The sequence below is a fragment of the Cetorhinus maximus genome, chromosome 29 (genome assembly GCF_964194155.1).
Source record: "Cetorhinus maximus chromosome 29, sCetMax3.hap1.1, whole genome shotgun sequence".
Lineage (NCBI taxonomy): Eukaryota > Metazoa > Chordata > Chondrichthyes > Lamniformes > Cetorhinidae > Cetorhinus > Cetorhinus maximus.
Window position 1 is genome coordinate 4,914,081 of NC_135907.1, and position 71,763 is coordinate 4,985,843.

The 71,763-nt window shown below is 50.6% G+C and overlaps 1 non-coding gene and 5 pseudogenes across 1 annotated transcript; all 6 read right to left on the minus strand.

Annotated features, from left to right (window-relative positions):
- Nucleotides 1-2,920: 2,920 nt before the first annotated feature.
- Nucleotides 2,921-3,072, minus strand: LOC144669633 (U1 spliceosomal RNA; annotated as a pseudogene).
- A 12,093-nt stretch (nt 3,073-15,165) lies between these two features.
- LOC144669849 (U2 spliceosomal RNA) lies at nt 15,166-15,347 on the minus strand. Its single transcript, XR_013573763.1, has one exon. It is a non-coding gene; the product is annotated as a U2 spliceosomal RNA (small nuclear RNA).
- Nucleotides 15,348-24,863: 9,516 nt separating this feature from the next.
- On the minus strand, nt 24,864-25,037 carry LOC144669842 (U2 spliceosomal RNA; annotated as a pseudogene).
- A 5,627-nt stretch (nt 25,038-30,664) lies between these two features.
- Nucleotides 30,665-30,844, minus strand: LOC144669707 (U2 spliceosomal RNA; annotated as a pseudogene).
- A 5,643-nt stretch (nt 30,845-36,487) lies between these two features.
- Nucleotides 36,488-36,665, minus strand: LOC144669692 (U2 spliceosomal RNA; annotated as a pseudogene).
- A 5,643-nt stretch (nt 36,666-42,308) lies between these two features.
- On the minus strand, nt 42,309-42,473 carry LOC144669861 (U2 spliceosomal RNA; annotated as a pseudogene).
- Between the last annotated feature and the right edge of the window lie 29,290 nt (nt 42,474-71,763).

Here is a 71,763-nt window from a genome sequence, read left to right on the forward strand (position 1 = left end):
AGCGGCCCTAGGGGGCAAGAGTGTGGCATCTGTATTGGAAAGCGTACACGTTATAGAGACCCATGCTAAAGCCACCAGCCAATTAATAGAAAGGGAGGAACGACAAGAGGGCAGCACCTAAAAAAGCCAGCTTACGGCCAGTGGCTGATCGGGCAATTAAGACAAAATCTGGGCCAGATCCAAAGTGGGGAGGTACCGGGCTGGATCAACAGTGCCCGGTTGTGGGGGATGGACAAGAACCCAGGCGTCATCGACGCATGTACATTGAAAGGAGTGACCAGGGTGTATGCGGTGATTCAGAAGTGCACCTCAAACCAAATGAACGTGTTAGGTATGGGCAATCCCCTCAGTCACAGCAGACACGGGCCCACACCCTCAGTACCGAGTGGAGAACATTGGGTTAATCCGAGACAATGACTCCCTCCGGTACTACCCCATAGATATGCATGCCATACGCAAGAATGAGGGCATACACAGGGTATCACTGAGCGGCTGCAGATGGAAAGGTAGCCTCACAATTTGCTCCCATCCAGTTGGAACGGGGGGGGGGTGCTGGACAAATGCGGGTACAACCGAACGGAGGGTTGTATATTAGAAATTACCCACAGAGAAAACCATCACACCCGCTCAGGATACAAGGGAACCCCGGCTCCCAGTTACTATCAGACACAGCGTGAATAATGTACGTCCAACAAAGGGGTCAGGTCTCAGTCAACCCCTCCGACACACTCCACCATGCCCTGGAACACTATGAGGAACCTAAGCAGGCCCCAATTCCCCACCTTCCCGAAAGTCTGACAAAGTTTAAAGGTGACTTACGAAAGGTGAGGAATCAGCATTACGTGTTACAGGCGGTGTTTAAAAGGCTAATCAATGATATGGAAGAGCACTTGAGAGATCCGACGGTGGGAGCAAGTGTGGGAATGGGGGCTGAATGTGGACATACACCCCTGGATAAGAATAAGCTCTCATATACTCGTCGCAGTGCAGCTAGTGTTAGCATTGTTTAACTCTAATTCTTTCAATGTCTTCTCCAGACAATCCAAAAAGTACCAGGGGACCATGAGTGGCGTACTGAGAGGCTGCAAGGAGACATTTGCGTTACATTATGGGACCAGCAACACTCACACACACACAGATTACACAATCCACACTGACATCACTAAAAATCACAGACGGAATCTCAGTAACAATCCACATGCTTTGCACAGTCTTGTGTTGGGGGTTTAGTGTTTGATATTTCAAACTGCAGTGACATTCCCGACAAGATGAGTTAAAGTTTTAACATTAACCAGAAAATGGCTGAAACATTGTTTTCCTGGGGTGAACACATCAAAGGACAGGAAGAATCAGAAAGTTGTCCTGCCCTGGGATTAACATATCAATGGACAGGCCTCCTGGGGAGCAGATTGAGAGACATCCCAACATGCCAGGGGTGGAGTCTGCAAACTGCTCATTCAGGATATACCTGGCTAGGAACCCAATCCGAAAACCGCCTCCAGAGTGCGGAGCTAGTCCCCACTCTGGCTTAATGTGCGTGTGTGTTCCCTCTGTCTCAATCTGCTTTATAACTCTTTGACTTGTTTGTATTTGGATGTTGCTGAGTTGTAACTGAGAGTGATTCATTGGCTCTTGCGTTATTTTGTTTGAAAATGTTCTTTGCTCTCTGTTTTAATGGAATTAATTTTCTCCCCCACCCCTCAAAGAATTTTTATTTTGAAACCTGCAATCTGAAGATCCAGACTGGGACAAGGACTCTTCTTCTTCAGGAGTTTCCTGAGACCTTCTCCAAGGCCGTGCTCCATGGGCCCACGTGAGTTTGTGTCCGTTTCTTACCCCGAGATTTCAATTCCTCTCCGGGACCCTGGTTTTCGGTGGCTCCGGTTAACCAGTTCCTGTTGGACTGTGGGCCTGGAGTTTCAAAAAGAAAATCTTGGGGTTAAAGTAGCCCAGCCTTGCAATCTAAAACTTACATGTTAGCCTCCAGTGTGTGAGGAACAGGAGCCCCACAAGAGGAAATGAAAAGTCCTAAAGTGAAGCTGCCTAAAATCTTGTTATAATTCAGGGATAATGCGTGTAATTTGGGCTGCGCGATCATTCTGACGGTTAAACGGGATTCCCGGTGGTCATTTTACTGAGGGTTTAGGTTTCTATCTGCCTTTCTCCAGTTTTCTTTCTGTTTATTTCTTCGCTTTGCGCTATTTAAGCCTTCAAGGAATAATCACAGGTGAATTGATGGACCCACAGCAGGGGAAGTGAGCTGCAGAAGGGGCAGGGAAAGACTTTACACATGGGGAGAGGAGGCAGGAGTTTCAGAAGGTAGGAGTCACACAGGGGGCTGATTAAGGGGGAGATTATACAGAGGAGGTGGGAGGCTGCTGTTCGTTTCGGAGGGGGGTAATTTGAATGAACATGGGGACAGGGTGCTTGTTCATGTTTGAAATAGTGAGGGGTCGCTGCTACATGTTTAAAATGGTGAATGCATATGAGTTAATAGCTGACTGATATGAGTTTGTATTTATACAGACGTCCAGAGAGATAGGGGGTGGGGCGGTGCTGGGAGTGTGGGGACTGTTGTGATGGTGGGTTGGGTGTTAGATGGGGGTTGTTTGAGAGAGATTTTTGAGTGGGCAAACGCGGGGTTAAAAATGGCGCGAGTAATTTGGCAGCCACAAAACAAACAGTCTGGCGAAAATGATGCAGAGATGGAATAATTGTCGGCTGATAATGACAGGGAGGAAAAGAATGGGGGTTGGATAATATTTGCGAGGAGGAAAGAAAAAACTAAATAACCAGTCCAGTATAGATTTTGAAGAGCACACATTGGGGGTTATATATTTCTTTTTTCAGAAAAGGTTGCTGACAGGAAATAGAAGAGAAAATGAAAGATATGATGAAATCTATTTTTTGAATTGTGAATCAGGGGAGAGCGCGAACGCAGTCCCCCACTACCACAAATTTTGCAGTCGAGTATCCCGCATTTGGGGACATCGCAGGCGTTAGCACACCCGAAGTGCAATGGGCTAGCCTCGTCCTGGGAGAACCTTTTTTTTCTTTTTTTTGCAAAAATATACTTTATTCATAAAATATCTTCAATCACATTCCAAACCATTTCAATAACAACATTACAAGGGTACAATCCAGGTTAAACTTTTACAAAATGTATCACCAGGTGCATCAGTACAAACAATATTACAATCATTTACAGCCTTTCATTTTGAGCTGTACAGCCCGAGGGGATTTAAACAGTTCCCAGTCCCTCGGTGCGCTGTGGTAGAAAGGTCTTAGACAGCGACCCTTCCCCATTGCGCCTTTGCGGCAGCTGCTCCAAGATTTAGTGCATCCCACAACACGTAGTCCTGGACTTTGGATTGTGCCAGTCCGCAACAATCGGTTGGGGACAACTCTTTGTGCTGGAAGACCAACAAGTTTCGGGCAGACCAAAGCGCCTCTTTCACCGAGTTGATGATCCTCCAGCTGCAGTCGATGTTTGTCTCGGTGTGTGTCCCTGGGAACAGCCCGTAGAGCACAGAGTCCCGTGTCACAGAACTGCTCGGGATGAACCTCAACAGCAACCACTGCATCTCTCTCCAGACTTTCTTTGCAAAGGCACAATCCACAAGGAGGTGGACAACGGTCTCTTCCCCACCACAGCCACCTCGAGGGCAACGTGCAGAGGGGGTGAGACTCCTGACGTGTAGGAAGGATCTGACGGGGAGGGCCTTTCTCACCACCAGCCAAGCTACGTCTTGGTGCTTGTTGGAAAGTTCTGGCGATGAGGCATTCTGCCAAATGACTTTGACAGTCTGCTCGGGGAACCATCCCACAGGGTCCACCCTCTCCTTTTCCCTCAGGGCCTCTAGGACGTTACGTGCTGACCACTGCCTGATGGACTTGTGGTCAAAGGTGTTTTTCTGCATAAATTTTTCCACCAGGGACAGGTGGTACGGCACGGTCCAACTACTTGGAGCGTTCCGCGGCAGCGTGGCCAGACCCATCCTTCGCAACACCGGGGACAGGTAGAACCTCAGCACGTAGTGACACTTGGTGTTTGCGTACTGAGAGTCTATGCACCGCTTGACGCAGCCACACACAAAGGTGGCCATCAGTATGAGGGCGATGTTGGGCACGGTTTTTCCCCCTTTATCTAGAGGCTTGTACATCGCGTCCCTGCAGACACGATCCATTTTCGACCTCCAGATAAAGCGGAAGATGGCTCGTGTGATCACCACCACGCAGGAGTGTGGAATGGGCCAGACCTGCGCCACGTACAGCAACAGCGAGAGTGCCTCACACCTGATGACCAGGTTCTTACCCGCAATGGAGAGGGAGCGTCGCTCCCACATGCCCAGTTTCCTTTTCACCATAGACACTCGCTCCTTCCAGTTTCTAACGCATGCCCCGGTCCCTCCGAACCATATCCCCAGCACCTTCAGGCCGTCAGCCCTGACAGTGAAGGGGACAAATGATCGGTCAGCCCACTTCCCAAAGAACATGGCCTCGCTCTTCCCACGATTTACCTTGGCTCCCGAGGCCAGTTCGAACTGGTCGCGGATGTGGATCAGTCTGCGCACCGACAGCGGATCCGAGCAGAAGACGGCGACATCATCCATGTGCAGGGAGGCTTTGAACTGAGTGCCTCCACTGCCTGGGATCGTCACTCCTCTTATGCCCGGATCCTTCCTGATGGACTCGGCAAAGGGTTCTATGCAACACACGAAAAGAACAGGCGAGAGAAGACAGCCCTGCCTGACTCCAGATTTAATCGGAAAGCTATCTGTTTCCCACCCATTGATCGAGACTGCGCTACTGATGTTAGTGTAGAGCAGTTGGATCCAATTTCGAATTCCCTCCCCAAACCCCAATTTGGAGAGCACATCCACCATGTAGGTGTGCGATATTCTGTCAAAGGCCTTCTCCTGATCCAAGCTGATGAGGCAGGTATTCACACACCTGTCCTGTACATAGGCAATCGTATCCCTGAGCAGCGCGAGGCTGTCCGAGATCTTCCTGCCCGGCACAGTGCAGGTCTGGTCATGGTGGATCACCAATTCCAGAGCGGATTTGACACGGTTGGCGATGACCTTGGACAGAATCTTATAGTCCACATTCAACAGCGAAATGGGTCGCCAATTTCTAATTTCCTCCCTTCCCCCCTTGTGCTTGTAGATGAGGGTGATGATGCCTTTCCTCATGGATTCTGACATGCTGCCGGCCAGGAGCATACTCTCGTACACTTCTAGCAGGTCCGGGCCCATCCAGTCCCACAGAGCCGAATACAACTCCGCTGGCAAGCCGTCGCTTCCGGGAGTTTTACTCTTCTCGAAGGACTCAAGGGCCTTAGTCTGTTCGTCAGGAGTTAGCGGTTTGTCCAGGCTCTCCCATGTACTGTCGTCTAAGACCTCCGTGATGGAGGACAGGAAGGACTGGGAGGCCGTGCTGTCTGTGGGCTTCACGTCATACAATCGGGCATAAAAGGATTTGCTGATCCTCAAAATGTCGGACTGCGATGACTTTAGTGAGCCGTCTTCTTCCTTCAGGCTGCTGATCACAGAGCTCTCTGTGTGTATCTTTTGGAAGAAGAAATGCGAGCACGTCTCATCCTGCTCCACGGAGCGGACTCTGGAACGAAAGATGATCTTGGAGGCCTCCGAGGCAAAGAGCGAGGCTTGCTGGCCCTTCACCTCTTGGAGTTCCTCCTTGACATCGACCCCCATCGACTGCAGCAGGAGCAGATTCTGCAGGTTTTTCTGGAGTCGGGACCTTTCACTCTGTTCCTTTCTAGCTTTCTGGGTGCCTTTGAGGATGAAAAACGTCTTGATGTTTCCCTTGATCGCTTCCCACAACTGTGTCAGGGACTCAAAGAGGGGTTTCACGGTTCTCCAGCCTTTGTAAGACCTCTTGAGCTCCTCGCTGTGCTCTGGGGTCAGCAGTTGCACGTTTAGCTTCCATGCCCCCCTGCCCACCCTCTGGTCTTCCTCCAAGTGACAGTCAACCAGTAGGAGGCAGTGGTCGGAGAACACCGGCTTGACGTCGGTGGATCTGACTGCGAACGCGCGGGACACAAACAGGAAGTCTATCCTGAAACGGATGGACCCGTCTGGCCGCGACCAGGTGTATCTACGCTGCGCTCAAGCGGCCGTACCGGCACAAAATGGGCAGCCGGCCCAGGCGCCAATACACGGACAGAGAGCTATAACGGGGGCTTCCCGGCGCAACTGAGAACCACGTATGTGTCCCTGTCACCTAGCGCAACCATGAAGCTATTGGAAACAAATTACCCCAACTAAAACCTAGACATGGAAATGAGTCGTTTTGGCAAAAATTGAGGGAAATACGGCAATGCCACGATCTCCATAACAGGGACGTTCGCGGGTTAGTCCGGATAAAACTACCTGAGGCGTTTTGGGGACGGCTGCAGCAAGCGTATCAGGACGGAACCTGGTGTAATGATATCGCTGCAGACCAGGGACAGCAGCAAGCTGATTTCCGAGCCTTTAGAGCAGAAATGGCACAAGTCTTAGGGCAAGCCCCAGTTAATTGGAATACAGTGACTGGAGTAAAACAAGAAAAGGGCGAGAGTGCCCATGAATATGGCAATTGGAAGTTTGAGGCATATTGTAACTATGGGGGTGTAGGTGCACTGGAGGTTCACTAGAGCTTTCCCCACCAGGGACTGCAGCGCCACCACGGCCACAAAGATCCTCGCTTTTGAAGTAGTACCAAGATGGGGAATCCCTTTACAGATAGATTCGGATCAAGGAGCGCATTTTACGGACAGTATTATGAAAAGGACGTGTGAGCTGCTCGGAGTAAAACAGAAATTTCACGTACCTGACCGTCCACAAAGCTCAGGAATGGAAGAATGTATGAACCGCACGTTAAAAAATGCTATTGCAATGGCAAACACAACAACTGGTGGGGGATGGGTGGATGTGCTCCCCTGCATATTGATGCGACTGAGGGCTACCCCCAACAGGACAACTGGTTTAACCCCTTATGAGTTGCTGACCGGGAGGGCTATGCGCTTGCCAGAGGGCAGAGCCACCGGAAGTGAGGATATGGGACCCATCAGAGATAAAATTAAAAACGATATTAAGCAATTGGATGGACAGCTAAAGGAATTACAACAGGAAGTGAAGGACCAACAGGCTATCAGGGATTTAGAAGAGAGGACAAAAGGGGGACTCCCGTCACCACCGGCTGAGGTCGGAGACATGGTGTTTGTTCATATCACCCCTAGCCAACCAGTTTTTGCCCCAAAATGGACTGGACCGTACGGAATTATTCACGTGCCTGCGTCGGTATGAAGGGAAAAGCTAGGTGGAAACACTGGTCGCAACTGAAAAGGTATGATGTAAGTAAGAGAGACTAAATTACCAGGCAGCGGGGGGAAAACGGGCAACGAGCAGTCCGTACTGTGTAGGCCAAGTGGTTTAGGATTCATTCCCGATCTGGAGGACTGGCCATCTGAAAGACAAAAGGGGGAATCCTCAACTACGGGGAGGGTCACCGTGGGCTGTGCACAAGGAGGGACGTAAAGGAGAAAGCTGCCTCTTATATCCAACCTAAACCCTGGTGATCACCAGCAGTGTGCTTCATTACAGAAATAACAATAACCGGGTAACCTCCACGCCAAGATGGAAAAAAGCTGGGTGTCCATGATCATTACCAGGGCCCTGGCTATCGCAGCCACCGGCATACAGAATGTAAACCGTGAAGCAGTGGCCGGTATGGGCTTATACTACAAGAATGTCAGCGACGGATATTGCGTGAAAGGAGGTGTGAATGTCACAACGGAAAGGTCAATGCTCTTCAAGTGTGGCACCGGGCTTACGCAACTATCCATTGGAATGAGCGATGGTGAGAGCCTAGGGCAGAGCTCGCATTCGGGAACGGAACTCCGATGGAAAAATGAGGGCCCACTATGCTTCCAGATCAGCGATGGTTCGGACGGACCCTGGACATGTGCGAAGGGGGCACAGGTCCAGATACAGTGTGTGAGAGATTTTTCACAATTTACCTTCACACCCCAGGACAACAACAACTGGGGTCACTGTCCCGGGGAGGAGGACTTGGGAATGACAGATACCTGGCATTGGATCTTGAGGGCCAAACACGGAGAGTTGACTGCAACGGCGGACCCCCGGACCGACACCACCCCGCTATCACAGGACACGACAAGAGACTATCTTGCCCAGACATGACCCCTGGGCCACAGAATGAACTGGTACTGTATATGGACGGTGAACTCTTGTATGATAATGTTAAACATGAAATTGTACAGGTAATTGTGAACCTGGCAGGTATGCAACTGCCTGAGTATTGCAGTAACCAAGCGCCCCTACGAAAACTGTACAAATTACTGAGTAAGGCTGTGATTAATCAGCCGGCCGACGCCACGGGTGCCACTAGATTCAGGGGACATCCTGCTTTCCACCGCCAGGAGAGAGAGTTAGTTAACAATGTACTGACAGGGGTGAACACAGGGACTTCCCTGGTAAACTCTCTCGACATTCAAGGAATCAACTCCGAGGTCACGAATCTTAAAGGGATCATGAGGCAGCTTGCTCATGAGAGTAGCGAGGGGTGGTGAAACGGCAGCGGCCCTAGGGGGCAAGAGTGTGGCATCTGTATTGGAAAGCGTACACGTTATAGAGACCCATGCTAAAGCCACCAGCCAATTAACAGAAAGGGAGGAACGACAAGAGGGCAGCACCCAAAAAAGCCAGCTTACGGCCAGTGGATGATCGGGCAATTAAGACACAATCTGGGCCAGATCCAAAGGGGGGAGGTACTGGGCTGGATCAACAGTGCCCGGTAGTGGGGGATGGCCAAGAACCCAGGCGTCATCGACGCATGTACATTGAAAGGAGTGACCAGGGTGTATGCGGTGATTCAGAAGTGCACCTCAAACCAAATGAACGTGTTAGGTATGGGCAATCCCCTCAGTCACAGCAGACACGGGCCCACACCCTCAGTATCGAGTGGAGAACATTGGGTTAATCCGAGACAATGACTCCCTCCGGTACTACCCCATAGATATGCATGCCATACGCAAGAATGAGGGCATACACGGGGTATCACTGAGTGGGTGCAGGAGGAAAGGTAGCCTCACAATTTGCTCCCAACCAGTTGGAACGGGGGTGGTGCTGGACAAATGTGGGTACAACCGAACGGAGGGTTGTATATTAGAAATTACCCACAGAGGAAACCATCACACCCGCTCAGGATACAAGGGAACCCCGGCTCCCAGTTAGTATCGGACACGCGTGAATAATGTACGTCCAACAAAGGGATCAGGTCTCAGTCAACCAGGGGGTCATTGTGCTGTGGCCTTTGTCTAATTAATACCATTAAGTTACTGATAATAAAAGATATATAAACTGTGCTCATTTGAACCTCGGTGGAGAAGTGCCTGGATTGCCCAGTGTTTGCTCCCCGCATGCGTAATAAAGGAACCACTTGAATATTGCATCTGGACTCCGAGTGTTGAACTTTTGTACCAGAGTATTCCTCGGTTCTTTCAACGTGTTGGTGGATTGAGCAGACAAGTGGCAGATGAAGTTCAATGTACAGAAGTGTGAGGTGATCCATTTTGGCAGGAAGAATATGGTGAGACAGCATAAAATAAAGGAAGAGCCTCTAAAAGAGGTGCACAAACAGAGGGAACTCAGACGTACATAGGCCATTGAAGATGGCAGGACGTGTTGAGAGCAGTTAATAAAGCAGATAGTATCTTAGGCTTTATTAATAGGGGCATTGAGTACAAGAGTAAGGAGGTCATGTTGAACTCGTATAAGACACTAATTAGGCCTCATCTGGAATACTGCGTCCAGTTCTGGGCGCCATACTTGAGGAAGGATGTGAAGACATTGGAGAGGGTACAGAGGAGATTCACAAGAATGATTCCCGGGATGAAGAACTGTAGCTATGAGGATAGATTGGAGAGGATGGGACTGTTTTCCTTGGAGAAAAGAAGGCTGTGAGGAGAGTTGGTGGAGGTATTCAAGATCCTGAGAGATATGGACAAGGTAAATCGTGAGAAACTGTTTCCACTCAAGTGAACATCAAGGACTAGAGGGCACAGATTCAAAATAATTGGCAAAAGGAGTAAATGTGATGTGAGGAAAGATTAATTCACCCAGAGGGTGGTTGGAGTCTGGAACAAAATTCCTGAGAGGGTGCTGGAGGCAGATTCGATCGAGGTATTCAGAAGGGAATTGGATCGTTACCTGAAAAGACAGAATGTGCAAGGTTACGGGGATGAGGCAGGGGAGTAGGACTAGGTGGAAGGCTCTTTCAGAGACCCAGTGCAGACTTGATAGGCCGAATGGCCTCCTTCCACACCGTAAAAAATTCTGTGACATCACAAAGCAGTATCAAGATTTTGTGATTTAGAGATAGATCATGAAATCGGAAATGATCAAAACAAAGGGCGTACATTTATTGTGAGCTGTACAGCCCGAGGGGCTCTAAACAGTTCCCAGTCCCTCGGTACACTGTGGCAGAAGGGTCTTAGACAGCGACCCTTCCCCATTGCGCCTTTGCGGCAGCTGCCCCAAGCTTTAGTGCGTCCCTCAGCACGTAGTCCTCGGCCTTGGAATGTGCCAGTCCGCAACACTCGGTCGGGGACAACTCTTTGTGCTGGAAGACCAACAAGTTTCGGGCAGACCAAAGAGCGTCTTTCACCGAGTTGATGATCCTCCAGCTGCAGTTGATGTTTGTCTCGGTGTGTGTCCCTGGGAACAGCCCGTAGAGCACAGAGTCCTGTGTCACAGAACTGCTCGGGATGAACCTCGACAGAAACCACTGCATCTCTCTCCAGACTTTCTTTGCAAAGGCACAATCCACAAGGAGGTGGACAACGGTCTCTTCCCCACCACAGCCACCTCGAGGGCAACGTGCAGAGGGGGTGAGCTTCCTGGCGTGTAGGAAGGATCTGACGGGGAGGGCCTTTCTCACCACCAGCCAAGCTACGTCTTGGTGCTTGTTGGAAAGTTCTGGCGATGAGGCATTCTGCCAAATGACTTTGACAGTCTGCTCGGGGAACCATCCCACAGGGTCCACCCTCTCCTTATCCCTCAGGGCCTCTAGGACGTTACGTGCTGACCACTGCCTGATGGACTTGTGGTCAAAGGTGTTTTTCTGCATAAATTTTTCCACCAGGGACAGGTGGTACGGCACGGTCCAACTACTTGGAGCGTTCCGCGGCAGCGTGGCCAGACCCATTCTTCGCAACACCGGGGACAGGTAGAACCTCAGCACGTAGTGACACTTGGTGTTTGCGTACTGAGGGTCTACGCACCGCTTGATGCAGCCGCACACAAAGGTGGCCATCAGTATGAGGGCGATGTTGGGCACGTTTATTCCCCCTTTATCTAGAGGCTTATACAGCGCGTCCCTGCGGACACGATCCATTTTCGACCTCCAGATAAAGGGGAAGATGGCTCGGGTGATCGCCATCGCGCAGCAGTCTGGAATGGGCCAGACCTGCGCCATGTACAGCAACAGCGAGAGTGCCTCACACCTGATGACCAGGTTCTTACCCGCAACGGAGAGGAAGCGTCGCTCCCAGATTCCCAGTTTCCTTTTCACCATAGACACTGGATCCTTCCAGTTTCTAACGCATACCCCGGTCCCTCTGAACCATATCCCCAGCACCTTCAGGCCGTCAGCACTGACGGTGAAGGGGACAAAGGATCGGTCAGCCCAGTTCCCAAAGAACACGGCCTCGCTCTTCCCACGATTTACCTTGGCTCCCGAGTCCAGTTCGAACTGGTCGCAGATGTGGATCAGTCTGCACACCGACAGCGGATCAGAACAGAAGACGGCGACATCGTCCATGTACAGGGAGGCTTTGATCTGAGTGCCTCCACTGCCTGGGATCGTAACTCCTCTAATGCCCGGATCCTTCCTGATGGACTCGGCAAAGAACAGGCGAGAGAGGACAGCCCTGCCTGACTCCAGATTTAATTGGAAAGCTATCTGATTCCCACCCATTGATTGAGACTGCGCTACTGATGTTAGTGTAGAGTAGGATCCAACTGGATCCAATTGCGAATTCCCTCCCCAAACCCCATTTTGAGAGCACATCCACCATGTAGGTGTGCGATATTCTGTCAAAGGCTTTCTCCTAATCCAGGCTGATGAGGCAGGTATCCACACCCCTGTCCTGTACATAGGCAATCGTATCACTGAGCAGCGCCAGGCTGTCAGAGATCTTCCTGCCCGGCACAGTGCAGGTCTGGTCAGGGTGTATCACCAATTCCAGAGCGGATTTGACCCGCTTGGCGATGACCTTGGACAGAATCTTATAGTCCACATTCAACAGTGAAATGGGTCGCCAATTTCTAATTTCCTCCCTTTCTTCCTTGTGCTTGTACATGAGGGTGATGATGCCTTTCCTCATGGATTCTGACATACTGCCGGCCAGGAGCATACTCTCGTACACTCCTAGCAGGTCTGGGCCGATCAAGTCCCACAGAGCCGAATATAACTCCACCGGCAAGCCGTCGCTTCTGGGGAGATTTACTCTTCTCGAAGGACTCAAGGGCCTAAGTCAGTTCGTCAGGAGTTAGCGGTTTGTCCAGGCTCTCCCGTGTACTGTCGCCTAAGACCTCCGTGAAAGAGGACAAGGAGGACTGGGAGGCCGTGCTGTCCGTCGGCTTCACGTCATAAAATCCGGCATAAAAGGATTTGCTGATCCTCAAAATGTCGGACTGCGCTGACTTTACTGATCCGTCTTCTTCATTCAGGCTGCTGATCACAGAGCTCTCTCTGTGTACGTTTTGGAAGAAGAAACGTGAGCACGTCTCATCCTGCTCCACGGAGCGGACTCTGGAACGGAAGATGATCTTGGAGGCCTCCGAGGCAAAGTGCGAGGCTTGCTGGCTCTTCACCTCTTGGAGTTCTTCCTTGACATCGACCCCCACCGACTGCAGCCGGAGCAGATTCTGCATGTTTTTCTGGAGTCGGGACATTTCCCTCTCTTCCTTTCTAGCTTTCTGGGTGCTTTTGAGGATGAAAAACCTCTTGGTGTTTCCCTTGATCGCTTCCCACCAGTGTGTCAGGGACTCAAAGAGGGGTTTCATGGTTCTCCAACCTTCATAAGCCCTCTTGAGCTCCTCAATGTTCTCTGGGGTCAGCAGTTGCACGAATAGCTTCCATGCCCCCCTGCCCACCCTCAGGTCCTTCTCCAAGTGGCAGTCCGCCAGTAGGAGGCAGTGGTCAGAGAAGAACACCGGCTTGACCTCGGTGGATCTGACTGTGAATGCACAGGACACAAACAGGAAGTCTATCCTGGAACGAATGGACCCGTCTGGCCGCGACCAGGTGTATCTACGCTGCGCTCCGTCTGCAGGGTTGCTGAAGACGTCGTGCAGCTTGGCATCCTTAACTGTTTCCATCAGGGATCTGGACGTAGCGTCCAATCTGCTGCCGGACCTGCTGGATCGTCCAGCCGCATCGATGATGCAGTTGAAGTCACCGCCCAGAATGACCGGCCTGGAGGTCGCCAGCAGCAGTGGGAGCTGCTGAAAAACCTCCAGCCGCTCAGCTCCTTGTGCCGGGCCATACACGTTAATTAACCGGAGTGGAGCGTTCTTGTACATTACGTCTGCTACGAGGAGTCGCCCGCCCACCACCTCCTTGACCTCGGAGACGGTGAAGTTGCCTCCCCGCAGCAGAATACCCAGGCCGGAGGAACGAGAGTCGTTTCCGCCCGACCAGATCGATGGCCCGTGGGACCACCACCGTGACCATTGCCTGTAGGAGCTGAACTGGATAACCTCACTTATCCACGTTAAACTCCATCTGCCAAATTTTGGCCCATTCACCTAACCTGTCCATATCCATTTGTAAATTTCTCATTTCTTCACTGCAACTTACTTTCCCACCTATTTTGGTGTCATCTGCAAATTTAGCTATGGTACCTTCTACTCCTGAATCCAAGTAAATAGTTGGGGCCCAAGGACCGAACCCTGTGGCACCCCACTAGTTACAGCTTGCCATCCACAAAAGACCCATTTATCCTGACTCTCTGCTTTCTGTTGGTTAGCCAAAGCTCTATCCAAGCAAATATATTACCCTTAGCTGCGTGTGATCTTATCTTGTGTATTAATCTTTTGTGCGGCACCTTATCAAATGCCTTCTGGAAGTCCAGACATACTACATCTACAGGATCACCATTATCCACTTTGCTTGTCACATCTTCAAAGAACTCTAGCAATTTAGTCAAACACGATTTAGTCTTCATAAAGCCATGCTGACTCTGATGGATTGCATTTTGACTTGCATTTTAGGAAGGTAGTGAAGGCATTGGAGAGAGTGCAGAAGAGGTTTACGAGTTTGGTTCCAGGGGCGAGGAAGTTGAGTTATGAAGTAAGATTGGAGAAGTTGGGACTGTATTCCTTGGGGAAAAGAAGTCTGAGAGGAGACTTGATAGAGGTATTGAAAATCATGAGGTATCTGGAGAGAGTAGATAGGGAGAAACTGCTTGCACCGATGAAAGGATCGAGAAGGAGCGGGCACAGGTTTAAAGTAACTAGCAGAAGAAGCAAAAGTGATAGGAGCAGCGAGTGGTCAGGGTCTAGAATGCATCGCCTGATAGCGTGGCGGAGGCAGGTTCAATTGAAGAGGGAATGAGATGATTATTTGAAAAGAAAGCATGTGCTGGGTTACGTGGAGAAGGCAGGAGAATGGCACGAAGTGAAATGTTCATTGGGAGAGCTGGTGCAGTCACGACGGGCGGAATGGGCTCCTTGTGCAGTGTAAGGATTGTGTGAACGTGGATGTAGACGTTTCCGAGTAGCTGTGTAAAGTGTGTGAGCTTTGAGGTGTGAGTTTTGACTGTTGCTGTATCAGCAGCAGCAGCAGCAGCGGGCGGGAGCGGCAGCAGAGAGCTGGTTGAAAATGTTGTGAGGCGAAAGGTGCAGCTGAGAGAGTGTTTGAGAGGTGTATTTGCAAGTGAAAGATGTTTTTGTATGAGTGAGGTAGAGTGTTTGTGAGATGAGAGTGGTGTCTGTGAGCGTTGGGTGAGCGTGCGTGTTTTTTGTGTGTAGATGGTGCGGGTGAGTGAGAAAGAAAGAAAGTTGGGTTTTGAAAAGTAAAGAAAGCAGATGTTTGTAAGAAAACTATTTTTAGCATTGAAAATCCCCTGGAAAGGGGTGGTGCACCATTCCCAGAGATACTGCAATACCGGGTCGATGCGTGGAGTGGACGGAGTAAGCCCCTATTCCATCTCCCTGCTCCAAAAATCAATTTAATATATGGTCCCCAGATAAGGGACGTATCAGATATTAAACTGATAAGAACAGATTTTTTTTTTTTTTTTTTTGCAAAAATATACTTTATTCATAAAATATCTTCAATCACATTCCAAACCATTCCAAAAACACCATTACAAGGGTACAATCCAGGTTAAACTTTTACAAAATGTATCACCAGGTGCATCAGTACAAACAATATTACAATCATTTACAGCCTTTCATTTTGATCTGTACAGCCCGAGGGGCTCTAAACAGTTCCCAGTCTCTCGGTGCGCTGTGGCAGAAAGGTCTTAGACAGCGACCCTTCCCCATTGCGCCTTTGCGGCAGCTGCCCCAAGCTTTAGTGCGTCCCTCAGCACGTAGTCCTGGACTTTGGATTGTGCCAGTCCGCAACAATCGGTCGGGGACAACTCTTTGTGCTGGAAGACCAACAAGTTTCGGGCAGACCAAAGCGCGTCTTTCACCGAGTTGATGATCCTCCAGCTGCAGTCAATGTTTGTCTCGGTGTGTGTCCCTGGGAACAGCCCGTAGAGCACAGAGTCCTGTGTCACAGAACTGCTCGGGATGAACCTCGACAGCAACCACTGCGTCTCTCTCCAGACTTTCTTTGCAAAGGCACAATCCACAAGGAGGTGAACAACGGTCTCTTCCCCACCACAGCCACCTCGAGGGCAACGTGCAGAGGGGGTGAGACTCCTGGCGTGTAGGAAGGATCTGACGGGGAGGGCCTTTCTCACCACCAGCCAAGCCACGTCTTGGTGTTTGTTGGAAAGTTCTGGCGATGTGGCATTCTGCCAAATGACTTTGACAGTCTGCTCGGGGAACCATCCCACAGGGTCCACCCTCTCCTTTTCCCTCAGGGCCTCTAGGACGTTACGTGCTGACCACTGCCTGATGGACTTGTGGTCAAAGGTGTTTTTCTGCATAAATTTTTCCACCAGGGACAGGTGTTGCTGTACGTGGCGCAGGTCTGGCCCATTCCTCACTCCTGCGCTGTGGCGATCACGCCAGCCATCTTCCGCTTTATCTGGAGGTCAAAAGTGGATCCTGTTTGCAGGGACATGATGTAAAAAAACTCTGGATGAAGGGGGAAAAAACATGCCCAACATCACCCTCATCCTGATGGCCACCTTTGTGTATGGCAGTATCAAGCTGTGTGTAGACCCAAACACCAAGCGTCACTACGTGCTGAGGTTCTACCTGTCCCTGGTGTTGCGAAGGATGGGTCTGGCCACCCTGCCGCGGAACGCTCCAAGTGCCGTATCACCTGCCCCGTGTGGAAAAACTTATGCAGAGAAACACCTTTGTCCGCAAGTCCATCAGGCAGTGGTTAGCACGTATCACCCTAGAGGCCCTGCGGGAAAAGGAGATGGTGGATTCCGGCGGACGGTTCGCCGAACAGACCGTCAGGGTCATTTGGCAGAATGCCTCATCACCAGAACTCTGAAGAGAGTGGCCGTGGTTCTTGTCGAGGTGCATCCCGAGCAGTTCCGTGACACAGGTATGGACTCTGTGCTCCAGGGGCTGTTCCCAGGGACACACGCCGAGACAAACATCAACTACCGCCGGAGGATCCACTCGGTGAAAGACACTCTTTGGCTGTCCGAAACTTGTTGGTCTTCCATTGCAAAGAGTTGGCACATTCCAAGGTCCAGGACTACGTGCTGAGGGACGCACTAAAGTTTGGGGCAAAGGCGTAATGGAGAAAGGTCGCTGTCTACGGTTGCGCTAGATGTGTCGTGTAACTGGCAGGTAATGGAAAATTTCGAGAAACACTCAGTCACAAGGGAGAACACGTGACAGGCATGAGAGACAATCCATGAGTCTTTGTAGCTGAGTTTCCGTGTGAGCAACTAGCTCACAGCGCAGAGGAGTTCTTCGATCGAGGCCTGCTGTATTTTTGTCTTTGCTTTCAGCTTGAGCAGTCAAAGAACAAAGAAGAAAAAAAAGTACAGCACAGGAACAGGCCCTTCGGCCCTCCAAGCCTGCGCCGATCGGTCTGTGGAGCTTGCCAGCTGACCAGGTATGCAGCTAAAGTCCTTCCACATCTACAGGGAAGGCAAAGTCAGCAGCGTTTCTCCCAGAGTGTAGAGAGTCCTTGGAACTCTCTTCCTCGAAAGGTGGTGGAAACAGAGTCTTTGAATATTTTCAAGACAGAGCTGGATAGATTAACAAGGCGGGGTTGGAAGGTTATCGCTGGTAGGCAGGAATGTGGGGTTGAGGTTACAATCGGATCAGCCATGATCTTCTGAGTAGTGGAGCAGGCTCTTGGGGCCCAGCGGCCTACTCCTGCTCCTAAGTTGTATGTTCAGACATGTAGGGGCATTACTTTTTACTGATTCCAGTGCTTCTCCTGCACTGAACCTGGAGAGTACTACGTCAGCTGCTGTTGAGTTGTTTCCTGATGCCCTGCTTTCTTTTGTACGAGCTGTCTAGCATCCTCGTTTATGGGCTTCCTTTGCTTGGCATTGGGCCTTCTTTTGGGCTGACTGTTGGTCTATTTCCTTTACGGGATGTCAGCATGACATCACCAGAAGGGAAATGTGTCATGTTATGAAGTCACAGTAAATAAGTCCAATGCATTATATCATTATAATAACACAAGATGATGATCAGCAGTGAGAAGGCAGGTGGCAGCAAGGATAAGTACAGGTACGACACAGCGAACAGCCTTAGATCCTGTTAAAATGTTGAAAATGTTTCTCCCCTTCTCGAAGATTATTTCCTTCAAAATTTTAGAAATCTTTCAGCTTCAACCAGAAGTCACACACAAGCCAAACAACAAAACCACCTGCGTGCACAGCACAGCACACCATCTGCCAGCCTGCAATGATGTCGGCTCTCTTTTAATCACCTTTTCCCCTCCCATCAGTCCTATTCAGCAGGCAAGCAAAGGAGCGCAGAAAATACATCTGCACGGCTGTTTCTAACTTCTAGAAAGGGAACAGCCTTATCCTAGGAAAGTGAAAAATACCTATACTGTCACAAAGTGATGAACTTGAACTGCAAAACACCACGCTTACCTGAGCTTGTGTCACAGTTTTTGCTGTCTATCTCAGCCAGTATTCTCAGTCGTCCATCCTGGCTTCTTGCTCTCTCTGCAGCTTTCAGATGCCTCCCCTTGGCCGGCCTCAGTGCTCGGTGATAGATCAGCGCTCGGTATTATTTCTGTCCTCAGTGGTAACTGCTAGGGGAGAAAGGCTTGACTTTTTCAATCACCTTTTACCTCAGTAAAATCCAAGTAGAACCTAAAGTGGCAATGCTTCTCCCTCTCAGCACCCAACATGTCTTGCCTTTTCTTCCGGTTGGATTTGAGGAAGCACTACAGTTGCTGCCTGGCTGCCATTTCAAGTACAGAGACAAGGGGCAGCCCCATGACCCCTCCCCCGACTCCTGCACAATATGCAAATGTAGCACATTGTCTGAGTGCAATTTGGGAGCTGAAGACGATTTCACAGTGGGATACAAGATATGAGGAGAGGTTTCCTCACAGACACACCGCCACATAAGCCCCTTTAAATTTGCGCGGCTGTGCAAAAAGTTTAATGGGCCCGCACACTTAAACAAATCGGTCACGCACTGTAATGACTCGCCTCATTCAGTTCAACAGAAATTAGGATCATGTTTTTAACCTGTGCCCTAGTTTTAAAATATTTTGTGTTCCATATTTACTTTCTCAATTTGTTATTAATTTACTTTACATTGCTTTATATTCTATTTTGTCTTGGACATGCATCACGGTTCGTTCAATCTCACTGGTTAAGAAAATTAAAATATTTAGTTTGATCAGGGTCTTACACTTGTCAAGAGGAGCCCTTTCAAATACTGGCCTGCTTTTGGAGGCCTGAAGTCACTGGAGCTGCACAAGTCAAGACGACTGAAGGCCTGATTCGCTGTGTAATATACTTTGCAGCATCTTGTTGCACTAGCAGGCAGGAAGGAGTTTTCAGCAATGCAGTTTAAAGGCTTGATACACTAAGTACACTTTCATTTCAGGTTTGTCATTTCAGGACGCTGCGTGTTTTTTTGCTCTGTTTTCTGACTCTGAAATTCTAATTCAGACTGTGGAGAAGAGCTGTTGTTGCTGCTGTTGGTTTTCTTTGTAACTGTTGTCGTTTTTTTGTGGAAAAATATACCTTATCCATAAAATATCTGAAAGAACATTACAAAACATTTCAAAATGGCCATCGCAAAAAGTGCAATCATATTCCAGTTTTTCAAATAGATCATGTCGCACCCTGCGACGCTTCAATACGATCAATGAACATTACAGACATTTCAACATGCTCATTACAGGCAGTCAGACAGTGCAATAGTATTCAAGTTATCTACATAGATCATGTTGCACTCTGAGGTGCTTCAATACAATTGTGATAAATGTAATATTCACTGCATACATTCAATGTGAGTCTTTCAGGCCGAGGGGTCTATACCTTTCCCAGTCCCTCGGTGCACTATGGCTGAAAGGTCTTAGACAGCGACCGTTCCCCACTGCGCATTTGTGGCGGCTGCCCCAAGCTTTAGTGCGTCCCTCAGCACGTAGTCCTCGGCCTTGGAATGTGCCAGCCAGTCTGCAACACTCTGCTGGGGACAACTCATTGCACTGGAAGACCAACAAGTTTCGGGCAGACCAAAGAGCGTCTTTCACCGAGTAGATGATCCTCCACCTGCTTGTCTCGATGTGCGTCCCTGTCCCTGGGATCAACACGTAGAGCACAGAGACCTGTGTCACAGAACTGCTTGGGATGAACCGCGACAAAAACCACGGCAACTCTCTGCAGACCTTCTTTGCAAACGCACATTCCACAAAGAGGTGAACAACGGTCTCGTCCCCACGACAGCCACCTCGAGGTCAACATGCAGAGAGGGTGAGACTTCAGGAAGGATCTGACGGGGAGGGCATTTCTCACCACCAGCCAAGCTACGTCTTGGTGCTTGTTGGAAAGTTCTGGAGACGAGGCATTCTGCCAAACGACTTTGACAGTCTGCTCGGGGAAACATCGCACAGGATCCACCATCTCCTTTCCCCGCAGGGCCTATAGGACGTTACGTGCCGACCACTGCCTGATGGACTTGGGGTCAAAGGTGTTTTTCTGCATAAAGTTTTCCACCAGGGACAGGTGGTACGGCACGGTCCAACTACTTGGAGCGTTCCGCGGCAGCGTGGCCACACCCATCCTTCGCTAAACCGGGGACAGGTAGAACCTCAGCACGTAGTGACACCTGGTGTTTGCGTACCGAGGGTCTACGCACAGCTTGATACAGCCGCACACAAAGGTGGCCATCAGTGTGAGGGCGATGTTGGGCACGTTTATTCCCCCTTTATCTAGAGGCTTATACAGCGCGTCCCTGCGGACACGATCCATTTTCGACCTCCAGATAAAGCGGAAGATGGCTCGGGTGATTGCCGTCGCGCAGCAGTCTGGAATGGGCCAGACCTGCGCCATGAACAGCAACAGCGAGAGTGCCTCACACCTGATGACCAGGTTCTTACCCGCAACGGAGAGGAAGCGTCGCTCCCAGATTCCCAGTTTCCTTTTCACCATAGACACTGGATCCTTCCAGTTTCTAACGCATACCCCGGTCCCTCTGAACCATATCCCCAGCACCTTCAGGCCGTCAGCACTGACGGTGAAGGGGACAAAGGATCGGTCAGCCCAGTTCCCAAAGAACACGGCCTCGCTCTTCCCACGATTTACCTTGGCTCCCGAGTCCAGTACGAACTGGTCGCAGATGTGGATCAGTCTGCACACCGACAGCGGATCAGAACAGAAGACGGCGACATCGTCCATGTACAGGGAGGCTTTGATCTGAGTGCCTCCACTGCTTGGGATCGTAACTCCTCTAATGCCCGGATCCTTCCTGATGGACTCGGCAAAGGGTTCTATGCAACACACGAAAAGGACAGGCGAGAGAGGGCAGCCCTGCCTGACTCCTGATTTAATCGGAAAGCTATCTGTTTCCCACCCATTGATTGAGACTGCGCTACTGATGTTAGTGTAGAGCAGTTGGATCCAATTTCGAATTCCCTCCCCAAAGCCCATTTTGGAGAGCACATCCCCCATGTAGGTGTGCGATATTCTGTCAAAGGCCTTCTCCTGATCCAAGCTGATGAGGCAGGTATCCACACCCCTGTCCTGTACATAGGCAATCGTATCCCTGAGCAGCGCCAGGCTGTCAGAGATCTTCCTGCCCGGCACAGAGCAGGTCTGGTCAGGGCGAATCACCAATTCCAGAGCGGATTTGACCCGATTGGCGATGACCTTGGACAGAATCTTATAGTCCACATTCAACAGTGAAATGGGTCGCCAATTTCTAATTTCCTCCCTTTCCCCCTTGTGCTTGTAGATGAGGGTGATGATGCCTTTCCTCATGGATTCTGACATGCTGCCGGCCAGGAGCATACTCTCGTACACTTCTAGCAGGTCTGGGCCGATCAAGTCCCACAGAGCCGAATACAACTCCGCCGGCAAGCCGTCGCTTCCGGGGGTTTTACTCTTCTCGAAGGACTCGAGGGCCTTAGTCAGTTCATCAGGAGTTAGCGGTTTGTCTAGGCTCTCCCGCGTACTGTGGTCTAAGACCTCCGTGATAGAGGACAGGAAGGACTGGGAGGCCGTGCTGTCCGTGGGCTTCACGTCATACAGTCCGGCATAAAAGGATTTGCTGATCCTCAGAATGTCGGACCGTGATGACTTTACTGAGCCGTCTTCTTCCTTCAGGCTGCTGATCACAGAGCGCTCTCTGTGTACCTTTTGGAAGAAGAAACGTGAGCACGTCTCATCCTGCTCCACGGAGCGGACCCTGGAACGGAAGATGATCTTGGAGGCCTCCGAGGCAAAGTGCGAGGCTTGCTGGCCCTTCACCTCTTGGAGCTCCTCCTTGACATCCACCCCCATCGACTGCAGCCGGAGCAGATTCTGCATCTTTTTCTGGAGTCGGGACAATTCCCTCTGTTCCATTCTAGCTTTCTGGGTGCCTTTGCGGATGAAAAACCTCTTGATGCTTCCCTTGATCGCTTCCCACCAGTGTGTCAGGGACTCAAAGAGGGGTTTCACGGTTCTCCAACCTTTGTAATCCCTCTTGAGCTCCTCAATGTTCTCTGGGGTCAGCAGTTGCACATTTAGCTTCCATGTCCCCCTGCCCACCCTCAGGTCCTTCTCCAAGTGGCAGTCCGCCAGTAGGAGGCAGTGGTCAGAGAAGAACACCGGCTTGACGTCGGTGGATCTGACTGTGAATGCACGGGACACAAACAGGAAGTCTATCCTGGAACGAATGGACCCGTCTGGCCGCGACCAGGTGTATCTACGCTGCGCTCCGTCTGCAGGGTTGCTGAAGACGTCGTGCAGCTTGGCATCCTTAACTGTTTCCATCAGGGATCTGGACGTAGCGTCCAATCTGCTTCCGGCCCTGCCGGATCGTCCAGCCGCATCGATGATGCAGTTGAAGTCCCCGCCCAGAATGACCGGCCTGGAGGTCGCCAGCAGCAGTGGGAGCTGCTGAAAAACCTCCAGCTGCTCAGCCCCTTGTGCCGGGCCATACACGTTAATTAACCGGAGTGGAGCGTTCTTGTACATTACGTCTGCTACCAGGAGTCGCCCGCCCACCACCTCCTTGACCTCGGAGACGGTGAAGTTGCCTCCCCGCAGCAGAATACCCAGGCCGGAGGAACGAGAGTCCTTTCCGCCCGACCAGATCGATGGCCCGTGGGACCACCATCGTGACCATTGCCTGTAGGAGCTGAGGTGCGGTATCGCACACTCCTGCAGAAACAACAGGTCAGCTTTGACCTTGGCTAGGTAGTCCAAGGTCGCAACACATCGCGTAGTAGATTTAATGCTACGCACATTTATGGATACAATCTTTAAACCCATTTTAAAGCATTTATTCTCCTACCAAACCCACTGTCTCTGAGAGTCCCAGACCTTTAGTCTGCTCCTTCATACCCGTAGTGAGCTCAAATTCCTTCACTTTGGATGGGCTGAGGTAGATCTCCTTGGCCGTGTTCTGCTCCGGTGGCATCTGGAGGTTCACGTAGAGAGCGGGTTTTGAGATGACCTTTGCTGGAGAAGCTTCTCCAAAACTCACCCCCTCTGGGGTGTTGCTGTTCCCGGCTTCCTGGAGCTGGGGTGCGATGATTGCCTCACTGCTCCCAGATTCCAGGGGCTGTGGTGCACTGGCCTCCTCAGGTTGCAGGCAAAGTTGGGGTGCGCTGGTCTCCTTGTTGTCTCCAATTTTCTGGAGCTCGGGTGTCTCGTCCTCCAACGCCCTGGAGCTTTGCCGCCTCTTCTGTCGGTGCCGCTCTGGCACTTCATCATCCGAAGAGCTGCTGCCCTTGTCATCCGTGTCGGATGGGAGACGCCTCTTGCCGCTTCTCTGGGAAACGCCTTTGCTTCTTCTTCGCTCCCTCTTACTTTTCTTGTTCTTCACCGTCCGCCACTCCCCCTACTGCTTTTCCACTGCTGCCTCCTCCTCCATTGATTCGCTGTCCTGAGGACTGGGAGGTTCAGGGGGTAGTGCTGCTGATTGGCTCTCTGTTGCCTCAATCTCTTTCTCCACCTTGTCTCTCTCTGTGTCCTCCTTTGTCCCGTTGAGCTCCCTGGGGGCCTTGGTGGTTGGAGTGACACGAAACATTTCTTCTGCTTCCCCCTGGTCGGCTTTGGCTGCCTGTGCGTAAGTACGGCAGCGTTTGGGGCAGGTCCTGTAGAGGTGACTTGCCTCGCCACACAGGTTGCAGCACTTGGCCTGTTTGCAGTCTTTTGTCTGGTGCCCTTCCTGTTTGCAGATCTTGCAGAGGGAGGCGCTGCAGTTGGCCGCCACATGACCAGCCTTGCCGCATGAGCGACAATGCTTGGGTTGCCCAGCGTAGACCAGGTAGCCCCGGTTTCCCCCGATGGCGAAACTGGAGGGAGGGTGGAAAATGGCTCCCTTACCATCGGTCTTTAGCGTGACCTTAAACAGGCGTTTGCCTGTCCAGATCCCCAAGTCGTCTCGAATCTCGGTGCCGCTCCCCACCTTATCGAAGTACCTGGTGAGGAAGGTGACCACGTCGGCGACAGGGACGAAGGGGTTGTACACATGCACCATCACCTCACGTTCCCGTTGCAACGGCAGAGAAAAGTGCGGCTCCGCCGTCAGGATCTTCATCTCCGGCAGGTCTCTCTTCTCCTCGAACACCCTCAGGAGCCGGACGCAGTCTGCCACCCGCTTGAACGTCACGTCAAAATAACCGCCTTTGCGGGAGTCGTGCAGGGTGAAGATCTCCGTAGCATGGAAGCCGCACGCCTTCAACAGGATCCTCCTGGTGAAGAAGCCCCGATCCATAGGTGATCCTCCTTCGCTGTGGTTCACCGTGACTCGGACGGTGATAGGTAGCCCACGGTATGGATTTGGATTGCGATTGGTTATCGCCCTTCCATCCCGACCTTGCCTTGGCAGGACCATGGTGTCGCCCCTGCAACACTTGATCTTAGCCAAAAGGCCGAGAAGCGATGAGAAAGAAAGAAAGTTGTGTTTTGAAAGATGTGCATGTTGAAAAGTAAAGAAAGCAGATGTTTGTAAGAAATCTATTTTTAGCATTGAAAATCCCCTGGAAAGGGGTGGTGCACCATTCCCAGAGATACTGCAATACCGGGTCGATGCGTGGAGTGGACGGAGCAAGCCCCTATTCCATCTCCCTGCTCCAAAAATCAATTTAATATATGGTCCCCAGATAAGGGACGTATTAGATATTAAACTGATAAGAACAGATTTTTTTTTTTGTAAAAATATACTTTATTCATAAAATATCTTCAATCACATTCCAAACCATTCCAAAAACAACATTACAAGGGTACAATCCAGGTTAAACTTTTACAAAATGTATCACCAGGTGCATCAGTACAAACAATATTACAATCATTTACAGCCTTTCATTTTGATCTGTACAGCCCGAGGGGCTCTAAACAGTTCCCAGTCTCTCGGTGCGCTGTGGTAGAAAGGTCTTAGACAGCGACCCTTCCCCATTGCGCCTTTGCGGCAGCTGCCTAAACTGATAAGAACAGATTTTTTTTTTTTTTGGTAAAAATATACTTTATTCATAAAATATCTTCAATCGCATTCAAAACCATTTCAAAAACAACATTACAAGGGTACAATGCAGGTTAAACTTTTACAAAATGTATCACCAGGTGCATCAGTACAAACAATATTACAATCATTTACAGCCTTTCATTTTGATCTGTACAGCCCGAGGGGCTCTAAACAGTTCCCAGTCTCTCGGTGCGCTGTGGTAGAAAGGTCTTAGACAGCGACCCTTCCCCATTGCGCCTTTGCGGCAGCTGCCCCAAGCTGTAGTGCGTCCCTCAGCACGTAGTCCTGGACTTTGGATTGTGCCAGTCCGCAACAATCGGTCGGGGACAACTCTTTGTGCTGGAAGACCAACAAGTTTCGGGCAGACCAAAGCGCCTCTTTCACCGAGTTGATGATCCTCCAGCTGCAGTTGATGTTTGTCTCGGTGTGTGTCCCTGGGAACAGCCCGTAGAGCACAGAGTCCTGTGTCACAGAACTGCTCGGGATGAACCTCGACAGCAACCACTGCATCTCTCTCCAGACTTTCTTTGCTAAGGCACAATCCACAAGGAGGTGGACAACGGTCTCTTCCCCACCACAGCCACCTCGAGGGCAACGTGCAGAGGGGGTGAGCTTCCTGGCGTGTAGGAAGGATCTGACGGGGAGGGCCTTTCTCACCACCAGCCATGCTACGTCTTGGTGCTTGTTGGAAAGTTCTGGCGATGAGGCATTCTGCCAAATGACTTTGACAGTCTGCTCGGGGAACCATCCCACAGGGTCCACCCTCTCCTTATCCCTCAGGGCCTCTAGGACGTTACGTGCTGACCACTGCCTGATGGACTTGTGGTCAAAGGTGTTTTTCTGCATAAATTTTTCCACCAGGGACAGGTGGTACGGCACGGTCCAACTACTTGGAGCGTTCCGCGGCAGCGTGGCCAGACCCATCCTTCGCAACACCGGGGACAGGTAGAACCTCAGCACGTAGTGACACTTGGTGTTTGCGTACTGAGGGTCTACGCACCGCTTGATGCAGCCGCACACAAAGGTGGCCATCAGTATGAGGGCGATGTTGGGCACGTTTTTTCCCCCTTTATCTAGAGGCTTGTACATCGCGTCCCTGCGGACACGATCCATTTTCGACCTCCAGATAAAGCGGAAGATGGCTCGAGTGATCGCCGTCGCGCAGGAGTCTGGAATGGGCCAGACCTGCGCCACGTACAGCAACAGCGAGAGTACCTCCCACCTGATGACCAGGTTCTTACCCGCAATGGAGAGGGAGCGTCGATCCCACATGCCCAGTTTCCTCTTCACCATAGCCACTCGCTCCTTCCAGTTTCTAACGCATGCCCCGGTCCCTCCGAACCATATCCCCAGCACCTTCAGGCCGTCAGCCCTGACAGTGAAGGGGACAAAGGATCGGTCAGCCCAGTTCCCAAAGAACATGGCCTCGCTCTTCCCACGATTTACCTTGGCTCCCGAGGCCAGTTCGAACTGGTCGCAGATGTGCATCAGTCTGCGCACCGACAGCGGATCCGAGCAGAAGACGGCGACGTCGTCCATGTACAGGGAGGCTTTTACCTGAGTGCCTCCACTGCCTGGGATCGTCACTCCTCTTATGCCCGGATCCTTCCTGATGGACTCGGCAAAGGGTTCTATGCAGCACACGAAAAGGACAGGCGAGAGAGGACAGCCCTGCCTGACTCCAGATTTGATCGGGAAGCTATCTGTTTCCCACCCATTGATTGAGACTGCGCTACTGATGTTAGTGTAGAGCAGTTGGATCCAATTTCGAATTCCCTCCCCAAAGCCCATTTTGGAGAGCACATCCCCCATGTAGGTGTGCGATATTCTGTCAAAGGCCTTCTCCTGATCCAAGCTGATGAGGCAGGTATCCACACCCCTGTCCTGTACATAGGCAATCGTATCCCTGAGCAGCGCCAGGCTGTCAGAGATCTTCCTGCCTGGCACAGAGCAGGTCTGGTCAGGGTGAATCACCAATTCCAGAGCGGATTTGACCCGATTGGCGATGACCTTGGACAGAATCTTATAGTCCATATTCAACAGTGAAATGGGTCGCCAATTTCTAATTTCCTCCCTTTCCCCCTTGTGCTTGTAGATGAGGGTGATGATGCCTTTCCTCATGGATTCTGACATGATGCCGGCCAGGAGCATACTCTCGTACACTTCTAGCAGGTCTGGGCCGATCAAGTCCCACAGAGCCGAATACAACTCCGCCGGCAAGCCGTCGCTTCCGGGGGTTTTAGTCTTCTCGAAGGACGCGAGGCCCTTAGTCAGTTCGTCAGGAGTTAGCGGTTTGTCCAGGCTCTCCCGCGTACTGTGGTCTAAGACCTCCGTGATAGAGGACAGGAAGGACTGGGAGGCCGTGCTGTCCGTGGGCTTCACGTAATACAGTCCGGCATAAAAGGATTTGCTGATCCTCAGAATGTCGGACCGTGATGACTTTACTGAGCCGTCTTCTTCCTTCAGGCTGCTGATCACAGAGCGCTCTCTGTGTACCTTTTGGAAGAAGAAACGTGAGCACGTCTCATCCTGCTCCACGGAGCGGACTCTGGAACGGAAGATGATCTTGGAGGCCTCCGAGGCAAAGTGCGAGGCTTGCTGGCCCTTCACCTCTTGGAGCTCCTCCTTGACATCGACCCCCATCGACTGCAGCCGGAGCAGATTCTGCATCTTTTTCTGGAGTCGGGACATTTCCCTCTGTTCCTTTCTAGCTTTCTGGGTGCCTTTGCGGATGAAAAACCTCTTGATGCTTCCCTTGATCACTTCCCACCAGTGTGTCAGGGACTCAAAGAGGGGTTTCACGGTTCTCCAACCTTTGTAATCCCTCTTGAGCTCCTCAATGTTCTCTGGGGTCAGCAGTTGCACATTTAGCTTCCATGCCCCCCTGCCCACCCTCAGGTCTTCCTCCAAGTGGCAGTCCGCCAGTAGGAGGCAGTGGTCAGAGAAGAACACCGGCTTGACCTCGGTGGATCTGACTGTGAATGCACGGGACACAAACAGGAAGTCTATCCTGGAACGAATGGACCCGTCTGGCCGCGACCAGGTGTATCTACGCTGCGCTCCGTCTGCAGGGTTGCTGAAGACGTCGTGCAGCTTGGCATCCTTAACTGTTTCCATCAGGGATCTGGACGTAGCGTCCAATCTGCTGCCGGCCCTGCCGGATCGTCCAGCCGCATCGATGATGCAGTTGAAGTCCCCGCCCAGAATGACCGGCCTGGAGGTCGCCAGCAGCAGTGGGAGCTGCTGAAAAACCTCCAGCCGCTCAGCCCCTTGTGCCGGGCCATACACGTTAATTAACCGGAGTGGAGCGTTCTTGTACGAGGAGTCGCCCGCCCACCACCTCCTTAACCTCGGAGACGGTGAAGTTGCCTCCCCGCAGCAGAATACCCAGGCCGGAGGAACGAGAGTCCTTTCCGCCCGACCAGATCGATGGCCCGTGGGACCACCATCGTGACCATTGCCTGTAGGAGCTGAGGTGCGGTATCGCACACTCCTGCAGAAACAACAGGTCAGCTTTGACCTTGGCTAGGTAGTCCAAGGTTGCAACACATCGCGTAGTAGATTTAATGCTACGCACATTTATGGATACAATCTTTAAACCCATTTTAAAGCATTTATTCTCCTACCAAACCCACTGTCTCTGAGAGTCCCAGACCTTTAGTCTGCTCCTTCATACCCGTAGTGAGCTCAAATTCCTTCACTTTGGATGGGCTGAGGTAGATCTCCTTGGCCATGTTCTGCTCCAGTGGCATCTGGAGGTTCACGTAGAGAGCGGGTTTTGAGATGACCTTTGCTGAAGAAGCTTCTCCAAAACTCACCCCCTCTGGGGTGTTGCTGTTCCCGGCTTCCTGGAGCTGGGGTGCGATGATTGCCTCACTGCTCCCAGATTCCAGGGGCTGTGGTGCACTGGCCTCCTCAGGTTGCAGGCAAAGTTGGGGTGCGCTGGTCTCCTTGTTGTCTCCAATTTTCTGGAGCTCGGGTGTCTCGTCCTCCAACGCCCTGGAGCTTTGCCGCCTCTTCTGTCGGTGCCGCTCTGGCACTTCATCATCCGAAGAGCTGCTGCCCTTGTCCTCCGTGTCGGATGGGAGACGCCTCTTGCCGCTTCTCTGGGAAACGCCTTTGCTTCTTCTTCGCTCCCTCTTACTTTTCTTGTTCTTGTTCTTCACCGTCTGCCACTCCCCCTGCTGCTTTTCCACTGCTGCCTCCTCCTCCATTGATTCGCTGTCCTGAGGACTGGGAGGTTCAGGGGGTAGTGCTGTTGATTGGCTCTCTGTTGCCTCAATCTCTTTCTCCACCTTGTCTCTCTCTGTGTCCTCCTTTGTCCCGTTGAGCACCCTGGGGGCCTTGGTGGTTGGAGTGACACGGAACATTTCTTCTGCTTCCCCCTGGTCGGCTTTGGCTGCCTGTGCGTAAGTACGGCAGCGTTTGGGGCAGGTCCTGTAGAGGTGACTTGCCTCGCCACACAGGTTGCAGCACTTGGCCTGTTTGCAGTCTTTTGTCTGGTGCCCTTCCTGTTTGCAGATCTTGCAGAGGGAGGCGCTGCAGTTGGCCGCCACATGACCAGCCTTGCCGCATGAGCGACAATGCTTGGGTTGCCCAGCGTAGACCAGGTAGCCCCGGTTTCCCCCGATAGCGAAACTGGAGGGAGGGTGGAAAATGGCTCCCTTACCGTCGGTCTTTAGCGTGACCTTAAACAGGCGTTTGCCTGTCCAGATCCCCAAGTCGTCTCGAATCTCGGTGCCGCTCCCCACCTTATCGAAGTACCTGGTGAGGAAGGTGACCACGTCGGCGACAGGGACGAAGGGGTTGTACACATGCACCATCACCTCACGTTCCCGTTGCAACGGCAGAGAAAAGTGCGGCTCCGCCGTCAGGATCTTCATCTCCGGCAGGTCTCTCTTCTCCTCGAACACCCTCAGGAGCCGGACGCAGTCTGCCACCCGCTTGAACGTCACGTCAAAATAACCGCCTTTGCGGGATTCGTGCAGGGTGAAGATCTCCGTAGCTTGGAAGCCGCACGCCTTCAACAGGATCCTCCTGGTGAAGAAGCCCCGATCCATAGGTGATCCTCCTTCGCTGTGGTTCACCGTGACTCGGACGGTGATAGGTAGCCCACGGTATGGATTTGGATTGGTTATCGCCCTTCCATCCCGACCTTGCCTTGGCAGGACCATGGTGTCGCCCCTGCAACACTTGATCTTAGCCAAAAGGCCGAGAAGCGATGAGAAAGAAAGAAAGTTGTGTTTTGAAAGATGTGCATGTTGAAAAGTAAAGAAAGCAGATGTTTGTAAGAAAACTATTTTTAGCATTGAAAATCCCCTGGAAAGGGGTGGTGCACCATTCCCAGAGATACTGCAATACCGGGTCGATGCGTGGAGTGGACGGAGCAAGCCCCTATTCCATCTCCCTGCTCCAAAAATCAATTTAATATATGGTCCCCAGATAAGGGACGTATCAGATATTAAACTGATAAGAACAGATTTTTTTTTTTTTTTTTGTAAAAATATACTTTATTCATAAAATATCTTCAATCACATTCCAAACCATTTCAAAAACAACATTACAAGGGTACAATCCAGGTTAAACTTTTACAAAATGTATCACCAGGTGCATCAGTACAAACAATATTACAGTCATTTACAGCCTTTCATTTTGATCTGTACAGCCCGAGGGGCTCTAAACAGTTCCCAGTCTCTCGGTGCGCTGTGGTAGAAAGGTCTTAGACAGCGACCCTTCCCCATTGCGCCTTTGCGGCAGCTGCCTAAACTGATAAGAACAGATTTTTTTTTTTTTTTTTGTAAAAATATACTTTATTCATAAAATATCTTCAAACGCATTCAAAACCATTTCAAAAACAACATTACAAGGGTACAATGCAGGTTAAACTTTTACAAAATGTATCACCAGGTGCATCAGTACAAACAATATTACAATCATTTACAGCCTTTCATTTTGATCTGTACAGCCCGAGGGGCTCTAAACAGTTCCCAGTCTCTCGGTGCGCTGTGGTAGAAAGGTCTTAGACAGCGACCCTTCCCCATTGCGCCTTTGCGGCAGCTGCCCCAAGCTGTAGTGCGTCCCTCAGCACGTAGTCCTGGACTTTGGATTGTGCCAGTCCGCAACAATCGGTCGGGGACAACTCTTTGTGCTGGAAGACCAACAAGTTTCGGGCAGACCAAAGCGCCTCTTTCACCGAGTTGATGATCCTCCAGCTGCAGTTGATGTTTGTCTCGGTGTGTGTCCCTGGGAACAGCCCGTAGAGCACAGAGTCCTGTGTCACAGAACTGCTCGGGATGAACCTCGACAACAACCACTGCATCTCTCTCCAGACTTTCTTTGCTAAGGCACAATCCACAAGGAGGTGGACAACGGTCTCTTCCCCACCACAGCCACCTCGAGGGCAACGTGCAGAGGGGGTGAGCTTCCTGGCGTGTAGGAAGGATCTGACGGGGAGGGCCTTTCTCACCACCAGCCAAGCTACGTCTTGGTGCTTGTTGGAAAGTTCTGGCGATGAGGCATTCTGCCAAATGACTTTGACAGTCTGCTCGGGGAACCATCCCACAGGGTCCACCCTCTCCTTATCCCTCAGGGCCTCTAGGACGTTACGTGCTGACCACTGCCTGATGGACTTGTGGTCAAAGGTGTTTTTCTGCATAAATTTTTCCACCAGGGACAGGTGGTACGGCACGGTCCAACTACTTGGAGCGTTCCGTGGCAGCGTGGCCAGACCCATCCTTCGCAACACCGGGGACAGGTAGAACCTCAGCACGTAGTGACACTTGGTGTTTGCGTACTGAGGGTCTACGCACCGCTTGATGCAGCCGCACACAAAGGTGGCCATCAGTATGAGGGCGATGTTGGGCACGTTTTTTCCCCCTTTATCTAGAGGCTTGTACATCGCGTCCCTGCGGACACGATCCATTTTCGACCTCCAGATAAAGCGGAAGATGGCTCGAGTGATCGCCGTCGCGCAGGAGTCTGGAATGGGCCAGACCTGCGCCACGTACAGCAACAGCGAGAGTACCTCACACCTGATGACCAGGTTCTTACCCGCAATGGAGAGGGAGCGTCGCTCCCACATGCCCAGTTTCCTTTTCACCATAGCCACTCGCTCCTTCCAGTTTCTAACGCATGCCCCGGTCCCTCCGAACCATATCCCCAGCACCTTCAGGCCGTCAGCCCTGACAGTGAAGGGGACAAAGGATCGGTCAGCCCAGTTCCCAAAGAACATGGCCTCGCTCTTCCCACGATTTACCTTGGCTCCCGAGGCCAGTTCGAACTGGTCGCAGATGTGCATCAGTCTGCGCACCGACAGCGGATCCGAGCAGAAGACGGCGACGTCGTCCATGTACAGGGAGGCTTTTACCTGAGTGCCTCCACTGCCTGGGATCGTCACTCCTCTTATGCCCGGATCCTTCCTGATGGACTCGGCAAAGGGTTCTATGCAACACACGAAAAGGACAGGCGAGAGAGGACAGCCCTGCCTGACTCCAGATTTGATCGGGAAGCTATCTGTTTCCCACCCATTGATTGAGACTGCGCTACTGATGTTAGTGTAGAGCAGTTGGATCCAATTTCGAATTCCCTCCCCAAAGCCCATTTTGGAGAGCACATCCCCCATGTAGGTGTGCGATATTCTGTCAAAGGCCTTCTCCTGATCCAAGCTGATGAGGCAGGTATCCACGCCCCTGTCCTGTACATAGGCAATCGTATCCCTGAGCAGCGCCAGGCTGTCAGAGATCTTCCTGCCTGGCACAGAGCAGGTCTGGTCAGGGTGAATCACCAATTCCAGAGCGGATTTGACCCGATTGGCGATGACCTTGGACAGAATCTTATAGTCCATATTCAACAGTGAAATGGGTCGCCAATTTCTAATTTCCTCCCTTTCCCCCTTGTGCTTGTAGATGAGGGTGATGATGCCTTTCCTCATGGATTCTGACATACTACCGGCCAGGATCATACTCTCGTACACCCCTAGCAGGTCTGGGCCGATCAAGTCCCACAGAGCCGAATACAACTCCGCCGGCAAGCCGTCGCTTCCGGGGGTTTTATTCTTCTCGAAGGACTCGAGGGCCTTAGTCAGTTCGTCAGGAGTTAGCGGTTTGTCCAGGCTCTCCCGCGTACTGTGGTCTAAGACCTCCGTGATAGAGGACAGGAAGGACTGGGAGGCCGTGCTGTCCGTGGGCTTCACGTCATACAATCCGGCATAAAAGGATTTGCTGATCCTCAGAATGTCGGACCGTGATGACTTTACTGAGCCGTCTTCTTCCTTCAGGCTGCTGATCACAGAGCGCTCTCTGTGTACCTTTTGGAAGAAGAAACGTGAGCACGTCTCATCCTGCTCCACGGAGCGGACCCTGGAACGGAAGATGATCTTGGAGGCCTCCGAGGCAAAGTGCGAGGCTTGCTGGCCCTTCACCTCTTGGAGCTCCTCCTTGACATCGACCCCCATCGACTGCAGCCGGAGCAGATTCTGCATCTTTTTCTGGAGTCGGGACATTTCCCTCTGTTCCTTTCTAGCTTTCTGGATGCCTTTGCGGATGAAAAACCTCTTGATGCTTCCCTTGATCACTTCCCACCAGTCTGTCAGGGACTCAAAGAGGGGTTTCACGGTTCTCCAACCTTTGTAATCCCTCTTGAGCTCCTCAATGTTCTCTGGGGTCAGCAGTTGCACATTTAGCTTCCATGCCCCCCTGCCCACCCTCAGGTCCTTCTCCAAGTGGCAGTCCGCCAGTAGGAGGCAGTGGTCAGAGAAGAACACCGGCTTGACCTCGGTGGATCTGACTGTGAATGCACGGGACACAAACAGGAAGTCTATCCTGGAACGAATGGACCCGTCTGGCCGCGACCAGGTGTATCTACGCTGCGCTCCGTCTGCAGGGTTGCTGAAGACGTCGTGCAGCTTGGCATCCTTAACTGTTTCCATCAGGGATCTGGACGTAGCGTCCAATCTGCTGCCGGCCCTGCCGGATCGTCCAGCCGCATCGATGATGCAGTTGAAGTCCCCGCCCAGAATGACCGGCCTGGAGGTCGCCAGCAGCAGTGGGAGCTGCTGAAAAACCTCCAGCCGCTCAGCCCCTTGTGCCGGGCCGTACACGTTAATTAACCGGAGTGGAGCGTTCTTGTACATTACGTCTGCTACCAGGAGTCGCCCGCCCACCACCTCCTTGACCTCGGAGACGGTGAAGTTGCCTCCCCGCAGCAGAATACCCAGGCCGGAGGAACGAGAGTCCTTTCCGCCCGACCAGATCGATGGCCCGTGGGACCACCATCGTGACCATTGCCTGTAGGAGCTGAGGTGCGGTATCGCACACTCCTGCAGAAACAACAGGTCAGCTTTGACCTTGGCTAGGTAGTCCAAGGTCGCAACACATCGCGTAGTAGATTTAATGCTACGCACATTTATGGATACAATCTTTAAACCCATTTTAAAGCATTTATTCTCCTACCAAACCCACTGTCTCTGAGAGTCCCAGACCTTTAGTCTGCTCCTTCATACCCGTAGTGAGCTCAAATTCCTTCACTTTGGATGGGCTGAGGTAGATCTCCTTGGCCGTGTTCTGCTCCGGTGGCATCTGGAGGTTCACGTAGAGAGCGGGTTTTGAGATGACCTTTGCTGGAGAAGCTTCTCCAAAACTCACCCCCTCTGGGGTGTTGCTGTTCCCGGCTTCCTGGAGCTGGGGTGCGATGATTGCCTCACTGCTCCCAGATTCCAGGGGCTGTGGTGCACTGGCCTCCTCAGGTTGCAGGCAAAGTTGGGGTGCGCTGGTCTCCTTGTTGTCTCCAATTTTCTGGAGCTCGGGTGTCTCGTCCTCCAACGCCCTGGAGCTTTGCCGCCTCTTCTGTCGGTGCCGCTCTGGCACTTCATCATCCGAAGAGCTGCTGCCCTTGTCATCCGTGTCGGATGGGAGACGCCTCTTGCCGCTTCTCTGGGAAACGCCTTTGCTTCTTCTTCGCTCCCTCTTACTTTTCTTGTTCTTCACCGTCCGCCACTCCCCCTGCTGCTTTTCCACTGCTGCCTCCTCCTCCATTGATTCGCTGTCCTGAGGACTGGGAGGTTCAGGGGGTAGTGCTGTTGGTTGGCTCTCTGTTGCCTCAATCTCTTTCTCCACCTTGTCTCTCTCTGTGTCCTCCTTTGTCCCGTTGAGCTCCCTGGGGGCCTTGGTGGTTGGAGTGACACGGAACGTTTCTTCTGCTTCCCCCTGGTCGGCTTTGGCTGCCTGTGCATAAGTACGGCAGCGTTTGGGGCATTTCCTGTAGAGGTGACTTGCCTCGCCACACAGGTTGCAGCACTTGGCCTGTTTGCAGTCTTTTGTCTGGTGCCCTTCCTGTTTGCAGATCTTGCAGAGGGAGGCGCTGCAGTTGGCCGCCACATGACCAGCCTTGCCGCATGAGCGACAATGCTTGGGTTGCCCAGCGTAGACCAGGTAGCCACGGTTTCCCGCGATAGCGAAACTGGAGGGAGGGTGGAAAATGGCTCCCTTACCATCGGTCTTTAGCGTGACCTTAAACAGGCGTTTGCCTGTCCAGATCCCCAAGTCGTCTCGAATCTCGGTGCCGCTCCCCACCTTATCGAAGTACCTGGTGAGGAAGGTGACCATGTCGGCGACAGGGACGAAGGGGTTGTACACATGCACCATCACCTCACGTTCCCGTTGCAACGGCAGAGAAAAGTGCGGCTCCGCCGTCAGGATCTTCATCTCCGGCAGGTCTCTCTTCTCCTCGAACACCCTCAGGAGCCGGACGCAGTCTGCCACCCGCTTGAACGTCACGTCAAAATAACCGCCTTTGCGGGAGTCGTGCAGGGTGAAGATCTCCGTAGCTTGGAAGTCGCACGCCTTCAACAGGATCCTCCTGGTGAAGAAGCCCCGATCCATAGGTGATCCTCCTTCGCTGTGGTTCACCGTGACTCGGACGGTGATAGGTAGCCCACGGTATGGATTTGGATTGCGATTGGTTATCGCCCTTCCATCCCGACCTTGCCTTGGCAGGACCATGGTGTCGCCCCTGCAACACTTGATCTTAGCCAAAAGGCCGAGAAGCGATGAGAAAGAAAGAAAGTTGTGTTTTGAAAGATGTGCATGTTGAAAAGTAAAGAAAGCAGATGTTTGTAAGAAAACTATTTTTAGCATTGAAAATCCCCTGGAAAGGGGTGGTGCACCATTCCCAGAGATACTGCAATACCGGGTCGATGCGTGGAGTGGACGGAGCAAGCCCCTATTCCATCTCCCTGCTCCAAAAATCAATTTAATATATGGTCCCCAGATAAGGGACGTATCAGATATTAAACTGATAAGAACAGATTTTTTTTTTTTTTTGTAAAAATATACTTTATTCATAAAATATCTTCAATCACATTCCAAACCATTTCAAAAACAACATTACAAGGGTACAATCCAGGTTAAACTTTTACAAAATGTATCACCAGGTGCATCAGTACAAAAAATATTACAATCATTTACAGCCTTTCATTTTGATCTGTACAGCCCGAGGGGCTCTAAACAGTTCCCAGTCTCTCGGTGCGCTGTGGTAGAAAGGTCTTAGACAGCGACCCTTCCCCATTGCGCCTTTGCGGCAGCTGCCTAAACTGATAAGAACAGATTTTTTTTTTTTTTTTTGTAAAAATATACTTTATTCATAAAATATCTTCAAACGCATTCAAAACCATTTCAAAAACAACATTACAAGGGTACAATGCAGGTTAAACTTTTACAAAATGTATCACCAGGTGCATCAGTACAAACAATATTACAATCATTTACAGCCTTTCATTTTGATCTGTACAGCCCGAGGGGCTCTAAACAGTTCCCAGTCTCTCGGTGCGCTGTGGTAGAAAGGTCTTAGACAGCGACCCTTCCCCATTGCGCCTTTGCGGCAGCTGCCCCAAGCTGTAGTGCGTCCCTCAGCACGTAGTCCTGGACTTTGGATTGTGCCAGTCCGCAACAATCGGTCGGGGACAACTCTTTGTGCTGGAAGACCAACAAGTTTCGGGCAGACCAAAGCGCCTCTTTCACCGAGTTGATGATCCTCCAGCTGCAGTTGATGTTTGTCTCGGTGTGTGTCCCTGGGAACAGCCCGTAGAGCACAGAGTCCTGTGTCACAGAACTGCTCGGGATGAACCTCGACAACAACCACTGCATCTCTCTCCAGACTTTCTTTGCTAAGGCACAATCCACAAGGAGGTGGACAACGGTCTCTTCCCCACCACAGCCACCTCGAGGGCAACGTGCAGAGGGGGTGAGCTTCCTGGCGTGTAGGAAGGATCTGACGGGGAGGGCCTTTCTCACCACCAGCCAAGCTACGTCTTGGTGCTTGTTGGAAAGTTCTGGCGATGAGGCATTCTGCCAAATGACTTTGACAGTCTGCTCGGGGAACCATCCCACAGGGTCCACCCTCTCCTTATCCCTCAGGGCCTCTAGGACGTTACGTGCTGACCACTGCCTGATGGACTTGTGGTCAAAGGTGTTTTTCTGCATAAATTTTTCCACCAGGGACAGGTGGTACGGCACGGTCCAACTACTTGGAGCGTTCCGCGGCAGCGTGGCCAGACCCATCCTTCGCAACACCGGGGACAGGTAGAACCTCAGCACGTAGTGACACTTGGTGTTTGCGTACTGAGGGTCTACGCACCGCTTGATGCAGCCGCACACAAAGGTGGCCATCAGTATGAGGGCGATGTTGGGCACGTTTTTTCCCCCTTTATCTAGAGGCTTGTACATCGCGTCCCTGCGGACACGATCCATTTTCGACCTCCAGATAAAGCGGAAGATGGCTCGAGTGATCGCCGTCGCGCAGGAGTCTGGAATGGGCCAGACCTGCGCCACGTACAGCAACAGCGAGAGTACCTCACACCTGATGACCAGGTTCTTACCCGCAATGGAGAGGGAGCGTCGCTCCCACATGCCCAGTTTCCTTTTCACCATAGCCACTCGCTCCTTCCAGTTTCTAACGCATGCCCCGGTCCCTCCGAACCATATCCCCAGCACCTTCAGGCCGTCAGCCCTGACAGTGAAGGGGACAAAGGATCGGTCAGCCCAGTTCCCAAAGAACATGGCCTCGCTCTTCCCACGATTTACCTTGGCTCCCGAGGCCAGTTCGAACTGGTCGCAGATGTGCATCAGTCTGCGCACCGACAGCGGATCCGAGCAGAAGACGGCGACGTCGTCCATGTACAGGGAGGCTTTTACCTGAGTGCCTCCACTGCCTGGGATCGTCACTCCTCTTATGCCCGGATCCTTCCTGATGGACTCGGCAAAGGGTTCTATGCAACACACGAAAAGGACAGGCGAGAGAGGACAGCCCTGCCTGACTCCAGATTTGATCGGGAAGCTATCTGTTTCCCACCCATTGATTGAGACTGCGCTACTGATGTTAGTGTAGAGCAGTTGGATCCAATTTCGAATTCCCTCCCCAAAGCCCATTTTGGAGAGCACATCCCCCATGTAGGTGTGCGATATTCTGTCAAAGGCCTTCTCCTGATCCAAGCTGATGAGGCAGGTATCCACACCCCTGTCCTGTACATAGGCAATCGTATCCCTGAGCAGCGCCAGGCTGTCAGAGATCTTCCTGCCTGGCACAGAGCAGGTCTGGTCAGGGTGAATCACCAATTCCAGAGCGGATTTGACCCGATTGGCGATGACCTTGGACAGAATCTTATAGTCCATATTCAACAGTGAAATGGGTCGCCAATTTCTAATTTCCTCCCTTTCCCCCTTGTGCTTGTAGATGAGGGTGATGATGCCTTTCCTCATGGATTCTGACATACTACCGGCCAGGAGCATACTCTCGTACACTCCTAGCAGGTCTGGGCCGATCAAGTCCCACAGAGCCGAATACAACTCCGCCGGCAAGCCGTCGCTTCCGGGGGTTTTATTCTTCTCGAAGGACTCGAGGGCCTTAGTCAGTTCGTCAGGAGTTAGCGGTTTGTCCAGGCTCTCCCGCGTACTGTGGTCTAAGACCTCCGTGATAGAGGACAGGAAGGACTGGGAGGCCGTGCTGTCCGTGGGCTTCACGTCATACAATCCGGCATAAAAGGATTTGCTGATCCTCAGAATGTCGGACCGTGATGACTTTACTGAGCCGTCTTCTTCCTTCAGGCTGCTGATCACAGAGCGCTCTCTGTGTACCTTTTGGAAGAAGAAACGTGAGCACGTCTCATCCTGCTCCACGGAGCGGACCCTGGAACGGAAGATGATCTTGGAGGCCTCCGAGGCAAAGTGCGAGGCTTGCTGGCCCTTCACCTCTTGGAGCTCCTCCTTGACATCGACCCCCATCGACTGCAGCCGGAGCAGATTCTGCATCTTTTTCTGGAGTCGGGACATTTCCCTCTGTTCCTTTCTAGCTTTCTGGATGCCTTTGCGGATGAAAAACCTCTTGATGCTTCCCTTGATCACTTCCCACCAGTCTGTCAGGGACTCAAAGAGGGGTTTCACGGTTCTCCAACCTTTGTAATCCCTCTTGAGCTCCTCAATGTTCTCTGGGGTCAGCAGTTGCACATTTAGCTTCCATGCCCCCCTGCCCACCCTCAGGTCCTTCTCCAAGTGGCAGTCCGCCAGTAGGAGGCAGTGGTCAGAGAAGAACACCGGCTTGACCTCGGTGGATCTGACTGTGAATGCACGGGACACAAACAGGAAGTCTATCCTGGAACGAATGGACCCGTCTGGCCGCGACCAGGTGTATCTACGCTGCGCTCCGTCTGCAGGGTTGCTGAAGACGTCGTGCAGCTTGGCATCCTTAACTGTTTCCATCAGGGATCTGGACGTAGCGTCCAATCTGCTGCCGGCCCTGCCGGATCGTCCAGCCGCATCGATGATGCAGTTGAAGTCCCCGCCCAGAATGACCGGCCTGGAGGTCGCCAGCAGCAGTGGGAGCTGCTGAAAAACCTCCAGCCGCTCAGCCCCTTGTGCCGGCCCATACACGTTAATTAACCGGAGTGGAGCGTTCTTGTACATTACGTCTGCTACCAGGAGTCGCCCGCCCACCACCTCCTTGACCTCGGAGACGGTGAAGTTGCCTCCCCGCAGCAGAATACCCAGGCCGGAGGAACGAGAGTCCTTTCCGCCCGACCAGATCGATGGCCCGTGGGACCACCATCGTGACCATTGCCTGTAGGAGCTGAGGTGCGGTATCGCACACTCCTGCAGAAACAACAGGTCAGCTTTGACCTTGGCTAGGTAGTCCAAGGTCGCAACACATCGCGTAGTAGATTTAATGCTACGCACATTTATGGATACAATCTTTAAACCCATTTTAAAGCATTTATTCTCCTACCAAACCCACTGTCTCTGAGAGTCCCAGACCTTTAGTCTGCTCCTTCATACCCGTAGTGAGCTCAAATTCCTTCACTTTGGATGGGCTGAGGTAGATCTCCTTGGCCGTGTTCTGCTCCGGTGGCATCTGGAGGTTCACGTAGAGAGCGGGTTTTGAGATGACCTTTGCTGGAGAAGCTTCTCCAAAACTCACCCCCTCTGGGGTGTTGCTGTTCCCGGCTTCCTGGAGCTGGGGTGCGATGATTGCCTCACTGCTCCCAGATTCCAGGGGCTGTGGTGCACTGGCCTCCTCAGGTTGCAGGCAAAGTTGGGGTGCGCTGGTCTCCTTGTTGTCTCCAATTTTCTGGAGCTCGGGTGTCTCGTCCTCCAACGCCCTGGAGCTTTGCCGCCTCTTCTGTCGGTGCCGCTCTGGCACTTCATCATCCGAAGAGCTGCTGCCCTTGTCATCCGTGTCGGATGGGAGACGCCTCTTGCCGCTTCTCTGGGAAACGCCTTTGCTTCTTCTTCGCTCCCTCTTACTTTTCTTGTTCTTCACCGTCCGCCACTCCCCCTGCTGCTTTTCCACTGCTGCCTCCTCCTCCATTGATTCGCTGTCCTGAGGACTGGGAGGTTCAGGGGGTAGTGCTGTTGGTTGGCTCTCTGTTGCCTCAATCTCTTTCTCCACCTTGTCTCTCTCTGTGTCCTCCTTTGTCCCGTTGAGCTCCCTGGGGGCCTTGGTGGTTGGAGTGACACGGAACGTTTCTTCTGCTTCCCCCTGGTCGGCTTTGGCTGCCTGTGCGTAAGTACGGCAGCGTTTGGGGCATTTCCTGTAGAGGTGACTTGCCTCGCCACACAGGTTGCAGCACTTGGCCTGTTTGCAGTCTTTTGTCTGGTGCCCTTCCTGTTTGCAGATCTTGCAGAGGGAGGCGCTGCAGTTGGCCGCCACATGACCAGCCTTGCCGCATGAGCGACAATGCTTGGGTTGCCCAGCGTAGACCAGGTAGCCACGGTTTCCCCCGATAGCGAAACTGGAGGGAGGGTGGAAAATGGCTCCCTTACCATCGGTCTTTAGCGTGACCTTAAACAGGCGTTTGCCTGTCCAGATCCCCAAGTCGTCTCGAATCTCGGTGCCGCTCCCCACCTTATCGAAGTACCTGGTGAGGAAGGTGACCACGTCGGCGACAGGGACGAAGGGGTTGTACACATGCACCATCACCTCACGTTCCCGTTGCAACGGCAGAGAAAAGTGCGGCTCCGCCGTCAGGATCTTCATCTCCGGCAGGTCTCTCTTCTCCTCGAACACCCTCAGGAGCCGGACGCAGTCTGCCACCCGCTTGAACGTCACGTCAAAATAACCGCCTTTGCGGGAGTCGTGCAGGGTGAAGATCTCCGTAGCTTGGAAGTCGCACGCCTTCAACAGGATCCTCCTGGTGATGAAGCCCCGATCCATAGGTGATCCTCCTTCGCTGTGGTTCACCGTGACTCGGACGGTGATAGGTAGCCCACGGTATGGATTTGGATTGCGATTGGTTTTCGGCCTTCCATCCCGACCTTGCCTTGGCAGGACCATGGTGTCGCCCCTGCAACACTTGATGTTAGCCAAAAGGCCGAGAAGCGATGAGAAAGAAAGAAAGTTGTGTTTTGAAAGATGTGCATGTTGAAAAGTAAAGAAAGCAGATGTTTGTAAGAAAACTATTTTTAGCATTGAAAATCCCCTGGAAAGGGGTGGTGCACCATTCCCAGAGATACTGCAATACCGGGTCGATGCGTGGAGTGGACGGAGCAAGCCCCTATTCCATCTCCCTGCTCCAAAAATCAATTTAATATATGGTCCCCAGATAAGGGACGTATCAGATATTATACTGATTTTTTTTTTTTGTAAAAATATACTTTATTCATAAAATATCTTCAATCACATTCCAAACCATTTCAAAAACAACATTACAAGGGTACAATCCAGGTTAAACTTTTACAAAATGTATCACCAGGTGCGTCAGTACAAACAATATTACAATCATTTACAGCCTTTCATTTTGATCTGTACAGCCCGAGGGGCTCTAAACAGTTCCCAGTCTCTCGGTGCGCTGTGGCAGAAAGGTCTTAGACAGCGACCCTTCCCCATTGCGCCTTTGCGGCAGCTGCCCCAAGCTTTAGTGCGTCCCTCAGCACGTAGTCCTGGACTTTGGATTGTGCCAGTCCGCAACAATCGGTCGGGGACAACTCTTTGTGCTGGAAGACCAACAAGTTTCGGGCAGACCAAAGCGCCTCTTTCACCGAGTTGATGATCCTCGAGCTGCAGTTGATGTTTGTCTCGGTGTGTGTCCCTGGGAACAGCCCGTAGAGCACAGAGTCCTGTGTCACAGAACTGCTCGGGATGAACCTCGACAACAACCACTGCATCTCTCTCCAGACTTTCTTTGCAAAGGCACAATCCACAAGGAGGTGGACAACGGTCTCTTCCCCACCACAGCCACCTCGAAGGCAACGTGCAGAGGGGGTGAGCTTCCTGGCGTGTAGGAAGGATCTGACGGGGAGGGCCTTTCTCACCACCAGCCAAGCTACGTCTTGGTGCTTGTTGGAAAGTTCTGGCGATGAGGCATTCTGCCAAATGACTTTGACAGTCTGCTCGGGGAACCATCCCACAGGGTCCACCCTCTCCTTATCCCTCAGGGCCTCTAGGACGTTACGTGCTGACCACTGCCTGATGGACTTGTGGTCAAAGGTGTTTTTCTGCATAAATTTTTCCACCAGGGACAGGTGGTACGGCACGGTCCAACTACTTGGAGCGTTCCGCGGCAGCGTGGCCAGACCCATCCTTCGCAACACCGGGGACAGGTAGAACCTCAGCACGTAGTGACACTTGGTGTTTGCGTACTGAGGGTCTACGCACCGCTTGATGCAGCCGCACACAAAGGTGGCCATCAGTATGAGGGCGATGTTGGGCACGTTTTTTCCCCCTTTATCTAGAGGCTTGTACATCGCGTCCCTGCGGACACGATCCATTTTCGACCTCCAGATAAAGCGGAAGATGGCTCGAGTGATCGCCGTCGCGCAGGAGTCTGGAATGGGCCAGACCTGCGCCACGTACAGCAACAGCGAGAGTACCTCACACCTGATGACCAGGTTCTTACCCGCAATGGAGAGGGAGCGTCGCTCCCACATGCCCAGTTTCCTCTTCACCATAGCCACTCGCTCCTTCCAGTTTCTAACGCATGCCCCGGTCCCTCCGAACCATATCCCCAGCACCTTCAGGCCGTCAGCCCTGACAGTGAAGGGGACAAAGGATCGGTCAGCCCAGTTCCCAAAGAACATGGCCTCGCTCTTCCCACGATTTACCTTGGCTCCCGAGGCCAGTTCGAACTGGTCGCAGATGTGCATCAGTCTGCGCACCGACAGCGGATCCGAGCAGAAGACGGCGACGTCGTCCATGTACAGGGAGGCTTTTACCTGAGTGCCTCCACTGCCTGGGATCGTCACTCCTCTTATGCCCGGATCCTTCCTGATGGACTCGGCAAAGGGTTCTATGCAACACACGAAAAGGACAGGCGAGAGAGGACAGCCCTGCCTGACTCCAGATTTAATCGGAAAGCTATCTGTTTCCCACCCATTGATTGATACTGCGCTACTGATGTTAGTGTAGAGCAGTTGGATCCAATTTCGAATTCCCTCCCCAAAGCCCATTTTGGAGAGCACATCCCCCATGTAGGTGTGCGATATTCTGTCAAAGGCCTTCTCCTGATCCAAGCTGATGAGGCAGGTGTCCACACCCGTCATGCACATGATGGGGAGGGCCTTTGTCACTATCAGCCAAGCTACATCCTAATGCTAATTTGAAAGTTTTGGTGATGAGGCATTCTTCCAAATTACTTTGACAGTCAGCTCAGGAAACCACCCGACAGCATTCACTATCTCCTTTTCCCGCAGGACCACATTACAATATGTGCAGCCCACTGCCTGATGGACTTGTGGTCAACAGGTTTTTCTGCATAAACTGTTCCACAAGGGATAGGTGATACAGCAGGTTCCAACTGAATGGAGCGTTCTCTGGTAACATAGCCATATCCATTCTTCCCAACACCGGGAAGAGGTAGAATCTCAGCACGGAGTGACACTTGGGCCTGGATTCTTGGGCCTGAGCATTGGGGCGTCTTAGGTCACTGTGCTAATGACATCATTGCTGCATCACTACCCAGCAGCCAAACTCAATGTACATTGCTCAACATGGGCTGCTGTGTTTAACCGACTTCAGTTTCAGGAAAATGTAACAGGAGCACATTTCACTCTGTGCTATTGGACAGTGGTTTAATAGTTGGAAAAGATCAGTGGTGCTCACCAGGGTTCACACCTGAAGAATTGTCAACCTTTGTGTTGCTGCACAGCACAATCAGATAAAGCATTTCTTACCTTCCGTCACTTCCTGTTCCTTCAGCTGTAGCCTAACCAGTGTATCATAACGGTTTGGCATAACTTCCTTCCCTTTGGACTCCACGCCTCAATTTATAAAGCCGAGGATCCTTATTTGTGTTTACATGAATTCTTGCTGCAACAAACGGAGCTTTGGCGAGATCATACCCAGAGTATTGTGTACCATTGTTTTGGTCTCCTCACCAAATGAAGGATATATTTTCCATAGTAGGGATGCAACAATGGTTCAGTAAAGATTGAATGGAGTGGCCAATATTTTCTGGAGTTTAGAAGAATGAGCCGTGGTCTTGGGTTCGCTAAGGCTGTGCTGAGGAAAGTGGAGGGAAGGCGAGTACAGCACAAAGGATAGGAAGGCTGGCACAGGCAAAAGAAACTGCAGCCAACAGGGTGAAGCGGGGTACAGGTGCTGTCACCCTATTTTCTAACGTGGACAACTGCCTTAGTGTGGTTGTGCCTGCAGTTGCACAGAAATCCAACAGGGGGCAGTGTCTGGCCTAGCTGCACAGGAGAAAAATTGCAAGGCCCTGAGCTGAACTTCAGCGCAAATACCCACATGTAAATGGCACATTGAAGGTGAGAAAAGCAACTCTTAATGAGGAGCAGTTTCAGAAGAAATGTAAAGCATGGTCAGGCAGCTGTAAAAACATTGTTCTGTTGACTGTTACATCTGCTCATCGTAAACAGGGGAGTTGCACCATTCTGCTATACCCTGCAAGACCAGGTTAAAGCATGTAGTGGACATCGGCATGTTTTAAAAGTTTTTGTCGCATCAGAATTGTTTAATTTAATAAGAAACTTACTGATGTGTCCCAATGAAACAATTAAGTGGTTCAGTATAATTTTTTTTCTGCCATTTTAAATCAGCTTACTCAGGGACAACTGGTCACCCAGATTACAAATTCTCATTTTATTACAATAAACCAGTTTCAGATATATCACTGAAACATTATCTGTCACCTACCATTCAAATGCATCAAGGAATACAGAGAAAATAAAGTTACTTTTTATTATTCTGCCTTGTTGCGTTGGTTCAGGGAGATTTTGCATTCATGATTTTCCAAATGAATTGGTGGCCAGAAGCCTAACCTAACCTGCACAATTTCAAGTGTTCTTCCCGTGCAATTTCCCGATTGTACCCAAAGTGAAATTATCTCAGCTCGTTTCTGTGATGTAAACTGCTGCATTGTTGAGTGAGATGGAAACAATGGAAAGAAGCATTGAAGAAATTAAAGACATTAGCAAAACAAAGAACATGTGGATAGGTCAGACATGCAAGGAAGTGAGAAGTGAGACACATTGAAAACAAAGACACCCTGCAGATCAGGTCTGACATTCAAACGGAAAATTGCAGACAACTCATGATTTGATCAGAGAGTAAATGCAAAATACTGCTGATGGATGCTGGATGCAGATAGAAATCTGAAACAAGAACAAAAAATGCTGGAAAAGCTCAGCAGGTCCAGCAGCATCTGTGGAGAGAGAAACACAGCTAACATTTCGAGTCCCTTTGACCCTTTGTTTGGAGAGTACTGTGTTCTGACAAAGAGCCTCATCCCAACAGCTACACAGCTCCCCACACCCCAATAAAAAGCCTGTTTCCAGATTGTGTGTGAAAAGCTTGTGGAGCTGGGCTGCCCACTGCTCATAGATTTAAAGAGATAGTCCATTAAAATAACCAAAAGTAATTTGACTTCCATTAGTAGACCTCTAAACTGCTGTTTTTCTGTGGGAAGAGGGTTGTGTGAGATCTAGTATCACCCCAGAGAATTGAGCAGATATTCCAGCTAACATCATAACTGGATGCAAAATATTCCATGGCACTATTCAAGAAAGAGTGGCCGAATTCTCCCTGGTCTCCTGGCCAATATTTCTCCTTCAACCAACATTACTGAAAACATTATTTGTCATGATGTCATTTCTGTATGTGGGACTTTGCTGTGAGTAAATTAACTGACACATTTCCAGCATCACAACAGATATCAGCACTTCAAAAATATTTAATTGATTGAAGTATTTTGCACCATCCAGTAGCGAGCAGGAATAGAAATGATTGCCTCTTGGTTGAGAAACACAGCAGAAACTGAACCATTAGAATGAAAAACATAAAAGTTCCCACAAGGAAAACCAATCAGATAATGTCACAGAATCACAGAATTGTTAGGGTTCAGAAGGAGACCATTTGGCCCATCATATTTACACCAGCTCTCCGAATGAGCATTATGACTTAGCACCATTCTCCTCCCTTTTCCCCTTACCCTTGCACATTGTTTCTATTCAAATAATCATCTAGTGATAATCCTCTTGAATGCCTCGATTGAACCTGCCTCCACCACACTTCCAGGCAGTGCATTCCATACTCGAACCACTCGCTGTGTGAAAAAGATTTTTCTCACATCACGTTTGCTTCTTTTGTAAATCACTTTAAACCTGTGCTCTCTCGGTCTCGATCCTTTTCAGAGCGGGAACAGATTCTTCCTATCTACTCTATCCAGCCCCCTCATGATTTTGAACACCTCTATCAAATCTCCTCTTAGCCTTCTCTTCTCCAAGGAGAACAGTCCCAACGTTTCCAATCTATCTTCGTAACTGAAGTTTCTTACCCCGGAGACATATTTGTAAACCTCTTCTGCACTCTCTCCAATGTGTTCACATCCGTTCTATAGTGTGGTGCCCAGAGCTGGACACAATACTCCAGCTGAGGGCTAAATAGCATCTTATGTGAGCTCAGCATAACCTCTCCACTCTTGTACTCTATGCTCCTCTTAATAAAGCCCAGGATACTGCATGCTTTACTAACTGCTCGCACCACTGTCCTGCCACCTTCAATGACCTATGCACATAAACACCCCGATCCCTCTGCTCCGCCACGTCCTTAAGAATTGTACCCCTTATTTTATATTGTCTCTCCATGTTCTTTGTACCAAAGTGCATCCCCTCACACTTCTCCGCATTGAGCTTCATCTGCCACCTATCTGCCCACTCTACCAACTTGTCTATGTTCTTTTGAAGTTCTATACTGTCCTCCTCACAGTTTACAATGCTCTGTAATAGATCAGTGCTCTGTACTCTTTTTGTAGTGGCTGCTAAAGGAGAAACATTTGACTCTTTATATCTGAGTAAATTCCAAGTAGAACCTGAAATGCTGCAGTTTTGTCCACTCCCAACCTAGCCTGTACCTGCTGGCACAAATCTTGTATTCAGCTCCTGCTGATCTGAGGTACAGATAAAGGCCTGGAGTGAGAGCAGCCACTGCTGGGAAAATCCTTTGAGCTGGAGCTGGTCAAGCTGCTGTGCACATCCTGTTAAAGAAACATCACCAAAATGCAAAGACCTTTCACAGGAACAAGGATGGTTTGAGGCTTTTCCATACACAGTACACATGAAGGCTACAAAAGGTGTAGTCAGCTAGTCCTTAACATGCAGGTCTAATAATGACACTGGAACCAATTTTTAATGAGTGAGGTAGTTCCAGAATGGAAAGTCTTTAAACTCTACAAGGTTCAGCTGCAGGACCGCAGTGATGCTCGTTATTACTTTATTATTTCAAGTGAAAATTTCAAATCAATAGAACTGATCTTTTTGTGCTCAGTCCCAACCATCACCTTCTCCATAAAACACGACCACATCCCACCTCAGCCGCTCTAGAAGAAATACTTCCATATAAATAGTTGCATTTGTGGGTTGACGTGTATTAGATCCCCTGCTTTTTGAGGTATATCTAATAATTTGGATGTAAATGTAGGGGGAATGATCAAGAAGTTTGAAGATTAGTAGAAGCAGAAACACTCATTTAAAAGCGTGTCTGGATATGCACCTTAAAATGCCGGAACCTGCAGGGTTACAGACTAAATGCTGGAAAGTGGGATTAGGCTGGGTGGCTCGTTTTTCAGCCCGAGCAGACACAATGGGCCAAGTGGCCGCTTTGTGCCATAAACTTTCTATGATTCTATTCTGTGTGGAGATGATAATATCCAGCTGCAGATCACTGCTGGCTGGATGACAGGAAACATTGAAAGTGTTTGCTTGGGTTAGACATGCCGTGTCTTTCAATGTACAGTAATCCCTCTGCACTAATTGCTCTCTGGGCTGAAAGCTCTTACTTTACCACTGACAGTGAAAAAGGAGGATGGAGAGGGAAAGTGTTGGGTACCGGTTTATACTCTTGGCTGTCTTTTACTATTAAATCATTCCAAGATATCAGGGCCTATTATAACTCCACCGTTTAATTGCCACCTGTCAATCTAAGACCACGAGTTTTTATACTGACAAAGAGCTTCTCAAAATGCTTTGTTCACTCCCACAATCCTATATTTTGGAGAGGTTCGATCATATTCTTTGCAATGTTTACGTATCGAATAATATAGCAACCTATGAGTATGAAAATGGGCTTATGGAAAAATTTATCTGGAATCTACTGGATTGGCTTTCATCTAGGGTGAAACTAAAAATCAATTCCAACAGCAGTTTAAGAGCTGTTTACTGTAAGGGTGAAACCCTTTTGCATTACTATCAAGTATTGGTACTTGGGATTGAACACATTCACGTCATTAGTTAATGTAAATTGCAAAATATGAAATCATTCATATGTCAAGAGAACCTGAAACTTTTCTAGGAGATCCCCTCCTGCCTCAGTTGGTAATGGTTTGATTGTTTGATCAGTGCTCAGCTAGCCTGAAACCAGTATTAGTGCAGCAGGAAGGATGCTGCAGAGAAACAGAGCAGAAATATACAGCCAACATACCTGTCAGTTTTCAGCACCAGTTTAAAGTTACTGCATTAGAAGTGCTCCAATGAATTAAGAAAGTCACAACAGTATTGTTTTCAGAGATGAATTCAAATAACTCTTGCGTTAATTCAGTGTTGCCTGTTATTTTGGACCCTCCCAATCCCGATATCTTCGTGCTGTAATTGCTCCTGTTAAAATATTACTGCACTGCTGTTAACCCAGCATCTTCCCAGCTGTGTTTCTCTCGCAGCCGGTCATGTGACAGTCCGGACACTACAGCACCTGCATTGTGGTTTGAACCATCATGCAATTTCCTTTAATGATCCTTTTCTTGAAAGTTTTGGAGGGGATGCAAGAAAAATCAAAGTCTGGAATCCAACTCCAGACAATTTCAGCAACATCAAAATTCCAGTTACTCAACCCCCAGACAGACACAAAAGCAAGCTGTGCTTAATTGTCTGTCTTTTTACGCAATTAATGTCTTAATTAATTAATTGCTTAATAACTTCAAGTGCTTTTGAAAACATTAATTGTTAATTGTAGCTGAGTCAGTATGTAATAGCAGGCTCCATAAAAGGTGCAAGTTATGAATTCACATTGCCAGCTCTGAGCTTCCATACAAAAGGTGCACATGCTGGGAACTGAAACTTGTGGGTCAGTTGACATCAAGGTATCTCTGTCTATTACACCCTATAGGACCTATAGGTACGTGTATCAACAATTCTCCCCCATAGACACTATTTGGTCATTTAAGCTTCATGCCGACAGTGTGAATCTGCAAGTTGATTTGCTGCCTGCATCTTCTAAAATGCTCATCTCTGTCCCGGAAAGAAAACCTCCCCGCCAAATTAAAATCGGTGTGAAAGTGCAAAGCTTCAGTCAACATTCTGGTAGTTCTCATTTCACCTCTGGACACGATGAGCAAAATCCAGATCTCTCATGTGATAATTGTACAAAAAAAGTCTGCGAAGTAAAACTTGGAGCTGCCACCTTCAGGCAAGTCCCTTCCTCCCAAAGGATATAATAAAGTCTGTAAATTGTTGAATTAACAATAAAAACAGTTAAGCTTTAATCTGATTCCACTCTTCCCAGACATTACTTTCAGCAGGTTCACCCACTCAACCAGCTCATTCCCCTTTGCATTTGAAGCTCTCCGTCTGCAAGAAGGTGCTGTGATTGGAAGAAGGAGCGGAGCTTGTAAAAGCAGATTCACAGAATCTGCCTGGAATTTGTTCCAGGGTCATTATTAGACGTAATCACACAAATTGAAAAAAAGAGTGTTCTTCAAATGCAAGGATTCTGAGTCATTGATAATAATCAAAATGTTTATCAGTATCAGTCACTAATGGCCAGCGACTTCAGACTGGAGAACAAGGGAAATTGCACGCGTGCTATACTTTTGAGTATTACCATCATCCTCTAATGATATTGGTTTATTTAACACACAAAAATTATCAGGGCTGATGCTGACCAAATGGATTATGCAGCAGGTATGTGCCTATGGCCAAGTGTTGCTTAAGCAGCGAGGGTAATATCATGGACTTGGATGCCTCTGGATGAACTTTAGCATATTCAGCGCCATCCAAACAGCAAAATTAGCACTGAGCAGAGGATCAGTCAAGTGTAGCTTACTTTGCAAAGTAAAGCAAAAGTAGTAATCCTGGCAGTAGCAAGCTTGTGAAGTGTGCACAAGAGGTGCACAATACGTATGCTGAGGTGAAACCCCAGGGCAGAAAGTCGCTGGAAATGCTAGAAATCACACAGCAGAAACTGGCCACTAAACATTCTGCCAAGAGTCACTGCTTAGAAGGCCCATGTTACAGCTCCATATCTTACTGTTAAAGAAAAGGGAAAACCAAACCAGAGTAGTGCTCTTTAAAAATTTGGGCTTTTTTTGAGTTTCCAAGGTCATATTCCAGTGTTTGTTTTTAAACTTAATCCTGTATTACACGAACAAACTGCATTAAACACTGGGAAGTTAAAATGATGTTAAAATTGGTGGTGGCACAGCACCCATTTCACCTCCATCTCCACTTCCAATATTCCATCTGACCAGTATCAGCATCTGCCCACCACATCACTTGTGTCCTAATTACCAGAGCTCAGGACTCGCCCTAGCCCATGTTTCCTTTCTTTAAAACAAAAATGAACTCATCACTGCCCTGCCAAATGCAAGTGTTGTAAATGTGATGCACCCATTCAGAACACTTAACATCTAGGTCATGCACTTGTTCAGACTTTACACAGCTCCAGGATTTTAGGGCAAATTGATGCCTGCCTGATCTACTCTAAGGAAGCATTTCACTAAATGAACATTGCCATATGAAGCTTCAGATGACAACTGTAGTTGATGCTGCAACAAATTGTACAGACAGACAATCTTGATTGTCCCAGTTCACAATAGCATTGCCTGCAAGCCTTGCTGAGTAACACACCATCCTGCTTTGGAGTCATCATGGAATGTAACAATGCAAAGGGAGGCCATTTGACCCTCGAGTCTGTGTGAACCCCTTGAGTCACGCGAGGGGACTGCTCTCTCCCCATTCTTCTGTACATTCCACCCCTTCTAGCCCTGCTCACAAAAGGGTGCGCTTCCTGAGGAATTTGAAGGAGGATGGCAAATCCATTTGCTCTGAAAAATTTTCATTCATTCTCAAGCTCACTCAGGAAAAAAAAAGGTACATCCTGCAACTGAGAAATTGCTGCATTCAGCTAAGGCTGCAGATTCAAGAATAACATTTCTGCCACCAGGGGTGTAAAGTTGTCACCTTTGTAGAGCAGCTGGGGAAAAGAGAGCACGTTGCCAGATTGTATGCTGAGGCCGTTTACGAAGGCTTCCTGGGAAAAGAAAGAGCCAGGCTATGGAAAACACACCCACAACGCCAAGAAATTTAGTGCTGAGCACAGCATAAGAAAGTGAGACTTAGTGCCAGTTAGCATGGTATGAGTGGGAGGTCTGACTGAGATCAATACTCTGGATATGGAAAGAGCTCTGCAGAGCAGGCCAAAGTCTCAAGAGGGAGGAAGGTGATGTATGAACTGCTTTCTCAAGCACTCAGTCACAGTATAAGGTCAAAGAGACTGCACACAGTTAATATTGAAATAAGGCAAACACATAGCACCTCGACAGGGGCTTGTGAAGGGAACACCATCAGATCATACACAGCTGGGATGATAGACAGGGAAAGCCTAGGATATGGACAGAGTATCTAATATCATTGGTTACAGCACTGGAGGACATTCTACCCATCAGATCAGTGCTGGATCTCTGAAGGAGCACGTTGTCCTATCGAGCTTAAGCTACACTTGTCCACAAACATTCATTCCCTCAACCATCAACACACAGTAGCAACGTGTACCATCTACAAGATGCATTGCAGGAATTCGCCAAGGCTCCTTCGACAGCACCTTCCAAACCCACGACTACTACCATCTTGAAGGACAAGGGCAGCAGATACATGAGAAAACCACCACGTAGAAGTTCCCTTCCAAACCACTCACTATCCTGGCTTGGAAATATATTGCTATTCCTTCACCATAGCTGGGTCAAAATCCTGGAACTCCCTTCCTAACAGCACTATGGGTACACCTTCACCACATGGACTGCAGTGGTTCAAGAAGGTAGCTCACCACCACCACCACCTCCTCCTCCTCCTTCAGGGATGGGCAATAAATGCTGGCCCAGCCAGCGAAGCCCACATCCCATAAATGAATTTTTTTAAAAATGACCTTGTCAATGGAATATCCTGCCCATCCAATGGTATAAAAATTGTTGCAAAAAAATAAATAAATAAAAATAAAAGTGCTTAACCAAGCAGCCTGGGTCAACTACTAGAAGGAAAGATCAGGGGGTTGACAACTCGCTGTTAATTTCTTGTAACACGTTTGCAACTACCGGCATTATTGCTAATGGGTGTAGGGAATTCTGTGACACCAGTCAGGAGTGTGATGAAATGCTCTCCACTTGGCTGGACGAGTGCAGCTCCAACAACACAAGAAGCTCAACACCTTCTACAACAAGGTAAACTGCGTTCTACCGAGCACTTCAAATGAAGCAGCTCAGGCCTTTTTTTGGCATGATGAATTTGTACTGCATGCGGTAGGTTTCAAATATCCCCATATTCACAAACTAAAGATACTGCAGAGCCTCTACAGGTTAGTGTAGGCAGCAAAAGTGGCCCCTTTAAAATCCCAAAGAATCTGTAAATGACCAATCCTGTTGTAGAGGCACACACACAATTTGTCACTGGCACACCTCAGGTAACATTTGGAGCACTCATCTGGAGGTCAGAGCCATGGCAGAGGAGCTAAACTTAGGTCAACCACAAGCCATCCATTGAAATGATTTTGTTTTGAAGATGAGATCAAGAGAAATTTGGAAGGAACACATCATAATTTCCAGCATCCTTCACATTGACCGAAACCTCATGTGTTGTCACGCACAATGTATATTCTGGGTGTAAAAGTCCTTTGGAGGTGCTTTTCTATTTGAGAATGAAACACAACATTGATGGCATTAGTTACGTAGCCTGGACCATAAGTAAGCCAGTGACCTCGTGAGACTGAATGGCCACATCTTGCTACCACTTTGCTGAGGTGACAAATGTGACCAGTTTCCCTGCTCTCCTGTCCCACAGACTCAGGCATTACAGAGATGTCCCAGAGGCCCCCCCATTTCAGAGTCTGTGCTATAAACGTACTTTGGTCAACACCTTCAAACTGGACAGGTGATAAGCTGCTGGTCTTCATGCAGTAGGTGGCAGAGATGACATATACCCCCTATGTTGAGGTATACAATTCTAATGCACATCTCACCAAGGCCCTTGTGATTTTGTTACCTGTACATTGCATTCTATGCAGGGTAGGGCACGGTGTTGGGACATGTTCACGTCCTATGCTGCCCCTTCTCTTTTGTTGCCCCTCCTTCACCATAAAAAAGGCTTTACAACGATTTGCAATGGCTCTTCTGAAGAAACCATTCATGCACCAAGAGCTGGATGTTTGTTTACAAAGTCTGGAAATTGATTTTTGACACCCTTAAGGGCCATGATTGTAGGTGCCCTGCCAGTGTTGACAGCCAAAATACTAATGGTTTGGAAATCAAGTTGAGCATCTCTGGAAACTGTACCCAAATTGTTTTCACTTCCTAATAAGAGTAGAATATTGGCACCAATTCATTTTAGCTCAATGCAATAGACTGCATTCTTTTAAACAATCCAGAAATCAGATGATGTAATAAAGACATGTACCTTTTTATTATTTAATACCCTCCAGACTTCCCCCAGCTTCTTACTCCCCAACACGTGTCCACTGTACTATCAGAAATCCCCCAAAAGCAAAAGATGTTGAGAGGGGTGCTTTGTTTGCCTATTCAAGTTGATGTTCAGAAAATATAGGGAGATCAATTACACGACAAGGACAGATGAACACTCATTGCTGTCAGTGACAGTCTGCTGAGGGAAAGGGGTCCCACATTTGCTTAAATGAATACAAGAACCACTAAAATCAAATCAAGATTTTAAAGAGAAAATACTTGCATACTCTGATGAAACTTACTACCACAGAGTAGTAGAACAGATTGCAAACATTTAAGGGGAGCCTGAGGGGAATAGAGAAATACAGGCAGGTGGAAACAGTTCAGAGTGGGAGGGAACTCCTGAGGAGTTTAAAATCAGTGAACAGTTTTGCCAAAGGGCCTCCATTTTAGTGTTGACTCTTTACAATAAGTGACAGCACTTAAACAATTCAGCAGTTTGGGGCATCCTTTTATGGGGAGAGCCTGCACAAAAACACAAGCTGTTGATGTTTACACAACTTCTCACCAATGTCCAGAGCATCAGGAAAATATAAATACTCTCTGGAAATGATCAGCAGCTTCTTGAATCAGGGAACTAATTAAATGCTAAATTAATGAGGATTAATGTGATGAATTCTTGCACCAATGCAGATTCCCATTGATTCTTCAGTGTCTAAAATCATACATTAAAAAAGGCAGCTATTCGACCATTGAGGCTGTGCTGGCTCTTTAAAAGATCCAATTGATCCCATTCCTCTGCTCTCCCCCCAACCCCAGCCATTGTTCCTATTCAAGCTGATGTCCAATTCCTTTAGGGAAATCATTGCATGGGCTTCCAGCATCTTTCCAGGCAGTACATTCTCCACAATGTCTGACCGCATTGGCCTTGTTTTGTTGCAGCCACATTTGCTTCATCCGGATGGAAAGAGAAGAAAAAGCCTGAATGTCACAAGAAGCTTTGGAAAGAGCGGAGAGAGCCGGACATCGAGTGTTAATGTCAGTGGCCGAGCCCGAGCTCTCCACACAGCCTCATCGGACTAAAGCCCATTCGGCCCGTTTTTCCCTCCCTGAGAGTTTCCCCCCAATGAGAGTTCCCAAAGACATAAATTCCCAAACCCTGCCCGCTGGAGAGACAGGGGCTCCGGCGGCGCCTTAAATACCCATTGTCACGTGATGCCGCTCCGGGGCCCTCTCGCGAGGTTTGAGCCGGGTCACGCAGCCGTTGCCGGGGATCGGGAGGCGGCGGTTGGTTTTGGCGGTAAACTGAATGGCGCGCGCGGCGATCGAGAATCAAACGGGAGAGAAAAGGACGGAGGGCAAAATATAGAAATAGCGGCGGCGGCGGCGGGGGGGGGAGCGGAGAGAACTCGGGGGGGTGGGGGTGTGGGGCGGAGAGAACTCGGGGGGTGGGGGGGCGGAGAGAACTCGTGGGAGTGGGGGGGCGGAGAGAACTCGTGGGGGTGGGGGGGGCGGAGAGAACTCGGGGGGGTGGGGGGGGCGGAGAGAACTCGGGGGGGTGGAGGGGAGAGAACTCGGGGGGGGGGGGGGGGGGGGGTGGAGGGGAACCATCCCACAGGGTCCACCCTCTCCTTTTCCCTCAGGGCCTCTAGGACGTTACGTGCTGACCACTGCCTGATGGACTTGTGGTCAAAGGTGTTTTTCTGCATAAATTTTTCCACCAGGGACAGGTGGTACGGCACGGTCCAATACTTGGAGCGTTCCGCGGCAGCGTGGCCAGACCCATCCTTCGCAACACCGGGGACAGGTAGAACCTCAGCACGTAGTGACACTTGGTGTTTGCGTACTGAGGGTCTACGCACCGCTTGATGCAGCCACACACAAAGGTGGCCATCAGTATGAGGGCGATGTTGGGCACGTTTTTTCCCCCTTTATCTAGAGGCTTGTACATCGCGTCCCTGCAGACACGATCCATTTTCGACCTCCAGATAAAGCGGAAGATGGCTCGAGTGATCGCCACCACGCAGGAGAGTGGAATGGGCTAGACCTGCGCCACGTACAGCAACAGCGAGAGTGCCTCACACCTGATGACCAGGTTCTTACCCGCATTGGAGAGGGAGCTTCGCTCCCACATGCCCAGTTTCCTTTTCACCATAGCCACTCGCTCCTTCCAGTTTCTAACGCATGCCCTGGTCCCTCCGAACCATATCCCCAGCACCTTCAGGCCGTCAGCCCTGACAGTGAAGGGGACAAAGGATCGGTCAGCCCAGTTCCCAAAGAACATGGCCTCACTCTTGCCACGATTTACCTTGGTACCCGAGGCCAGTTCGAACTGGTCGCAGATGTGGATCAGTCTGCGCACCGACAGCGGATCCGAGCAGAAGACGGCGACGTCGTCCATGTACAGGGAGGCTTTGACCTGAGTGCCTCCACTGCCTGGGATCGTCACTCCTCTTATGCCCGGATCCTTCCTGATGGACTCAGAAAAGGGTACTATGCAACACACGAACAGGACAGGGGAGAGAGGACAGCCCTGCCTGACTCCAGATTTAATCGGAAAGCTATCTGATTCCCACCCATTGACTGAGAGTGCGCTAGTAATGTTAGTGTAGAGCAGTTGGATCCAATTGCAAATTCCCTCCCCAAACCCCATTTTGGAGAGCACATCCACCATGTAGGTGTGCGATAATCTGTCAAAGGCCTTCTCCTGATCCAAGCTGATGAGGCAGGTGTCCACACCCCTGTCCTGCACATAGGCAATCGTATCCCTGAGCAGCGCGAGGCAGTCAGAGATCTTCCTGCCCGGCACAGTGCAGGTCTGGTCAGGGTGGATCACCAATTCCAGAGCGGATTTGACCCGATTGGCGATGACCTTGGACAGAATCTTATAGTCCACATTCAACAGTGAAATGGGTCGCCAATTTCTAATTTCCTCCCCTTCCCCCCTTGTGCTTGTAGATGAGGGTGATGATGCCTTTCCTCATGGATTCTGACATACTGCCGGCCAGGAGCATACTCTCGTACACTCCTAGCAGGTCTGGGCAGATCAAGTCCCACAGAGCCGAATACTACTCCGCCGGCTAGCCGTCGCTTCCGGGAGTTTTACTCTTCTCGAAGGACTCAAGGGCCTTAGTCAGTTCATCAGGAATTAGCGGTTTGTCCAGGCTCTCCCGTGTACTGTCGTCTAAGACCTCCGTGATAGAGGACAGGAAGGACTGGGAGGCCGTGCTGTCCGTGGGCTTCACGTCATACAATCCGGAATAAAAGGATTTGCTGATCCTCAAAATGTCGGAGGGCGATGACTTTACTGAGCCGTCTTCTTCCTTCAGGCTGCTGATCACAGAGTGTACCTTTTGGAAGAAGAAACGTGAGCACGTCTCATCCTGCTCCATGTAACGGACTCTGGACCGGAAGATGATCTTGGAGGCCTCCGAGGCAAAGGGCGAGGCTTGCTGGCTCTTCACCTCTTGGAGTTCCTCCTTGACATCGACCCCCATCGACTGCAGCCGGAGCAGATCCTGCATGTTTTTCTGGAGTCGGGACATTTCCCTCTGTTCCTTTCTAGCTTTCTGGGTGCCTTTGAGGATGAAAAACCTCTTGATGTTTCCCTTGATCGCTTCCCACCAGTGTATCAGGGACTCAAAGAGGGGTTTCACGGTTCTCCAACCTTTGTAATCCCTCTTGAGCTCCTCAATGTTCTCTGGGGTCAGCAGTTGCAGGTTCAGCTTCCATGCCCCTCGGCCAAGCCTCTGGTCTTCTTGAACCACTGCAGTCCATGTAGTGTAGGTACACCCACAGTGTTTTTAGAGTGGGAGTTTCAGGATTTTGACCCAGCGACAGCGAAGGAAAGGTGATATGTTTCCAAATCAGGATGGTGCGTGATTTGGAGGGGGACTTCCAGGCGCTGGTGTTCCCATGTATCTGCTGCCCTTGTCCTTCTAGATGGTAGTGGTCATGGGTTTGGAAGGTGCTGTCTAAGGAGCCTTGGTGAGTTCCCGCAGTGTATCTTGTAAATGATACACACTGCTGTTACTGAGCGTTGGTGGTGGAGGGAGCGAATGTTTGTGGATGGGGTGCCAATCAGCGCGCTGCTCTGTCCTGGATGGTGTTGAGCTTTTTGAGTGTTGTGGCAGCTGCACTCATCCAGGCAAGTGGGGAGTATTCCATCACATTCCTGACTTGTGCCTTGTAGGTGGTGGACAGGCTTCGGGGAGTCAGGTGGTGAGTTACTCGCCACAGGATTCCTAGCCTGTGGTCAGCCCTTGTAGCCACAGTATTTATACAGCTAGTCCAGTTCAGTTTCTGGTCAATGGCACCCTCAGGATGTTAATAGTGGGGGATTCAGTGATGGCAATGCCATTGAATGTCAAGGGGCGATGGTTGGATTCTCTCTTGTTGGAGATGGTCATTGCCTGACACTTGTCTGGCACCAATGTTACTTGCCACTTGTCAGCCCAAGCCTGGATATTGTCCAGGTCTTGCTGCATTTGGACATGGACTGCTTCAGTATCTTCAACCATCAGCAAACATCCCCACTTCTGACCTTATGATGGAAGGAAGGTCATTGATGAAGCAGCTGAAGATGGTTGTGCCGAGGACACGACGCTGAGGAACTCCTGCACTGATGTCCTGAACCAAGATGACTGACCTCCAACAACCACAACCATTTTCCTTTGTGCTAGGTACGCCTCCAACCAGTGGAAGGTTTTCTCCCGATTCCCATTAACTCCAGTTTTGCTAGGGCTCCTTGATGCCACACTCAGTCAAATGCAGCCTTGATGTCAAGGGCAGTCAATCTCACCTCACCTCTGGAGTTCAGCTCTTTTATCCGTGTTTGAACCAAGGCTGTAATGAGGTCAGGAGCTGAGTGACCCTGGCGGAGTCCAAACTGGGCATCAGTGAGCAGGTTATTGCTAAGCAAGTGCTGCTTGGCAACACTGTTGATGACCCCTTCCATCACTTTACTGATGACCAAGAGTAGGCTGATGGGGCGGTAATTGGCCAGATGGGATTTTTCCTGCTTTTTGTGTACAGGACAAATCCGGGCAATTTTCCACATAGCCGGGTAGATGTCAGTGTTGTAGCTGTACTGGAACAGCTTGGCTAGGGGCGTGGCAATTACTAAAGCACAAGTCTTCAGTAGCATTGCCGGAATATTGTCAGGGCTGATAAAGACCTGTACTGATATACATAGAAGACAGGGGGTAGCAGTGGAAGGGTGCTTTTCTGAATGGAGAGCTGTGACTAGTGGAGTTCCACAGGGATCAGTGCTGGGACCATTGCTGTTTGTAGTATACATAAATGATTTGGAGGAAAATGTAACTGGACTAATTAGTAAGTTTGCAGACGAGACCAAGGTTGGAGGAGTTGCAGATAGTGAAGAGGATTGTCAAAGGATACAACGGGACATAGATCGGTTGGAGACTTGGGCGGAGAAATGGCAGATGGAGTTTAATCCGGACAAATGCGAGGTAATGCATTTTGGAAGGTCTAATACAGGCAGGAATTACACAGTAAATGGCAGAACCATTAAGTGCATCGACGGGCAGAGGGATCTGGGTGTACAGGTCCACAGGTCACTGAAAGTGGCAACGCAGGTGGATAAGGTAGTCAGGAAGGCATATGGCATGCTTGCCTTCATCGGCAGGGGTATTGAGTATAAAAGCTGGAAAGTCATGCTGCAGCTGTATAGAACCTTGGTTAGGCCACACTTGGAATGTTGCGTGCAATTCTGGTCACCACATTACCAGAAGGATATGGAGGCGTTGGAGAGGGTGCAGAGGAGGTTTACCAGGATGCTGCCTGGTCTGGAGGTTATTAGCTATGAGGAGAGGTTGGAGAAACTCGGATTGTTCTCACTAGAGCGACGGAGATTGAGGGGCGACTTGATCGAAGTTTACAAAATTATGAGTGGCATGGACAGAGGAGATAGTCAGAAGCTTTTTCCCTGGGTGAAAGAGTCAATTACTAGGGGACATAGATTTAAGGTGAGAGGAGGAAACTATAGAGGAGATGTGTGGGGCAAGTTTTCTACGCAGAGGGTAGCGAGTGTCTGGAATTCGCTGCCAGAGGAGGTGGTGGAAGCAGGTACGATAGTGTTGTTTAAGAGGCAGCTTGACAAATACATGAATAGGATGGGAATAGAGGGATACGGACCCCGGAAGTGCAAAATGTTTTAGCTGACGGGCAATATGATTGGCACAGGCTTGGAGGGCCAAAGGGCCTGTTCCTGTGCTGTACTTTTCTTTGTTCTTTGATAAAGACCTGTGTGTGTGTTAATACTCATGTATTCTCTCGATGATTTATCCAGTTCTAATTGTTGGATGGTTGGCTCATATCCACTATTGTATAGGACTTGCCTCCAGCCAGCTTTGCATACAATTGGTCTATCCTTGGAATGGGGCAGTTGTCTGGTTTTGCTGCCTTATTCACTGTCAACTTATACTTCCCACCAATTCCTATGGTTTGGTCAGGCTTAACCGCTGGAACTATGAGTGCTGCCCACTCTGAGAATTGGACAGCTTGGGCGATGCCCAGTTTTTCTAACTGGCACAGTTCTGCATCCGCCTTCTCCTTCAATGCATAAGGCACAGGTCCGGTCTTAAAGAAACGTGGTGTCACCTGTGGATCCACATATATCGTGGGCTTTTAACTTCCCTGATTAATCCCAAAATACCATGGCGTATTTCCTTAGCAGTTCAGGAACTCCTGTTTTCAGGTGAAATATCTCAGACCAGTCAAGCTTGATCTTCTGTAACCAGTCTCGGCCTAACAGACTGGGTCCTTCTCCAGTCACTATTATCACAGGCAGCTGGGCTGTCTGTTGCCTGTAAGACACTGGTGCTGTGGCGATCCCCTTTACCTGAATAGATTCTCCAGTGCAATATCTTTAATTTAGCGGTTCTCTGCTCCAGGTTTACTAACTTTCTACCTTTAGTCAGGGATCTGAAAGTGTGCTCTCCCACCACTGTAGTTGAGGCCTCCATATCCACCTCCATTATTAATGGCTTCTCATTAACTTGGATTGTGACAGTGATGGATTCGGTTTTTACAGCTGTTACATTACACAGGCTCGGTTTTTACAGCTGTTACATTACACAGTGAATAGATGTCGGTGTCAGCAGCTTCAGGTTCTGCTGTATTCTTTAATTCAATCTTCTTGGTTTGATGCTTTGTGGGCTGTTTCGACCCTTCTTATGGCAATAATGACATTCTGCCTCCTTGAATTTACAGCTGTCTGGCACATGGTCACCTCCACATCTATAACAACTTAATCTTGGAGCCGCTGATGAATTCTTTCTTTTGATGAAGGACTTTTCATGGTTTTAACAGCAGACATTGCATCTCCCCTCGATGCTGTGGGTCTGGTTTCCACACCACACTCAGCAGCAGGTTCCTGCCCCACATGAAGAACAGCGCCATGTTGTATGTGTACAAAGCCTGCCAGTCTCTCACTGCACTTTCCATGGCGAGGGAGATTCCTTGGGTACGCTTAAAGACGATGTTTACCTCGGTGAGTGAAAGGCGCTCTGTGGCATCGTCTTGAACTCCACAAACTAATCGGTCCTGCAGCAAATCATTTACCGTGTTCCCGATGTCAGTGTTCTGTCAGTGCACCCCATCTCTGGGAAGCAGCAACGCCCCTGAGGGGGAATGGATCAGAGAGATTTCTCCAGCAGAGAACAATCCAAACCTCGCTCCTTGCACGAACCCCCCGTTGTCACCTGAGCGGAACATTTCCAACGGGGCGGTTCTGGGCTGTTTCCTCAGCCCGTCAAAAGCGAGACAATTTGCAAACACTATGGGTTTGTAGGAGCAAACCAAAGGACTGGAACTGACAAAAACAACAGGACTGGTAAGTGAGAAAATGCATTAAAATGGGGATCAAGATTGAGTCCATCAACGTGTGTAGCGTTAAATCTGCTACGCGATGTGTTGCAACCTTGGATTACCTTGCCAAGGTCAAAGCTGACCTGTTGTTTCTGCAGGAGTGTGCAATACTGCACCTCAGCTCCTACAGGCAATGGGCACGATGGTGGTCCCAAGGGGCATCACTCTGGTCGGGAGGAAACGACTCTCGTTCCTCCGGCCTGGGTATTCAGCTGCAGGGAGGCAATGTCACCATGTCCGAGGTTGAGGAGGTGGTGGGCGGGCCCCTCCTCGTAGCGGACATTATTGTACAAGAATGCGCCACTCTAGTTAATTAACATGTATGCCCCGGATCAAAACAGCGAGTGGCTGGTTGTCCTTCAGCAGCTCCCACTTCTGCTGGCGACTTCCAGGCTGGCCATTCTGGGCGGTGACTTCAGCCGCATCATCGATGGAGCTGGACAATCTGGCAGGGCCGACAGCAGACTGGACACCACGTCCAGATCCCTGATGGAAATAGTAAAGGATGGCAAGCTGCACAACGTCTTCAGCAACCCTGCAGATGAAGCGCAGCAGAGATACACCTGGTCGCGGCCAGAGTGGTCCACCCACTCAAGGATAGACTTCCTGTTTGTGTCCCGAGCGTTCACAGTCAGGTCCACGGACATCAAGCCAGTGTTCTTCTCTGACCACTGCCTCCTACCGGTCAAATGTCACTTACAGGAAGACCAGAGGCTTGGCCGGGGGACATGGAAGCTGAACGTGAAACTGCTGACCCCAGAGAACTCAAGAAGGATTACAAAGGCTGGGGAACTGTGAAACACTCTTTGATTCCCTGACACACTGGTGGGAAGCGATCAAGGAGGATATCAAGAAGGTACTCATCCAGAAAGCGAGAAAGGAACAGAGGGAAATGTCCTGACTCCAGCGAAACATGCAGAATCTGCTCCGGCTGCAGTCGATGGGGTTGATGTCAAGGAGGAACTCCAAGAGATGAAGCCCACAGACAGCACGGTCTCCCAGTCCTTCCTGTCCTCTATCACAGAGGTATTAGACGACAGTACACGGGAGAGCCTGGACAAACCGCTAACTCATGACGAACTGACTAAGGCCCTTGAGTCCTTCGAGAAGAGTAAAACTCCCGGAAGCGACGCCTTGCCGTTGGAGTTGTATTCGGCTCTGTGGGACTGGATGGGCCCAGACCTGCTGGAAGTGTACGAGAGTATGCTCCTGGCCGGCAGCATGTCAGAATCCATGAGGAAAGGCAACACCCTCATCTACAAGTGGAAGTGGAAAGGGGAGGAAATTAGAAATTGGCGACCCATCTCACTGTTGAATATGGATTATAAGATTCTGTCCAACGTCAATGACAATTGGGTGAAGTCTGCTCTAGCGTTGGTGATCCACCCTGACCAGACCTGCACTGTGCCGGGCAGGAAGATCTCTGACAGCCTCGCGCTGCTCAGGGATACGATTGCCTATGTGCAGGACAGGGGTGTGGACACCTCCCTCATCAGCCTGGATCAGGAGAAGGCCTTTGACAGAATATCGCACACCTACATGGTGGATGTGATCTCCAAAATGGGGTTTGGGGAGGGAATCTGCAATTGGATCCAACTGCTCAACACTAACATCAGTAGCGCAGTTTCAATCAATGGGTGGGAATCAGATAGCTTTCCCATTAAATCTGGAGCCAGGCAGGGCTGCTCTCCCTCCCCTGTCCTGTTCGGATGTTACACTGAACCCTTTGCTGAGTCCATCAGGAAGAATTAGGGCATAAGAGGAGTGACGATCCCAGGCAGTGGAGGCACTCAGGTCAAAGCCTCCCTGTAGATGGACGATGTCGCCATCTTCTGCTCGGATCCGCTGTCGGTGCGCAGACTAATCAGCATCTGCGATCAGTTCAAACTGGCCTCGGGAGCCAAGGTAAATCATGACAAGTGCGAGGCCATGTTCTTTGGGAACTAGGCTGACCGATCCTTTGTCCCGTTCGTCACCAGGTGAGACTGCCTGAAGGTGTTGGGGATATGGTTTGGAGGGACCAGGGCATGCGTTAGAAACTGGAAGGAGCGAGTGGCTATGGTGGAAAGAAAACTGGGCATGTGGGAGCGACGCTCCCTCTCCATTGCGGGTAAGAACCTGGTCATCAGGTGTGAGGCACTCTCGCTGTTGCTGTACGTGGCGCAGGTCTGGCCCATTCCTCACTCCTGCATGGTGGCGATCACTCGAGCCATCTTCCGCTTTATCTGGAGGTCAAAAATGGATTGTGTTCGCAGGGACGCGATGTACAAGCCTCTAGAAGAAATGTGCTTAACATCACCCTCATCCTGATGGCCACCTTTGTGTGTGGCTGCATCAAGCTGTCTGTAGACCCTCGGTACGCAAACACCAAGTGTCACTATGTGCTGAGGTTCTACCTGTGCCCGGTGTTGCGAAGGATGGGTCTGGCCACGCTGCCGCAGAACGTTCCAGGTAGTTGGACCGTGCCGTACCACCTGTCCCTCGTGGAAAGATTTATGCAGAGAAACAACTTTGACCACAAGTCCACCAGGCAGTAACGTCCAAGAGGCCCTGAGGGAAAAGGAGAGGGTGGATCCTGTGGGATGGTTCCCCGAGCAGACTGTCAAAGTCATTTGGCAGAATACCTCATCACCAGAACTTTCCAACAAGCACAAAGACATAGCTTAACGGGTGGTGAGAAAGGTCCTCCCCGTCAGTTCCTTCCTACACACCAGGAGTCTCACCCTCTCTGCACGTTGCCCTCGAGGTGGCTGTGGTAGGGAAGAGACCGTTGTTCACCTCCTTGTAGATTGTGCCTTTGCAAAGAAGGTCTGGAGAGAGATGCAGTGGTTTATGCCGTGGTTCATCCCGAGCAGTTCTGTGACACAGGACTCTGTGCTCTACGGGCTGATCCCAGGGACAGGGACGCACATCGAGACAAACATCAGCTGCAGCTGGAGGATCATCTACTCAGTGAAAGACGCTCTTTGGTCTGCCCGAAACTTGTTGGTCTTCCAGCGCAAAGAGTTGTCCCTGACCAAGTGTTGCAGACTGGCACATTCCAACGCCCAGGACTATGTGCTGAGGGACGCACTAAAGCTTGGGGCAGCCGCTGCACAGGGGAAAGGTCGCTGTCTAAGACCTTTCAGCCGTAGTGCACCGAGGTGCTGGGAATCGTATTGACCCTTCAGGCTGTGTGACTCACATTGAATGTATGCAGTGAATATTACATGTATCACAATTGTACTGAAGCACCTCAGAGTGCAACATGATCTGCAAGGAAAAGCTGAATATTATTACTCTTTTTGTGAAGGCCATTTTGAAATGTCTTGTCATCTTCTATGTTCATAAAATATCTGAAAGTACAGTTTTGCACAAAAAAATCATTTTTCACTCCTCACTGGATACAGGCGAGGTACCAGAGCACTGGAGGTCTGTGAATGTTGTGCCATTGTACAGATAGGCCAAATAATTATAGACCAGTCAGTCTTACTTAGGTAGTATTCAGATTATTAGAATCAATTCTCAGACACAGAGAAAACTGTCAATTAGAAAGGCACAGATTAATCGGGGACAGTCAGCATGGTTTTCTTAAGGGAAAGCTGTGCCTTATTAACTTAACTGAATTTTTTGAGTAAATAACGAGGATTGATGAGGGTAGTGCAGTGAATGTTGTCTACATGGATTTTAGTAAGGTATCTGACAAAGTTCCATATGGCAGACTGGTCAGAAAAGTCAAAGCCACAGGGGACACAGGGGAATGTGGTGGGTTGGATCCAAAATTGGCTCAATGACAAGAAACGAATGGTAATGGTCGACAAATGTTTTAGCGAAAGGAAAGCTCTTTCCAGCGGTGTTCCACAGGGCTCAGTATTGGGCCCCTTGCTGTTTGTGGTGTGTATTAATGATTTGGACTTAAATGTGGGAGGCATAGTTGGGAAATTTGCCCATGTCACAAAAATTGTCCATGTCATGATTTGTGAAGATATCAATGGTTTGGCCGAGTGCGCAGAAAAGTAGCAAATGGGGTTCGATCGGAAATGTCTGAGGTAATGCATTTGGGGAGAGCAAACAAAGCAAGGGAATACTCAATAAATGGGAGGATATTGAGAGGGGTTGAGGAATTGAGAGTCCTTGGAATGCATGTCCAGAGGTCCCTGAAGGTGGCAGGACAGGTGGATAAGGTGCTCAAGAAAGCATATGGAATGCTGTCTTTTATTTGACAAGGTATTGAATATAAAAGCAGGGATGTAATGAGGGAACTGTATATAGCGCTGGTTAGGCCACAGCTGGAATTTTGTGCACAGTTCTGGTCACCAGATTACAGGAAGGACATAATTGCTCTGGAGAAAGTGCAGAGGTGATTTACAAGAATGCTGCCAGGGCATGAAAATTGCAGCTATGAGGAGAGACCGGGTAGGCTGGGGTTGTTTTCCTTAGAACAGAGGAGGCTAAGGGGTGACCTAATTGAGGTGTACAAAATTATGAGGGGCCGAGATAGAGAGGACAAGATGCCCTGTTTACCCCAGTGGAGAGGTCAATTAGCAGGAGGCACAGATTTAAGATGCTTGGAAGAAGGGTTCGAAGGGATATTAGGAATAACTGTGTCACCCAGAGGGTGGTGGGCATTTGGAATTTGTAGCCCAGATTGGTATCGAAGCAGGAACCCTAAAACCATCGGTTGCACACCGCGATTTTACGTGGGCGGGCCAATTACAGCCCGCCCAGCGTAATTCGTGCCTCCTGATATCTGCAGCAAGGGGCGGGCAGTGGCAGGAGGCCAATGACTGCCGGGTCCAATGGCGACCCGGCGGCCTATTCAAAAACGGTGCAGGCAGCCACTGAGTTCGGTCATCTGCTATGTATTGATTTCAGCCTCCAACATGGGATTCCCATTGATAATGGAAAGACGAGCGCATCCTGATCCGGGTGCCAGGCATGCACATTAACAGTGTAACTACTTCAACTAATCAAATGTCCTGGTTTTCCCTTTCAGCCTCACCAGAGCACGCCCGGTCTCAGGAGCCTGAGGGACCGCCGCTGACCCCTGAGACACAGATGATATGAACGTACCAGCGCCACACCCTCTCAGCCAGGCAGGCACCAGCGCCACACCCTCTCAGCCAGGCAGGCACCAGCGCCACACCCTCTCAGCCAGGCAGGCACCAGCGCCACACCCTCTCAGCCAGGCAGGCACCAGCGCCACACCCTCTCAGCCAGGCAGGCACCAGCGCCACACCCTCTCAGCCAGGCAGGCACCAGCGCAGATACCAGCACCTCAGTGAGAATAAGATTGTCAGCTAGAAACTCGGTGCACAGCGGTGAGGGCACTTCATACTTGCTTGAGGTGTAGGCGGAGGCAGAGCACGTCCAGGGCGCTGGCAGTTGGAGGACGGCTGGGGACCAGAAACATGCTCAGTCAGTGGCTGCTGATGAGCCTCTTGTGTCGTCCCTGAGACAGCAGATGCTGGAAGTCCAGCAGGTTGTGTGGGAGGATCTGACGGAGATACATGAGGGAATGCGTGCCATGGTCTACGTTGTGGAGGAGTCCATACGGAGCATGAGCAATGCAACGACCCTCATGGCCGAGTGCGCTGCCTCCTCCATAGAGAGAGTGGCAGCTCTCATGGAGAGGCTCCTCCAGGAGAACAACCAGGGCTTCCTGGGGATGCGCTCAGACCTGCAAGCCCTCAATGACCGGCAATGACCTCAGGTGGTCACTGTCAGTGTGGGAGATGGATTGGTACCCAGTATCCCAGCTAGGCGACTATCCATCAGTGGTGAGCAGGGAGGTCCAAAGTGACCTGACGGTGGCGCACCAACTGCCTGTCGTCTCTGCGAGCTCCTCTCAGGCCGCTCTGGGAGGCTCCGTGAGCAGCAGCTCCTCTACCCCTCTGCCAGTGACCGTGGCGTCTGGTGAGGCTACGGCAACTGGGGAGATGCCAGCCATGGCACTGGCCACTCCCTCCCAGGCAGGGACAGCATAGGCTCCATGGCCAGAGGATGCCCACCAAGGTCATCAAGGCCAACAGGACAGCAGAGTGAGCAGGCTGTCTGCAATGCCAGTGTCAACGAGGGGGGAGCACCAAGACGTAGCACCCGCCAGTGTAAATGTAAAGCACTTTATGCACAACACGGGCTTAACACTAGTCGTTTTCTTTTGTCCCGCTTTTAAGTTCCTGTTAAGTTGGTGCTGGTGTTGAACACATTTTCATTTAGTTTAATTTCTGTATGCCAAGCTGTAAAGCATTAAATGGGTTGGTTCTCAACAAGCCTCTGGGTGCTTCATTAGTTCTGCAGGTGAAGGGGAATCCATGATGTTATGAGTGACTGTTTGTCACTGAGCTTTATTGAAATGGCACATAGTGCATGTTGCTGACCAAGCAACTATTGCTCTCAGGTATTGAGTATGGAGCCTCCAGCCCTGCCATGTGGTGGTGGTTCATGTGTGGTAGGCGAGCTGAAGGAACAGTAGATCAAAGCCTCCCGAGTGTCCCTGCTTCCCTGGAGGTTGCCCAGGTCGGCATCTATCTCTTCAGCGTTCTCCTGACCGTGTTCGTCCTCGGACTCACGACTGGACTCACTGTCTGCTGCCAGAGCAGCTGTGGCAACATCATCCTCCACTGATTCCCCCCTTTCCGATGCCAGGTTGTGGAGAGTCCAGCATGCAACCACTATCAGTGACACACGATCTGGGGGGTACTGGAGTGTGCCCCCTGGACGGTCCAGGCATCGGAAGTGCATCTTGAGAAGACCGATGGTTGTCTCTGTCACCGCCCTTGTGGTGCCATGACTCCTATTGTACTGCTGCTCAGCCTCTCTTCCTGGATGGCGGAGAGGCGTCATGAGCCACCTTCTGAGGGGATAGCCCTTGTCACCCAGCAGCCATCCATCCAGCCGGGCTGGAGCACTGAAGAGCTGCGGCGCCTGGGAGAGTCTCGGGGTGTACGGGTCATGGGAGCCTCCTGGGTACCTTGCACAGACTTGCAGAATCTGCATCCTATGGTCACACACTATCTGCACGTTCATGGAGTGGAATCCCTTCCTGTTGACGAAGGCTCCCGGCTCACCCGCTGGTGCCTTGATGGCCACTCGTGTGCAGTCGATTGCACCCTGGACGTGGGGGAACTCAACAATCACTGCAAAGCCTCTGGCTCGCTCTGCCTGACTGGCCTCGTCCGTACGGTAGTGAATAAAGTACAGTACCCGCCTGAACAGAGCATCCACCAGCTTGACACAACTGTGGACAGCTGACTGGGGGACTCCACATAGATCACCCACTGACCCCTTCTATACCGGAGGGCATAGAAGTTGAGGGCCACAGTGACCTTCAGTGCCACTGGCATGGGGTGTCCACCCACACAGTTGGAACGGATCTCAGGGCCGATCATCTGACAGGTGGAGGTCACTGTCTCCCTTGAGACACGGAGCCTCCTTTGGCATTGCACCTCAGGCATATTGAGTAGCTGCATCGCCGTCTTTAAACCCTGGCAGCAGGTTAGTGGCATCTTCTGCGGTCCCTTCTGCCTCGGACGTCCTGTTGGCCCCGCACCCATGTGCCTGTGCCTCTCCTCCCACAGGTCAGCCTGGAGGCTGAATAGGGACACTTGGTCTCCTCCCTCTTCTACCCCTCTCTTCCTCTTCAGAATAGGGGCCTCCAGCGGAGATCACAATCCCTTTTCGCAGGGTAAGCCAAGGCTGTCTGATACCTGGAAGGCCTCAAATGTTATGAATCCTCCGGGAGCCTGGAAAACAAAACTGAGTCCTGAACTGAAGCCTCTTATTTCTGTCAAAGCACTTCTGAAGCGAAATGAAGATGCCTTATTCACACAAGCAACCAGCAGCAAGTTATATCCTAAACTACAAACTACTCACATTTACAAGCTCTCTGACCCCTCTTACCCCACTCGTGGATGAGGTTTTTGTCAATGTGGCCTGCACGCCAGCACATTTAGCCCATGCGGTAGCCTGAAAATCGCACGGGCTACGTAAAGTCCGGGACACTTAGTGTCTCAAGGGCCTTAACTGGCCAGTTAATTAATGGACGGTGCGCCTCCGACCCCATCGTACACCCACCTAGCGAAATATGCTGAGAGTGCGCTCGGCTGAGGTCAACTCGCTTTATATCACAGTCGGGCATGTCGGGCGGGCGCCTGCACACCGAGCTCAAAATTCTGGCCTGGGAGTTTTGCTCACCTTATACCTGGGCCTGTTGGAGACAAATTGATAAGAGTTTGATCGCTGTGATTAGTGAACAACTCCATCAACATCCTATCATGCAACTACCACAGGTGGTGAACTGGATGAACCTTAAGGGCAGAATTTTGCCCACGTTGGGCAGGATTTGCAGGGTGAGCGGGAGCGGCTGGGAAATGGACCACTGCCCACGAGTGGGCTGTGACCACGATTTCACACTGTGCGGACCAATTAAGGCCTTAACTGTCCCCCCAGCGTGAACGCCAGCTGCAGAAATGTTTGAGAAGGGGCAGGCGGGGGCCTGTTGGCCGCTGGGTCCAATGGCGACCCGGCAGCCAGTTCAAGAACGACGCAGGCAGCGCCAGGGAGGCTGCCCGGGTCAGAGTTGCTGCAAGGACATGGCTGCAAACGAGGATGCAGAGACCAGGCGGGAGAGGAGGTCGGCTGGTCACTCGGTACCCTGTTTTTCGGACGAGTGCCTCGTCGTCCTCCTGGAGGGGGTGGCTGCCAGGAGGGACACCCTTATCCCCAGAGATAGGAGGAGGAGGCCACTGCACCTCAGCAAGAGGGCATGGGAGGAGGTGGCAGCCCGGGTGAGCAGCCACGATGTGGTTTAATGACCTGCTGCGCTCAGGAAGGGCGAGTACCATGTTGGCATGGGTCAGTGTGGTGAAATGTTAAGGGCTGGCCGTCTCCTCGTGGAGCTCA